This window comes from Pogoniulus pusillus, chromosome 23 (assembly GCF_015220805.1).
Source record: "Pogoniulus pusillus isolate bPogPus1 chromosome 23, bPogPus1.pri, whole genome shotgun sequence".
Lineage (NCBI taxonomy): Eukaryota > Metazoa > Chordata > Aves > Piciformes > Lybiidae > Pogoniulus > Pogoniulus pusillus.
This window is the reverse complement of record NC_087286.1, coordinates 21,983,684-22,049,706: the sequence shown is the minus strand read 5'-3', so window position 1 is coordinate 22,049,706 and position 66,023 is coordinate 21,983,684. Positions and strand designations below refer to the sequence as shown.

Below are 66,023 nucleotides of genomic sequence, written 5' to 3'. Positions count from 1 at the left end.
GGCTTCCAGCCAGCTTGGATTCCCTTTGTGACTGCGGTGTCCAGCGATGCTTTTGAGGTGAAACTGGGCAGGAGGAGCCGACAGCTTCTGCTCGAGGCTCCGATGCCATTAGATGGCAGCATTTACTGCGTTTTAGCGGGGGCCAGCGTGGTACAGACACCGAGCTCGTACACTTAAGCATGGAGGTATGAAACGATGATCTTATTTTGCGAGTTAGTTACAGTTAAACTTTGGAGGAGATTGCCTGCGCGCCTTCTGCAGCCCATGTCCGGGGAGAAATTCAGCGCCCGATGGGGCAAGACGCTGACCAGCCTGCTCTAGCTCCACTCTTGGATCTGCCAAGGAAGGTGTATCTGCTTTGAGTTGGGTTAGCTCATCTGAAGAGCTGCCTTCCAATCTGAATTAATCTTTGATTCCATCATGATAGCCACACGCTTTTCAGTCTTCAACGTTGTGGCCAGACAGGTCCCATCAACAGGCATTTGTGTTCTCTGGGAGTCTGAGTCTATACCTGCAGGGAGTGTTTTGGCATGCAGTTGTAGTCTCTTTATACAAACTAGTGCAAATTAACAGCAGGTTAAGAACCAAATCTTGAGTCCCCTAACTTCTACAGCTGTCTCTCCAGCAGCCCCATCTGTCATAAATACTTGGATAAAGATTTTGAATGGCTTCAGCACTGACTGTGGTGGCACAAGTTTAGGCTCTTTGCCAATGCCAGAGAAAATAAGTGAAGGCATCAACTTAGTAAGTGGTTTTATTGATCTGCAGAGACTTTTGAAAGGGCAATGGAGATGTTTTGGCAGCCCCTCAGGAAAGTATAGCAGTTTGGGCAAATCCATTGCAGTTGTCTGCTTCGTGGTTCCATGGCGCTAAGGCAGGAGATGCCAAACTGCTTTTGATAATAGTCATTATCTTAATGTAGAATGCTGCAGTTCTGGGCAAACCGAGGGCAATGCAGTTTCCTCTTCTCACCAGGTTCCAGGGAAGATGGAATTACACAGAAGCATTCAAAGATTCATAGGTTAAACTTAAAGCGGCAGGCGCCCTCCCTTGCTGCCCAGACTTTGGGAGGCATTTGTAAACAGAGACAGTCTCTGGGAAGATTGACTCAAGGAATTTTTTCTTTTATGTATTCATACCCTTCTTGAAGGGAATAGAACTGGAGAGAGTATTTTAATAGTACTCCTAGTAATCAGTACTATTACTAATTAGTATTATCAATTGCTATTAGTAATTAGTAATTAGTACTGTTACTAATGGCACTATGCTACCATCCCTAGCGTTGTCTCCGGCATTTGTCAGCAGAGATTTCATACCAGTGCATCAATCTTCTATTTTGTTGTGGTGGCTCTGGCTGGAGTCAAAACACAGACAATGAGATGAAGAGAAAGTGACAGAACCACAGAATGGTTTGGGTCGGAAGGGAGCTTAAAGATAGTCTTTTCCCAACCCTTCTGCCCCAGACATGGACACCTGCCACTAGATCAGGTTCCCTCCTCTAACCTGTCTTTGACTTGTAGGGATAGGCCATCCATAGCTTCTCTGGGCAAGCTGTTCCTGTGCTTCACCACCCTGGCTGTAAAGAGCTTCTTCCTCAAAGCTGCCCTCTTTCACTGTGAAACCCTTGCCCCTCATCCTAGCACTACTCTCCCTGATAAATGCTTAAAATGAGACTTCAAACTGACTGCTACACCAAATAAAATAGAAGTTGTTTTTAACAAAACTTACCTGTTATTTTGTTTCATTATGTCATATTTTTTTCATCAGATACATGGTGGGCTGCATAAATCTACCTGACTGTCAAAAGAAAGCCTTATTTGCTACACTGATACTGCCCAACTCAGTTTTCTACACTTCTGAGACAAACATTCTTTCTTCTTGCGGGGCTGCCCAGTAAAACTTTACAATGGGGAAAGACTTGCAGGGGCTGAGCAAGGGTCCTGTGCCTGAGAAGCTCAGGCCACAAGGTAGGATGTGACTGAGCACAAGCCAGTTCATCTCAACACAAAGGGAACCCAAGGGTGGTGTTTGTTTCAGATAACAGCTGTGAACAATTGAGTGCACCGAGAGACTATATCACCAGCTGGGTGGACCTGCTGCTGGGTAAAACTCTTCTGCCTGAGTTCATTAAGAGGGAAAGTTAGTAAGAATAGTTTTGGCCTGAGCCATATATACATTCCCCTCACAAAAGAATGGCAAAGAGAGCACTGGACGTAGCCACTACAACCCATGCACTTCTTGGCGAGTGGGGGTGTCCAGCAGGATGATGTGGAGCACGTTATAGAGAAGGTAACAGAGATCATGTCGGTATTGTGGTTGAACTGTACATTGCAATTGCTGTGTTCTGCAAAGTGTAAACTTAAGTACTTTGCTCCTGTGATTTCAGCATACTGTGTGCCACTGCTAAATCAAAAATCCTCAAATAAGCTAATTTGGTATTGAGCATTCTTCATGCACGGCATGCCTGACAGACTCTGGACAGAGGCTATTGGACTTTACCAGCCAGGCAGAGCTGTTCTGTCTGCAATTAAGACAGAACAGTCAAGAATATAAATGACCAAACATTTAGGGAGAGCCTTTTCTAGTTAAAGGTGGGGCAATGCTAAAAGGAAAGTGACAATGTTAGAAGCCATTCACTCATCTTAGTGATTATGTGGACAGCAGAAATAACTTTCTTCACCCGAGGCTATACATTCTGTATGTTTACGTACACAGAAAGGTACTTTAACTGCAGTACAATCAAACTTCAGAACGTTTTATAGCATGAATAACAACTAAGAAGAGGAATCTGTCTCCACAGTTCCTGCTCTGATGGTGCTGCTTAGTGGATTGAGTACTACATCCAGCTGTAGTAAAGCAGAAACAGTGGCCTTGATCAGCAGAGGCTTTTATTTCCAAGTGTCACATCATGACCCTGCTCACATCCTAATGGCGCACACTGTCCCATGTGCCATTTCTCACTGGGAAAGGCAATGGTTCCAAATAGGCTTTGTGGCTACTGCTTAGGCAGTGCTCATATTTCAGGGGCTCACTGTATGTGTCTATGCAAATCCTCAGGAACCTTGTCTAGAAGGTGTGTCCTGCCCAGAGCAATGCTATGAGAGGTGATATATGCCCCCAGTTGACAAACAACAGCCCTCGGGTTGCCCGGTGTTGTGAGTGAAGAGTGGAAGCATGCTCGCATGCTCCCAGAAATCCCAACATTGTGAAGATTGTTGGATGCAATCAAACCCAGCTATTAAAGTTATCCTTTTCATTTTTTTTTTCTCTGAAATTTTAAGGCAGAGTCTCTATGGGCCAGAACCACCTCACAAATTCAAGCATTTAACATACCCAAGTAATGGTTGCTATTAAATCCTTTCTGTGTGTGGTAATGTCAGATTTTGCTGCTTTAAAAAGCCACCCCTACCCAAAGAATCAGTGCTGGCATTATAGACTGATGATTTTGCTTTCAAAGAAAAAGATCCTTTGTTGCAAACATAACTTCCCTCACTGAAAAAGAAACTGAATTCCATTTCAGTAACTGAATGAGATGCCGCAGGAAACTCGTAGATAAATACAAGCACTTCCTTCCTTTCCTCCCTTGCCTTTTCTCTTTCCACCTATTTTATTCCCTTTTCAGCATTGATTTCATTGTGGTCCATGTGCTGCAAGTAGCTGCATGATAAAAGCGTTATGGTTAAGACATGAGAATTAAACCAGCCTCTAAATATCTAGTGCTGTGCATGTTCTGTGTCTGGTAGCCAAAAAGGCTTTGTGTTCTTGTAAGCAAATAGGAACGAAGGTGCTTATAAAACCACACTGAAGTGTGGCCACAGCTACAGGACATTGGATTTGCTGGGGAAAGGGATGCCACATTTATGCATTTGTATCTGCACTGATGTGATTCCAGATGATTGCTCCCTCTGGCCTTTGCATTATTTTGACACAAAAATACTTTGGCTGACGCAGCACAGCTGCTTAGAGCACAGCACAATCCAGTAGCAGGAGAAGGTCTCTTTGACCCTTCCATCACCACCAACTGACCTTTCATTTCCCACCTGTGCAAACCTCTTGGTTTAGCTTTAAAGCATGAGAGTGGGATGAGCAACGAAATGGATTCTAGATTTCCCCCATTCTGTTTCTTGAATGGGCTGGCCTCTCACAGCCTCTCGTGGGAGATGCTTCTCTTAGCATCATCCAATTATGCACTGGCCGCAGCTCACTATCTATCCAAGTGTTACAGATGCTTTCATGTAGGCAATATATTGCTTCTTCAGACCCAAGAGAGAGCAAAAATCAGGCACCCTGCATCTTCTCCTTAAGTAGGTGTTGAGCATATTAGCCCCATTACATTTCAGTATGCATTAGTCCATTAAAGATCTGGAGGAAGATTCCTTTGTGCAGATGACCAAATGGTTTCACTGTATATTTGTGCTAGTCATTTCCTGCTGTTCCTTAAAGAAAGTTCTTGATACATATTTGAAAGATCTTACTTTCCACATGAGCACAACTTAAAATAATTAATGAAAGTAATCCCTCCCTTTTAAAAGGTGATTATTTTTTAATATCACCAAATTAAATTACTTTCTGGCTCAAAGAACACAGCAAGTCCTCAGTTTGTAAACAGCCATATCATTAGCCCATGATTAATGTGGCTCCTTGTATGCAGAGCTTTGCTTCCTTCACCAGAGTTTCTGCTGCTCTTTGCAGGTTCTGTGGTAGACCATGCGAAAGAGCAGCTACCTGATCCTTCAGTCCAAGGACTTAGACGTCCTGCCTGGAATGAACCTCAAATCATCAGGATTAGGGCTCTTCAAATATCTTGAGACACCAGGTTGGGAAGCCTTGTGGTAGTGAACTGATGTTCTGGCTGTGAAGTTTGCCTCTTCTCATACTTGTGCAATATAAGAAGTTTACAGATCACAGAAGGTCAGGGGATGGAAGGGACTTCAATAGCTCGTCCAGTCCACCCCTCCTGCCCGGGCAGATCACACAGGAATGCACTGAGGCAGGTCTTGAATATCTCCAGAGAGGGAGAGTGATCAACTGATGAAGTACAAGAAATGACTTTAAAAACCCCTGGGTGCTCAGTTCTCTTCTATCACAGATTACAAGATCCAGGAAGATTATCATCAAATGGGAAACCACAGAAGAAGAGGCAGAGATGGTGAAGAAAGACCATTCTGAAACAGGTAATAGGCACAGGATTATGTTGCCACGACCACGAAGGAAAAGGTGAAGCTCTGCAGCTGAAGATAAGAAGCAGAGACAAGCTGCTCTCTTCCAGATAAGGTGGGAAGAATAAACAATGCAGCAGGCATAACGAGCACTTGGGGATTATTTAACTCAGATCTTCCTGTAAAGCTATTTTGCACACAGAAAAGGACCTCGTTTTCTGAACAGTGTTTGGCACTGTCCCGGTCTGAGCTAGAACAGAACCATTTCTCTGCAGAGTTTTTACCTTTCAGCTCAGGCTCATCTAAGTAACTGCACTTGCTAAAGTTAACGGCACGTTTCTGCAGTGTCTGCTTCTAGCAGTGCCTGCACTCGATCTTCACACTTAGCACCAAGGATTGGTGTGCAGGATGTCCCTTGCTTATACTTGTCCCTATGCAGACTGAGGTCACTGCGCACCTTGTGCCCCGTGCTGGGGATGCAGGGAGAGGCCACACCCACCCGGAGGAGCGGACAGGACGAGTGACCCTGAACTGAGCAGCAGGGGATTCTGTTTCACAAGTGTCACATTCAGTATACAGCCGAGGGATCAGGAGGGAAACGTTCTCTTCCACAGCCAGTGTCCAAGGAGCACTCTGCCCATTCCGTCTTCTATCCTGATCTAGGCATTTCAGAATCCAGTTTCAGAATTCAGCTCCTGAATCTGGTTCCAATCTGCTGCTGAGTCCAGACTGGGATTTCCACAGTGCCCTTCCATAGCATCAGTGGTGATGGTGACTGATTGCTATCGGGAGGGCTGGAGTCGATAGTGATTTTGTATGCATTTGTGTGTCTTATTGTTACTATTTTCGCTAAATCTGCTTTAGTTTTCCAGTCCACAAGTCTCTCTCATTTACACTCTTTCCTTTCCCCTGTGATAAGGGAGAGGGGCTCAAAGAGTGTCTGTCTGCCTGCTGGTGGCTAGCCCAGCCCTAGTCCTTCACAGGCACTCATTTTCCCCAGCTATTCCAATCTGATGAATAATACAATCTCTCTATGGCTGTGCTCTGCCAAACAGATGCTTTAGTCAATCATCTTATTATGTATTCAATAGCTTATCCTCTGGTACTCTGCACGGGTCCTTCGAGTTGGCTGCTTCTGAAGGCTGTAGTTTATTCCTATCAGTCTGGACCTTCATTCCAGAACATCGTATCTGCAGCCACCTAAAGTTACCTCTGATTTACATCAGATAATCAAGGTTTGGTGGTTTGCTTCTTCATAAAAGATAGAGATACAGTGGTTAAAAAGAGTTGCTCAGAGAGCAAACATGCACTGACATAGGGGACTCTCTAGATGTACTTACTGCTGCTTGATGAAGTAGTATTAGGAATATTAATTTTCCAACCTGATTTACTTTGCTACCCTCGTTCTCTGAGTACTGCTTTGGTAGACCACTGAGGAGAGAGAAAAGAGCAATCCATCTTGCTCCGTTTGAGGGGATGGTAGGCAAATTTCCCTGATTGAAATGTGCATTGGACCGGTTAGAGAGCTGAAGATTACTGCGTGTATCAGAATGATTTTAATACACCCTGACAAAGAAAGCAATTTCCTGTTACTCTGTAATACCAATTATCCATTCAAAAGAGTCTGAATTTTGCATCACTATGATTTTTTTCCCATATATATAATTTCAGTCTCTGATAAAGGGAAATAAGATTCCTTTATAGCAGGTCTTTATTTTGACAAAAATGCCAATTAACTACTTTATACCATTTAGACTTCACCATTATGTGAATCTGGAAATGGCTCCAGCTATTCTTTTAGAATAAAGCAGCAATGTAATACATTACAAAAGCTATTCTAATCTCTGTGCAGCAAGAGGCCTTCATAAATCTCTGAAAGCTCTCTGCAGCATCATTTCTGCAGTTCCAGGCTGGGCTGTGAATCACACATATGTTAATACTTGTCTCATAAACAGCAATTTATGAGGGTTTCCCCCCTTGACCAGAAACTCTCAGTCTCCATTGCATTACAAGAGTGTTATGGAAAAAAGAATCACACTGCAAAGGTTTGAGCTTTGTGAAGTCACAGGAACATTGTACTGATGAGCACAGCTCCTGATCTGACAAACGGTGATCTGTCTTGGAGGGCAGTTTCCATGTTACACTTTTAATGACAGGATAAAGCCAACAAAATGTGACAGAAATATGGGAATTTTATGGTATAAATCTCATAGAATCACAGAATCAGCCAGGTTGGAAGAGAGCTCCAAGCTCATCCAGCCCAACCTAGCACCTAGCCCTGTCCAATCAACCAGACCATGGCACTAAGTGCCTCAGCCAGTCTATTCTTGAACACCTCCAGGCACGGCCACTACACCACCTCCGTGGGCAGCCCATTCCCATGGCAATCACTCTCTCTGGGAAGAACTTCCTAACAACATCCAGCCTAGCACCATGATGATTCCCTTATGAGAAAGAGAAAGCATAAGATAGGTGACATGGTCCTTGATTCATCTGTTTGAAACCATACCAGCTAAGTGATTCTAAGTTAACCGAAATGGCTGCACTGAAGCAGTGCACACCTGGGGGCTGCAAAGCTGCTTCTGCCAGTCTGCCTTAGCTGGCATCAGGAATCACAGCAGTCGCAACAGAAATGCTATCCTCTGCTATTTCAGGTATAAATACACTGCTCAGAGCATGTAAAGCTTCCTCTGATGAATGCCTACACAATTCTGCACTGCCTACCCAAAACCTGCCACAGGATTCTAACATGAAATGGACTCACATTGAAGGTGAGGAGGAAGTTGTTGAGCAGGAGAGTGGTGAGAGGCTGGAATGGGTTGCCCAGGGAGGTGGTTGAGGCCCCGACCCTGGAGGTGTTTCAGGCCAGGCTGGCTGAGGCTGTGGGTAGCCTGCTCTAGGGTAGGGTGTCCCTGGGCATGGCAGGGGGGTTGGCACTGGCTGCTCCTTGTGGTCCCTTCCAGCCCTGACTGATTCTGTCATTCTGGAAAGTACGGTTAGCACCAGTGAAGGAAGGATCCAACACTGCAGTGAAGGAAAGATCCAACACTGCTGTTTATCCTTTCCCACGTGAAGAACTCAGGTCTGTTTCAAATGTTAGGTATTAGCACTTTCTCTTTGGTTTTCATCTCCTTTCTCTCACATTGTGCTGCTGAAGTGGTTCTGACTGATACATCTTTTTGACATGAAAAACTGTGATTGGTTACAAAATGAAGGCCCACAGTGTCCTTAGGAGCAGATGCTAGCAAAGTGCGAAGGAATTCATAGCTAGGGATTTACAAATAGTATCTCACTCCTCAGAAAGGACCAGAAATTAGTCTTTACTCAATCTGGTGACGTGGTAAGATTCCAGAAAGACATTAAAAACTGCTTGCAGTTGTGCAGCTCAGCTGTTTGCTCCCAGCTAAAGCTGCCATTGTATGCACCATTGTGTCCCTGTTACTATAGCACTGAGATCTGTCAGACCTGGCTGGATGCTGACTGATTACTGCACCTGGTATATAATTTTTCACAATCTACCTTCCATTCATTCTTTCTTAAATGGCTATAAAAGAGCATAATTTATCGTGCCAGACAGGCATGCACACCCCTCCCCCCAACTGCAGCACTGGCAGAAAACACCAAAAAAGAAGTTGCTGGCGAGTTCTAAAAGAGCTGAGAATGAGATTATTTTGTACTGTTTTTAAGCAACCATTCTCCGCTCCCAAGTTACTGCTGTGCCATGGAGGGCAGAACTCAGAGGCGGTATGGACCTCACTTTAAGCTGACTCTTCAGCCTTATTGTAGATTAAACTACTTCACAATTAAGGAATATTCTTCTTTTCCAATAGCAAACATACAACACGTGAGTATGTTTCACTCCTCTTTCAAACATTCATTAATGTCAAATATTTGCCCACTTCCTTTAAGCCATTTCTGCACCATTGGCAAATGCAGATACTGCTCAGCTTTTAAAATACCTCCTATACCTTTCTTCTCTAAACACCAGGATCTTTTGTAGACTAATGCCAGATGTTTCCTTTGCAACTGGGGACTACTTTTTGGCTTTTCTTCTTCATTTAGCAAAGTAGAGATTTTGTCATGGTAGCTTTTTAAACTTCTACAATTTTCTGTTAGTTTGAGGTTGATTTGCCCCGAGCTGCTCTCACTGCCCTGAATTGTATGAGTTTGGAGGTTCTTCACTTTCCTTTCTGATGGAGAAGAGTGGACTCACACAGCCTTGCACAGATGATACTTGGACACCTGCTCTATTCAACAGGCGCTGGGGTAGAACCGTCTGACTGCTACCGCTCATGAGCCGTCCACGGGCTTGGATAACTCAGCACACACCTGGAATATACCCTGGATGCACCCTGTAAAATTAAACACCCTTAGAGTACATCCTGGGATATTTTTAATTAACAAGACCTAATCTTTGATTCAGCCTGAGCCAGAGCTGAGAAGTCACTTGCCCATCTCAAAGTTAGCACAAGGGCCTGGGAAGGTCTGAGATAAACACAGGATGCCATCCCTGCTTTCTTCACCTAAAGATGACACTAATTCCCTTCTTCTCTCTGGAAACTGTAGGTCATCTTCTCCCCAAAGCAGTGAATAGATAACAGGGAGGAAGCCAAGACTATTGAGCATCCATATGTTTCTTTGAGGGGCACAATTGTATTTTAAACTCTACCCTTAACTGCCTTTTCCTTCCACATGAGTGCAAGGTGCAGATGTTTACACACCTTCACAGACACCTCAGAACAGCTTCAAATGGTTCAAACTTCATAAAATTAGGATCAGATGGGTTCAAAGCTCTGTGAGACCCATGGCAGGCAGCTTGCAGAGAGCAGGAGATCAATTAGCATCACGGAATTGGAGGTTCCTGTGACTGATGTGAACATGCTTCTTCCTCTAAGTGTGATAGTGGTGACAAGAGTGAAGTCAGATGGATTAACAAATCTTTTCCCTGGTTCAATTTACCATGACATTTCCTTTTCCTTTTCCTTGTGTGTGTGTGTATAGTCCTCCTGAGCACTACAGATGTGCCTCTGGCAGTGAAATGAATCCTTCTGTACAGCACCCACCTACAGCACCCAAGATAAACTGCGACTTTCTGCAGCAGCACTCATTACACTCAGAGCCTAATGAGCCAAAGCCTTGGCCAAAAGATGGCAATGTTCAACCAACACATCAAAGCCAGAGACCGGGTATGCTGTCAGAACTTCTTTCTCTCCTTTCTTTCAGCCTGCAGGTAGACTTTTGCTCCACTGTTCCTCTCTGAGGGGTGTGTGGATTGAGCTTGTTGTGTCACCACGGGCTGGGATAACGGCTGCCCTGGCACCCCTCCTCCACTCCTTCTGCACTGACCTGGGCATCTACATGATTGTCTCTACTGTGTCCCGCTTCCCTTCAAAACACAGAGTGAACTCTTCCAGCTCCTTGTCTGCTCCTGGCATATATCATCTCACATGTAATTCACTCTTATCACATCCGTGCAGTGGTATTTTGGTTTGTGTGCATGTGCATGCACACAGACACAGAGAAGTCATTGGGTTTCCTGCCTTCTGCCCAGCTTCACTCACAGGCTTTCGTTACAGGCTCAGGGTCACACACTCTCTGACCTCACCAAGCAGAAACATTCCAACAACATGTAAAGGCCAAAGCTTTGTGGTGGAAATCCTGCTGTAAGAGACACGGCTCTCGCTGCCAGGCTGGCAAGCACACTTGTCCTCAGGTTTCCCCTCCTCTTTCTCTGCCTCACTCCCCGGTTTCTGTAAGAAGCCCAGGAAAGCAGGGATGGAGCCGCATCTCAAATGCGCAGCTTGGAGCCTCCCCAGCTTTGCTTACCGAGGTTACAGCCTTCCCCGTGAGACCTTGTCTAAGCGCATCAGTTACTCGAATGGCTAAGCAGGCACCTCCCTCAGCACCCCCCATGTACAAATAGCACAGTTCCTGAAGGAAGAGTACTGCCAGAGTGGCAAGGGATTCCTGAAGGGGGAAACAGAGTAGCGAGGAGGATTCTTCAGGTACTTCCTGGGAGATAACTGGGCTGAGCTATGTTTCTCTGGCGTAGGAAGAAGTGACTCCTCGAGCCTCCACTTAGAGGGGATGGACAATAAAGTAAGTCCTGTGGTTTACTGCACTTTCACTTCTTATTAGAAACGTCGTTTGTGGTAGGGTCTTCTGCAGGATTCGGTGACCTTTGCCTAAAACCCATTAAAAAACCTGAGCAGAAACAGGTTTGTTTTCTTGAGGTGAGTGACCTGCAAAAATTAATGGAAGTGTGGAGAAGTGAGGATTTATTCCCTCCAGTGCAATATGTTTGTGCTAGAGTTTTCTTTCTTTCTCTCCCCCCCCCCCCCCCCCCTTCCCTCCCCCCTTTTGATTTTGCCTTAATGCGTTAACTGGGGTCAAAATTAACATCTGCAATAGCAAATAGCTAGACAAGGAAGCCTTTCCTCTGTGCGTGGAAATGACAGGGGTGTTTATTCCATATGCAAAGTTCAGATCCTTTAGTGCTAAAGACAAAAAATTCACTTAGCCTGAAGTTCTGAGACTTTGCTCTGTGCTTATGCTCAGTCATATTGTTCCAGTAAAGACAAACAGGAATTGTTCGAGACTCAGGAATGGATCTTGTTTTAAATAGATATATTCTCTTGAAAAGGCTGAATCAGGTATGGGGCGTGTTGGTGGCACACTGGAGGGTGCCGAGTGGCTGCTTTTATCATGGTAAGCACGGGGCAGGCACACTGATCAGTGACTGCGGATGGGGAAGGAGACTAAGGAAAGGAGGAGAGCACAAATTTGGGCGTTAGGTGGTGAATTGGCAATAAAATAGAAGACAGTCTTAGAACTGCCAGAAAGAGGTCTCTTTACTCTAGCGAATCAGAAGAGATGGAATGTTTCAGGTTTGCATTTGGAGCAGCTACAAGGGATGCATCTGCCAGCACTGGCTTAGTTGTCTTCAGGTCACCTCCGAGACAACTGGCAAATCTCTAGTGGAACGACTGAGAGTGGGATAAAGCTGCACATTCCGTGAAGGGTTTCAGGAGGATGGCAAACTGTGGAGGTGATCAGTGCAGAGCCCCAGTGCCAGGTGCTTTGGAAGTTCTTCTGATGGTACTGTTCCTTTACCATGTTCCACAGGCTTTGATGTGTTCTTGTATCACTTTTTTATCCCCTTTGCAATTATTTGACACTATTGCCACATCAGTGGGGAAAAGTTCTTGGAATTTGAGTTTCCCTCTGCAGGGTGGAAAGGACAAATGGTGAAGTTAATTGTGAGAAGTGAGTAACCGAACAATGACCTCAGGTATATCGTTGTTAAATGGCATAGTAAATGCAAATAGGCTGTTTGGAACTGACTTTTGGTTAGATACATTTTACTTAAACACTGTTTCTGTGCAGAAAACTGTGGTGGACCAAAGATGTGAAAATGGCAATGACAATTAGGATTTGGATTGTACACTCAAGACAAGTCCTGGGGTCTTTTCAAACATGCATGCTAAAAGTTTTCTCACTGTCTTTTGTTATCGGGGGGGTGCTTTGGTGCCTTCCCTCCCAGGTTTTATCTGAGAGACCCTTTGAATTCTGTTGTGATCTTGGGTGAAACTGTTATATTGTCTCTGAAGTTTTGTCCACTGGAGCAGACATTCAGCTGCTAAGAGAGCTTCCTGTAGCAAAATACATGTGTTGAAACCAAGCTTCCAAGCTACAACACTGCAGATCTGTGATGCATAACTCCCCATGGCAGGGGGGGTGGAACTAGGTGATCCATGTGGTCCCTTCCAACCCTGACTGACTCTATGATTTAGTGCATTTAATACTCTCTGTTAATGGTGACTGCCCCAAATCCAGTCCCTGTGTTTCACCCAGTTTCCATGGCTTTTGTTTGTTGTAGTCACAAGTCATACTCCCGCATGCCAATCTGCCAAGCTGCTAATCACATTAACCACGTTGGAAACACTGCTCACATGTGGCAACAGAAGCAGTGTGCATATTGTCGGTCTGACCCTTACAGCCCTAAATCTCAAGTGGAAAAAGACAACCAAGTTACCGTTTAATGATGTCATCTGGATACAACTGCAGCAACTCTTACCCAGGTGCCCTCAGCTCCTTGAACATTTGAGGCAGTCCTTAAGGGTGAAGAGACTTCAATTCTCTTTGTTTGCTGCGACCCTTGAATACCCATAAACTCCACAGATGGCTCAGTAAGGAACGTACCTGGTCAAACCCCGCAGCTCTGCTGTCTGCTCAGTGAAAGCTGCACATGCTCCTTCCCTCCACTGCTGGCCGTTTGGCAGGACCCAGTCTGCCAAGCTTGGTGAAGTGAATGATTTGCTTTCCCTCCTTCTCTTTTCCCTCCTCCTCCTTTTCCTCCTCCTCCTCCTCCCAAGTCCTACAACAAGGGACTAGTCTACCATCATTAAAAGCTTTTGGGCTCTTTTCTCTTGGATCCCTGTGCTGCCACAGTTTCTCAGCTTCCTCAAGTGCTTGCAACTGGCCATTTGACAACTTGTCAATTGACTACTCAAGCACTTACAGAAAATGATCTCTATACAAATTTAAATTATTTATGATTGCAAAGTAGCTGAAAATTAGTCCACCCTTACCATGTGAAAGAAAATGTGACTTAACGCTTCACTAATTGCTAAGTAGCCCTGTAAGTAGTCATTAAGGAAGCAATATAATATAAAGAGGTCCTAGAAATGGTATGTGTTCACAGGCTGCTGATGACTAATGATGCTTGCCCAGTCCCACCTCTGGCTGGAGAGTCTTTGGAAGTTTAGCAGTTAGCTGTAATTTGGGCCTAAAGGATGCAAAGAGTTGAACTTCTCTCATCTCACTCGAGACATCTCAGGCCACCAGTCGTAGCCACCTGGCACTCCGAGCTGCGATGCATTGCATTCCAAGCAGAACGTGTCTCAGCAGGCAGTGGGGGAGCTGGGGGAGAGGAGGGAATCTGCAGTGAAGTGAGTGACTCCCACCCAAAGGGGCAGGCTTTATCAGACCTTTGTACACTGCTTTGTGAATCTCCACACTGTTTGCTACCTTCATCCCCCAGTCCTGGGAACTGCAGGCTGTGAATCCCATATGGAAAGAATAGGAGTTAGCTCAGATTTTCCTTTATAGGCAATAGAAAAAAAGTTACATTTCCCCATCACTTCTCTGTCTTAATCAACATATTTACTTATCATTAGCTGGTCTACATGCTCAGTTTGTTGATTGCAAAGAGGGTGTGGAGCAGCAAGGTGGGCTGTTGACATCCTCTTTCCTTCACATGCTATGCTGTAAGACTGGAGCTCTTGGCCAGATTGTCTATGGAAGGTAAACACATTTTGAGGTTCAGCTTGGAATATTCAAATGATTGTTTCCCAGCCCAGTTCAGGTAAGATGTGATGCTTCTCAAAGTGGGAAACTAATGAGCAAAGATGTTGATTGCAGTCTCCTTTGGCAAGCTCAATCGGTGGTGTTGTGCAGACCTTGCAAGCTGTTAGAAATCAGCAGACTAGCTGGGCTGCAGCAGGTGTGATATTTGTTTCCATTAAGGGCAGGGGGAGGCTGCCTTTTACCTTGCAAATTCTCTTTGGTTTTGTTAGTACAGTGGTTCGTGGTGGGAAAATGTGGTGAGAGACATAACTTGAAACTGCAAGAGGTCCAAATGGACAGAGCCAGTCAAGTGCTGGAATAGATTGCTCAGAGCTGTGCAATTTCTGTCCTTGGAGATTTCCCTGCATAAATCCATGGCCTTGTGGCAGACCCATTTTGAGGAGTAGGTTAAGCTAGAGACCTAGAGACCTCTTGGGCTCCCTTGCAGCCTTACTTATTAGATGACAAAACAAATTGCATGTGTTGATATACAGAACTTATTTTCATATACGTTTTAAAGGTCATTAAGACAATACCAATGTGATTAGGTTACATCATCTGCCTCAAAGCATAGAGAAGGTTTTGAAGAAGGAACCTTTCTACAGATGGTCTGAACTTCTGCTAACAGAACCTTTCCTTACTCAGTTCTAGAAATATTTGTCTCCTGGAAATTAAGGTGCAGAAAGATGCAACACAACACAAGTTTACCACGACAACATTGAGTGGTGCAGCTGGCATCCCATTCTAAGGCTACAGTGATGCTCCTGACTGGAGATTCCAACAGCTGGATCAGCCTAGAGGCTCCAACTTTGTTCCTCCAGGCACTGGGTGTTATCACTGAATCAGTGTACAAAAATAAGCTACACTGAAGAGAGCATCGTTTCGATTGTTCCAGGAGGACAAGGCTTTTCACACAGTCCTCAAACAACTATAATCTCACTTCAGAGGTAATTTCTTTTTAAACCAAAGGGATAATTTTACCAGGAAAGAATTGCAATCATCCAAGGCAAAAAAAAAAAGAAATGTAGAAAGATAATCCTGGCCACTCTGATCACACTAATCACCTTGGTCATTCTGGTGACCTTGTCAACACACTTTCATCTCTTTCCATAACGGGTCATGAAGCCAGGAAATCAAATAATTGAGAACAACTGTTACTTGTTAAGGGAGGATTGAATTGTGATGACTTTAACAGCAAAAAAGGGAGAAAACAACTTTGACAATAACCTTGTCTCCTAGCCTGTCACAGTGAATATTTCTAGAGAGGAAAAGACATTTGGAGGAAATCAGCCTTGCTGCAGAGAGCTGCCTAGCTACATGTCTTAGTACTTGAGACATGATTTGGAGAAAATGTGTTTGGTAGCTAAAAGAGGAATTCCTAAATGCTTCTCTTGCTTTGATTTTCTTAGTGCTCGTCTTCTGTCACGTCCATTTCATTCAAGCATTCTCTGGTCTTCAGTCAGCCAAAGGATAAGAGAACATCACATTTTAGGAAGGTATCAAGTGTCACACTGCTCTGTAGGCAGCTCAAGTCTTGCCAAAAGGCCAAACGATGCTTTGTTGTTCTATGCCATCAGGGGCAAAACTGGTTTTGCATTAACACTTTTTGCTGCTTCTGGTCAAACTGCCAGCACCAAATGTCTCTCAGCTGCACTCTGTGTGCTGACCTCGCTGAGACTAGGAGTAGCAGAAATTATTATGGGGATAGTTTGAAAGGTGCTTGAATGAATCAGGAGCATTTTTTCCAGATTCTTTATAATCATTAGGTTTTCTTCAGCTCTAGGCAGAGTAGCCCAGAATTATCCATGAATGAAAAGTGTGGCTTAGATTTCTACTCAGAGTCACAAAATGTTAGAGGTCACAAGGGACCTCCAGAGATCATTGAGTCCAACCCTCCCCTGCCAAAAGCAGGCTCACCCAGTGTAGCTCACACGGGAATGCATCCAGGTAGGTTGTGAAGGTCTTCAGAGAAGGAGTCTCTGTGCATAGGATCTCTGCTTAACTAGGAACTCCCAGCCTTCTCTTCTCCAGACCAAACAGCCCAGGTCTCTGTCCCTCTTCATAGGGAAGATGCTCAAGAGCCCTAATCATCTTTATGGCTTTCCATTGGACTCTCTCTAGCAGGTCCCTGTCTCTCTTGAACTGGAGAGCCCAAAACTGGACACAGTACTACAGGTGTGGTCTCAGCAGGGCAGAAGAACCTCCCTAGACCTACTGGCCACACTTGTCTTGATCATAGAATCATAGAATCAGCCAGGTTGGAGGAGACATCCAAGATCATCCAGTCCAACCTATCCCCCAGCCCTGTCCAATCAACCAGACCATGGCACCAAGTGCCTCATCCAGTCTTTTCTTGAACACCTCCAGGCATAGTGACTCCACCACCTCCCTGGGCAGCCCATTCCAATGCCAATCACTCTCTCTGCCATCAACTTCCTCCTAACATCCAGTCTAGACCTGCCCTGGCACAACTTGAGACTGTGTCCCCTTGTTCTATTGCTGGTTGCCTGGGAGAAGAGACCAACCCCACCTGGCTACAGCCTCCCTTCAGGTAGTTGTAGACAGCAATGAGGTCATCCCTGAGCCTCATTTTCTCTAGGCTAAACACCCCCAGCTCCCTCAGCCTCTCCTCATAGGGTTTGTGTTTCAGGCCCCTCACCAGCTTTGTCATCCTTCTCTGGACACCTTCCAGCACCTCAACATCTCTCTTGAATTGAGGAGCCCAGAACTGGACACAGCACTCAAGGTGTGGCCTGAGCAGTGCTGAGTACAGGGGAAGAAGAACCTCCCTCATCCTACCCCAAAAAGCCATTGGCTCTTTTCTTTTTATCTCCATCTTTTTACCCCACCTTTCTCTTTTCTTCTCCATCTCCACCTTTCATCACCACCTGCCCTTTTCCATCATACCTGCCCCTTTCACACCCCACCCCCAATTTCCCCCTTTTATCCTCCAAACCCACACCTGGGTCCTGTTGAGTCTCCTCCCACCCCAGGTGCGGCCACTTTGCCCTCCCTGCCCACTCCCCTTTATAATCAGCCCCAGGAGGGGCAGCAGCCCAAGTTTGCCCATTTGGGCAGAGGGATCCTCCTCCCATCGTCACTGGTGAGTCCCTGTGGTGCATCACCGGGTGAATGGTGGAGGGGATCTAAAGGCCGGGGGGCCTGTGTGGCCCCCCGGCTAGGTAGGGCTAGGCTAGGCTCGGCTCAATACTTGCTCTGACATCACTCACGGGTGCTGGTTGAGCTTGTTGATGTTTAGCTTCTGCTCACTTGTCGAAGTGCAGCAATTACAGGAGCGAAGCTGCAAACGCCTCTGAGAAGCGCTGGAGCCACAGGGAGCAGACGCCGGAGGACCCTGCGAGGGAAGCGGAATGGATCCAGCCTCAGCGTCACTGCGCTGCGCCAGAGCGGCTAAAGCTCTGCCTGCTCTTGTAGCTAGCCTGCAGCTGCCTTGGTTTGGTACCAGGGGAAGTCCTGACCGTGTGGTGGATTAGGAACTTCCCCACACCAGCGTTATTTGCTGTTTCCTAGGCCAGCTCAGGCAGCTTGGAAGTAAGGTGAAGCTCTCTTTGCAGCATGGCAAAATTTAGAAGCACATCTCTGGAGGTCTTTGCAGTTACAGACAAGTGAGCAATAATACAGAAATGCAAACTCCTTCCTGGAGGAAGAAAACTGCCCTGAAGGGCTCAAAGATAACCCCTCTTTTCCTCCCCCCTCTACCTTGGACAGGCAAACAAAACAAAGCAGCAGCCAGCAAAGCTTACATGTTAGTAGCTGAGATTGGAGGTGAATTATCAGAGCAGGCCAGGATTAGAAGGAGGTAATTAGATCCAACAACATAAAATGAACAGGGTAAGGACCCAGGACAAAGTGAGAGAACTTTGTTTATGTTTTGACTTTTATCCCTCTCAGCAAACCAATGAATTACATAAACATCATCATCATCTTTTCACAACCAGTCATCTACTTTCTCTAACTGAACTTGACAGCCAGAGCCTTTACCCACTGCTGCCTCAGGCCATGTGTGTTTCTGTTCAAACTGTACTGATTGTCACATGGGCTAAGCACTCTCATTTCACACCACTGTGACTGCAAGCTGCAGTTCTCCAGGTGCCCTGTGGGCTGGTTGGAAAATACTTCTTCATCCACCTGGGAAGAAATCAGTGTAAGGCTACTGCACAGGCTGCACCCCAAAGTCTGCAAGTCTGCAGTTCAGCACTCTGATGCCCCCACGAGATTCAGAGGTTTATGACTTAGAATTCCAAAGGAGTACCCACAGCTTGCAGCTCCTGTCCGTGGGAGTTTTGCTAGTGGAGTGTGTCACAGCAAGCATAAGACTTCAGTTCTTTAGTGTTTGTTCATCTGTGGAGCAATTTAGAAAGCCATCAGTAAAGGCTTCCCTGATCAGACTCCAGCTCAAGTCGAGTCCCCTCTGACTCTGTGTGTCCTTGGATTTAGCCAGCAACATCTGTTTCTTCCTAGATGGTTTGTGTGGAGAATGGTGTGACACTCCAGCTTTCCTTTCTGGCCTTTGAAAGATGGTTTCATAGGAGAGTGGAGAGAAAACCACAAAGAAATGTGCTACAAACTCAGAATCTTACGGGTGAACTTTTGAGACCAGGTGGACTCTTTGGAGTGCTGGGTGAGGGATGGGTGTGTCTGGGTGGTTTGGCACAGTGCAGAACAAAGTGATTACTGTATTCCCTCTGTGCACTGCACAGAAACTGTCACTTGTGCATCGTTCACAGCTCTCATTACTGATACCACAACATCTAAATTACCCTAAGCAGCCACAAAACAAAAACCACTTTGGCTAGACGAGGACTTGGAAACCTGGGAGGAGGTGTCAACAGGTTCCACTTCTGCTACAGTACTACACACAGCTCCCAGGCTCCAGCTGGGCCTTGAAAAGTGTGAAATAATGAATATTCTTACCTGACTGTCCTACTGCTCTCCAGAAATGTTTCTGGCTTGGGCTAGAAGCAAGGCTTTTCATAATTGCAATGTTGTGTGCTTCTTCAAGTGGAGAGGCAGGCAGACTGCAGAACAGATGTCACAGCACTTAGTTGTCACTGGCCTCCAGCTGTGGCTCTCACAACAGTGGCTTCCTACAGCAAGGTGAGGACAGCAGGAGTCATGTTGTCTCCGGGGAGAAATGAAATGGCATCGTATGGGAGGGAAGCTACAGAGACCCAGCACACAGGTAGTGAACAAAGCCCTGTTATTCAGATGTTCTCTTTTCCTGGGATGTTTCATATAGCACTTAGAAAGCAAAGGTGAGGGAGAAAATCACCTGGTAGCTGTCCAGTGAGGACAGCTCACACTTTGGAAGATTAAGCTCTGACTGCACGTTATGGAGTCGACTTGGAAGGCCATACTGAAGTGGCAGTGGCAGCCTCTGGGTGGAAAGGCTGCGCGTGTGTCCCTGGTGTCATCTTCCATGCAGGCTGAGCAGTGATCCTGTCCCAGAGGGGATCCCTTCGCAGCCTGCAGGTCGAATTGTACTAGCTGTGACTCTGCACTGGCTCTAGAGTGCCTTCTCAAAGCTCAAATTCAAAGAAAGCATTTTGAAGAAATCTCTGGATAGAGCTTTTGTGCTTAGAAGCTGCTGGCTCAGGTTCTGCTCTTAGCTATGCATAGGCAGATGTTTAGTTTTCATGACCTACCTGGTGAGAGTTATTTGACTTCCTTTCTGCTTGCTTCTATTATTTGGGCAGAACTGGTGACAGGAAAAGAAGAATGAAAAATGGCTGAATTCTTGCTACCTGGTACCAACAGCTTCTCTAAGTTCACATTAGAATCCCTGGCTGCCATTGAAAAGAGAATTGCTGCCAAGAGGAATTGTCAAAGAAACACTACAGACCAGAAACCTGAGGAGAAACCACGTCCTCAGCTTGACCTCAAAGCTTTCCAAAAGCTACCAGCTCTCTATGGAAGTCCTCCTCCGGAGCTCATTGGGGAACCCCTGGAGGATCTCGACCCGTACTACGAAGACCGTAAGGTCAGAGCTGGCTAAAACGCTCGGGTTTTAATTTGGTTTACTGTGCTGACAAGAAGTTTATGTGAATAGTCTGTCAAATGGTTTTGCTTACCTCCCTTTGGAAAAGCTGTCATCCCTTTCGGGGTGGTAATGATGCAGCCAGTTGGCACAGGCTGTAATCTTCTTAAAAACAGCCTTTGACTTACATGAGCTAAATAACATGAACTTGATTAACGTTTGAATGAGAGTGAAAGCAGAAAAAACCAAAAAGGGTGAAGGAAGAAGGTGGGTCGAGTGTGATCCACAAGGATCCACAGCAGTTCTGTAGATTTTTCTTAAACTCCTTGGTTTGAGTCACTGCGTTCCTCCCTAGCACGTTCCAAACGCACCACCTTCTAGCCCTGAGGCATTGCAAAGCATTATTTTCAGTCAGGAGCAAAGAAATGGAACTAACCCATTGGAGGCTCTGCTTATTGAGTGAGAATGGCTAATGCTGTGATGGAGTGTCCGCAGCCTTAGAGCTAAAGGGTCGCTACCAACAGCAGCAAGCAAGGATAAAGGCTGCAGTTCTCCTTCCCACCTCTGCTTGCCTTCACTTACTGAGAGCGTCAATGTATTTTGTGGCGATAGTCACAAGCAACATTAGCTGTGTGCACAACTCTTCAGGGTCTAGAATAGAAGCTGCTGCTGAGGGTTTTGTTCCCAACGTGGCAGTTAATGGCCATTGACTCTTTCATCGTGTTATGGCAAAAGGGTAGCAGACTCTCCCCACTTGAACAATCTGAAGTAAAAATCAAGCTCCTGCTCGTCACTGCTGCAAGGTACAGCAAACATACACTCTCTGCTCAACTGCCTGCAAACTTTATTTCCTGTTTCTTTTTTTCAAGGTTTTCATAGTGCTAAACAAGCAGAAGACCATCTTCAGATTCACTGCTACGCGTGCCTTGTGGATCCTCAGCCCTTTCCACCCCATCCGAAGAACTGCAATTAAGATTTTAGTCCATTCATATCCTTTCGTTTAATTTGATTGTGGAATCTTTGAGTCCACAGTCCTGTGGTGGTGTATTTCAGAGCACTGAATGGACCTAGTCTCTCCCTCTCTCCTGATCAGTTCGATTGATGAGTCAGGAACTTGTGTTGTCTGTGTAGAAATAGTTTTGTGAGTGCTTCAGTACTTCAGGTCTCACAAAACTGTGGTTAAAGCCTGATTTTCTGCTAGTTTTGAGACTGGTCTCTCCTCCTGATCTCCTGGTGTCCCATAAACAAGTATCACATGCTGAAGCCTTTCTCAGCAAGGAGACTAAGAAGGCCTCTATGCTTTCTCTCATCTTCTGTTTACCCAGACCGTAGGAATTAAAGTCAATTCATGTGCCAAAGCTGGTCAAGCATTGACCAGTGTAAGAGAAAAGGGCTGAGATAGGCAGGTGCATGTGTGAAAACACACAGAAAAGAAAACCACACAGAGTTTATTTCCTTAGGAAATCAGATTTTAGATACCCCATTTTTGGCAGGTGAAAGCAAACATTTCCGTGAACGCTATTGCAGGGAAAGCCTTGGGAATATAATGGATGACACAGGATTTGTACCACCTTGAAATCAGGCTTCACCGGGAATCACTAGTGTATTGCTCCATTTTGGTGCTGGAGGATGAGAACAGAGCAATACCAACACTGCTGCTCAGGGCTGAGTCTGGCCCAGGGCAGAGTCTGCAGTGTCCCTGTGACATCTCCTGGCTGTGTGGTGCCGAGCTGGCTGCAATGGCTCTGAAGCTTCCGTCAGAGCACAGACTCCTAGAAGAGTGATGCCTCTCACCTGAGGCTGTAAGTTGGCTGACGTAGGCGTTTCAACAGTCTGTCTCCTGGGTTGGTGAGAGTGTGACCACGTGCAGAGCTAATGCCAGGGGATCTCTGTAGGGATGAAAAGGATGTGCAATAGAAAGGCTCAATGTCTTTCCCATGCACATCTACCTCCTGCCCTGCCAAAATGTATGGCATGGCAAGAGGCAGGAGATTCACCTCTGGAGCCAGGACCTTAAGCTTAGCTGTCTACAGATGATCTAGGCAGCTGAATTCCTGCTCATACTCTGTAGTCAGCAGGTCCCACAGAGCAGCTGGACAGTCCCAAGAGCTGTTGAAACATGGACATCTAGAGTTCTTTGAGACACTTGCAAGTGTCCAGGTAGACTTCCTTCAGAAGAGTGCAGCTCTGCCGAAGCAGCCAGGTTTGGGCTTCACCTGTGTGACCTTGAGCAAGTTTTTAACTCCTGTGCCATAGAATGAAACTAAAAAATGCATCCTCTTTCCACCCTCCTTGAGTTCAGTATCCTTTACCAAGCCTGCAAAGGCTTAGAGCAGCAGATCTCTAGCCTGGGTGCCATGAATAACTATGCTTGTGTGTTGTCACCTCCATGACTGAGAGTTGACAAATACATGTGCATGCTGTTCTTACATGTGCTTGAAAACAAAACCAAGCAGGTACTGCATCTGTGGCTGAGAGACAAGCTGAATGCATTTCTGAATCAACATCACATGCTTTGCCTTCACTCCCACGACCTACATTGTTCACTTTGTTTATCATGTGCACTATTCTAACTAATTGTGTATTCATGGCTCTGACCGAGTCCCCTAAGAGTTCTTCCTCTGCTTCATGGAACAAGTATGTGGAGTAAGTATCTCTGGGTATGTAGGTGTTTCAATTTTGTAGTTATATTGTGTTACTGAGACTTACCTTGCTGCTTTCACACAAGAGTTCATGGGGGAGGTAGAAGGAAAGTTGCTTGTGTTAGGACTTTGTCACTTTCCTTTTTGCTTTGAGGGAGCATTTTTGTTTCTAAACTCAGTAACTGCAACAATTATGGTGTCGTAGGAGAAAGTAAGGATAGATTAAGTTCCACCGTAGAACTAGCTTCATGTCTGGCCTAGTGCTCCAGCTTGTCTCTCACTTTCTGAACTCGCTCAGTAATTATTTGCTCTTTATCTGAAGACATTTCCCACTGTAACTGACACTGATGAAGCACAAGAGTTGCTTTCTTCTAAAATCCTTTTTAGTACTATTCAAACGTTGAGCTTTGCTCTAATCAAAGCTTTTGTCAGAAGCTCCTATCCTGCAGGACACTTAGAAAGCAAAGCTCTTTTCAGTGCTGCCAGTGTTAAGCCACAACAGTCCCATGCCTTTGTAGTCATGCTCAGGCTGGATAATCCTAAGATTTTATTTCTTTAAAACAAAAGATTCACCTCTCAATATTGTAGTTTGGGATAACAATGTTGGAAAACAAACCTTGAAAATTCCAACACCTAACACAAAGGGAAAAGATTCCACAAGACTTATTTTAGACTTCTTTTTGGAACTTATTTCTGACTGTCTTGTGTGACATGATGCTGAAACAGCTGAGAATGGCAAACCCTCATGCATCCAGGAACAGGATTTTGTATAGTCTCAATATAGCTATGTCCAGAAGATACTGAGATAGATGCAGGACCCTACACTTACAGAAAGAGGAATAACCTCGTGTACCAGTACAGGTTAGGAGCTGACCTGCTGGAAAGGAACTCTGCAAGGAAAGACCTGGGAGTCCCAGGGGCCAAGAAGTTCATTGTGACTGAGCAATCTGCCATTGTGGACAAGAAGGCAAATGGTATCCCAGGGTGTATTGAGAAGAGTCTGTCCAGCAGCTGGAGGGAAGTTCTCCTCCCCCTCTGCTCTGCCCTACTGAGATCACATCTGGAATATTGTTCCCAGTTCAAAAGAGACAGACAACTACTGGAGAGTTGCAAGTGAAGGCTGTGAAGATGCTACTGAGACAGGAACATCTCTCCTACAAGGAAGGGCTGAGATACCTGGGGCTTTTTAGCATAAAGAAGAGCAGACTGAGAGGGGATCTTGCCAGTGCTTATCAATATCTAAAGGGTAGGGGGGCAAGAGGATGAGGCCAGACTCTTTTCAGTGGTGCTCTGTGTGTGCTGCCACTTGGCCTGTCACTAACTGGAACACAGGTTCCGTCTGAGCATATGAAAAAAGTCTTTACTTGGAGGGTAGCAGAGCAGCAGAACAGGTTGCCCAGAGAGGCTGTGGAGTCTCCTTCCCTGAAGATATTGAAAGCCTGCCTGAATGCAGTCCTTTGCAGCCTGCTCTGGGTGACCCTGCTTTAGCAGCTGAGCTGGATTAAATGGGTCCCTGAGGTCTCTTCCTGCCCCCACCTTATTGTGATTCTGTGATATTCCTTTACCTACGAGAGCATAGAAGGGTAGATAAGACTTGTAGCTGCTGTTGGCATCATGTCTGCTTTTCAAATGCATTTCAGTAATAATTTCAGACTGCTGCTTTCCAAATGAAAAGGGAAGCACTACCTGGGTATCTCTTCTCAGTGCATTTGCTGACTACTGCCTGAATGCCTCGTGAATTCTGCAGGGAGATCTCTGCCTTGTTGAAATGCTAAGTGCACTCACTAAGTCCAGGAGAGCTTTTACTGACAATTTTCCATTAATAAGAATAATTGCCATCTGCAACTGAAAATCCTGCACTCTTGGACTTCTCTGAGTGTTTAAATATTCTGCACAGAAATGGATGCCGTGTGCCTGAAGTAAGCAATGCACAGTGCATCTCTCAGCTACTTGGAACCAGAGGAAGACACAAATTTGGGTCTTTATTTTAGCAAGTAGCTGGGAGCTTCGTGGGTTTAAATTATGAGGAATCACATGAAGGAGTCTGAAAAAAGGAATATTGAAAGCCAAAGAGCCGCAGGTCACAAGCAGTCATGTTAGTAGCCATGTCTAGATCACAGTCAGCTCCTGTCTCAGTCCGTGTGAGCCGGAGAGTGACCGAACACTGAAATCAGCAGCAGCTGTTCCAGCGCTTCTCTGCAGCGCTGGCTTGGCTGGTTGTTCTGGACAGTAAACAGTCTGCCTATGTCTCTGCTGTTAATATTGCTCTTCTCCTTTTTGGCACTTTTATCTCCTTAGGTTTACTTTCACTGGCATTTACACTTTTGAATCACTGATAAAAATATTGGCAAGAGGATTCTGTCTAAATGAATTCACTTTCCTTCGAGATCCCTGGAACTGGTTGGATTTCTCTGTTATCGTCATGGCGTAAGCAGGAGCAGATAAGATATGGATTACCTGTGCTTGTGCCCTGTGTTTGAAGTTCTTATTGCTGTGGGGAAAAAGGTTTCTTGCTGTATGACAGAACAGCCCCTGCGGGTCCAAATTGCATCTGAAACGCCCCAGGACATGGACTCTTCCCCTTATTTTCTCACCTATTGTGTAACAGCTATGTATTAGTCTCTGCAGAAGGGAGCAGAGCTGTGCAGAACATGAGGTTTGTTGTGCCAGGGGTGGTTTAGGTTGAATATTAGGAAAAAAATTCTTCACAGGAAGGCTTGTTGAGCAGTGGAACAGGCTGCCCACGAAGTGGTGGAGTCACCATCCCTGGGAGATTTGAATGACCTGCAAATGTGGTGCTAAGGGACACAGAGGAGTGGTGACCTGGCAGTGCTGTGTTGACAGCTGGACTTGATAGACTTCAAGGTCTTGTCAACCAAAATGTTTCTATGGCTCTATACGCTCTGAGTGTACATGAGTGGATGTATTTCAGTCAGCTCTAGTAGCTGGGCTGTCAAATACAGACATACTAACCCTGTGAGTGAAAGTGTAAGTTTGAGATACTGGCACAATGCATAAGGTTTGGGCTCTTTGCCACCAAAAATCATAGGTGGAGCTTCTGAGTAAGTTTCTAGTAGTTAGAAAGTTCTTATCCTGGTTAAGTGCAGCTACAGGGGGGATCAAACCAGTTCAGCTTGAGTGAGTTTGAGTGTCATCTTTGTGTTTTAAATGCATGGGGTTTCAAGACATGGACACACAACCAGCTGTGCAAAAGTCAAGAGCTAGCTCATAAGGCAACTAACAATTGAGAAATGGGTTTCAAAGTCTCCAGTTTATTATTACTTTAAGTGTGCTTGGAAAAGCTGACAGTTAAGAATGATCACTGTAAAATAATTGCCCTGTTTACTTCATCCAACCACTTGATCTACCCCATCCTGACTTTGCAGGTACGTGGGAGCAGTTAGTAACTTGGGGAGTGTGTCAGTTCTACGAACATTCAGGGTTCTGAGAGCTTTAAAAACCATTTCAGTAGTCCCAGGTAAGAAAACCTATTTGACCCTTTCCTATTTCTTACAACTGATTCCTTGCTCCAATCAAAATGTTGGCATTTGCCTTTACCCTTCTTTTCCTTTATCTTTCACTGATTTCAGACATAGCTGAATTTATGGACACAAACAGTGTCTCAGTTCACCAGGACCAGCCAGAATAAATCAAGTATGAGAAGCAATCAAGTATTTAACTTATTTTCATTGTGCTTTTAGAGGTTTTGTCAACATCGTGCCAATTTTATGGAATTCTCTTCTATCTGGTCCATGAGTTATGGCTCAACAGAAGCTGGTGGCTGAACAGACTGCTGTTAAGCATCTTCCATAACCCCTGGGAAATCAGATCCCTTGTCACTTTTCCCTTCGTTATAAACTCGGGGGGTTCTTTCTTTGGATGAAGTACAAATTAAGAACCCACGAGTTGCCTCTGTCTTTTCACGCTTATCTTTTTGATTGCATTCATTACTGTTTCTGGTGGTTCCAGTTTCTTCACCAGAACTGGAAATTTCACCTGAATTATGCATGTTCCTCACTCTGGATAAGAGTGAGTAAACTACCTCTGATTCCTCATCCTTGCCTAGATATTTTACAGGACTAAAGGAACATCTGGAAATTGTAGGGTGAAGCAAATGAGGAAAAGCAATTCTTTGTCACATTATTCACACTCTTATCCAAACTATCCTTGAGTTGCAAACACATTGGCTGCATTTCAGGACATTGGTTGTTATATGTTGCTTTAACTCTAATCAAGTATGACAAATGGATTTCAGATTTTCATCCCCTTTTCCCTTTGTATATTGTCTTCCTAGGACTCAAGATCATCGTAGGGGCACTTATCCAGTCTGTTAAGAAGCTTTCTGATGTTATGATTCTGACTGTTTTCTGCCTGAGCGTCTTTGCTCTCATAGGCCTCCAGCTTTTTAAGGGCAACTTGAGATACAAATGTACCAAGAACTCTACAGAGCTCACTAATAAAACATATGACTTGTATGAAATGTTTGCTAACGACACAGGTAATTTTTGCTTCAGTTGATAGTACAGACACCTCTGCGTGCATGTATAACCACTTCCCGTGAACAGTAATTGATGCTTTGATTGGTATTTTGAAGAGTAACTACCTGATAATGGCTTTCAGATTGCCAGAGCAGCTTGCAGGCATCCAGGAACGCATCCTTACCCTTCACTAGAAGAAATAGCACTCCCAAATTTTCCAGTAACATCCAACTTGGCTTCCCAGAATGTTGTGACAGTAACTGAAACAACAGCAGCTCATTCTCTGCTGTAATTCTCCAATGTTCACCTTTCACTACAAGCTCAAGAGCCTGCACATCTTCATAGTGCTGCCCAGTGAGTTACTCTTCAGATTGAAACAGAGGAATCTGTTCCAAGTTGGTGTTACTTTCTTCCCCATATCATACGCATCTTACTTTGGCTCATAGCACATTTCTCACCTACACATCTGGGCTGAGTCTTGTGACAGGAGCAGAGAGTTGAAAACACACCAAAACATTCAGAGAAACAGCACCTGTGAGATTCAATTCTCAAAGGAAAAACCTTGTGCTAAATATACACGAAAAAGTATACCCAAAGCAAACTATGTCCCTGCCAGAAATCTGAAGAAGCTTTTATCCCTGAAGGAAATCTGCACCAGCAGGTTCAGACAGAGTGGCAGTTACACAGGGACAAACGCAGGGAAGTGCTGCAGCAGTTAGAAAGAGCCAGCCAGGATGCTCTGCACATTCTGTGCTAAAGGCTTGTCCAGACAATATTTCTTCAATAGTTTCACAGTCCAGAGGGAGAAGTTCTTTGTATAAAAGATTCTTGAGGAACAACTCTGCAAGAAACTCTTGCACCTAGCAGAGAACCACATGTAAGAACAAAGGCATTTGCATGTGAAAATCACAACTTCGAGCCAAGCCAGGCAGTGACTGGAGCACTGCACAAGGCCCTGGACGTTAACACATTCTGGATGCATCTACTGTTCTAATGTGCTGAAGAGACAGCAAACAAACCCACCTGATTTCACTTACTTCATAACACAGAGGGTTGCAGCTCTACGGAGGCAATGCCCTGGAGAAAGCAGGGCTTAAGAGCTGCAAAATCTGTGGTGCTTCATAATCTTGTTCACGTCCTGTGCCATACACCCTGCGTGCTGGGCGAGTGGCAGTGACTGCAAAAGGAACAGGAGGGAACAGGCAGTTTTAAAGACACTTAAGTGACTCTCCTGAAGGTTTTAGGATTTATAGCACTGCAAACCTGGTTTCCTATTAAATGATTCATTGTATATTATTTTAAGGGTTTCCTTGGGTTTCATTTTGTGGGAAATGCCCATCCACAGCATGAACTACCTGCTCTTGTGATTCTCTGAAGCCAAACCCTGAGTCTTCTCACACTTCCTGCCAGTTAGCAAGAAAAAAGCTGAATAAAATGTGGGCAGAAAGCAACTCAGACAGCGACTTATTAGTATTGACATGGCACTGTACAGCTGCCACTAATGATTCCTGCTGGCTCTGAATCATGCCCTCTTACCTGGCGAGCACAGAGGAGGTTTGAGAAGCACCAGGAAGACATGAGACCTTCCTTGCATCTGGGATAATAAACCCAGGCCTCAATGGGGCTAATTAGCTCTTGGCATTAAAGCTATTACTTTGCTGCTCTCTCAGATACCAGAGTTACTCATGTTAAGAGAAATAGAGGAAGGTGTCAAAAAGGGCACAGCTCCTACATCCTCATGCAGATTTCTCAGCTCAGCAGGGTTGGCACCTCCTGCTGTTTGCTCAGCAGAGCAGTGCTGTGGCATGGTGTCTATCTTCACAGCCAAATACTCTTTCTTCCTCCTCAAAAGAGGGGACATGTATAATTATTGCCTATTGGAACCAGAGCTGGTCTGTGCTGCCCCAAATGATGTTTGCATCCCATCCTGGAGAGGACTAATTGCTACTTGCCAAAATCACACCAGACCAAGGACTGTGCTTGAGTCTGTGCCCTCTGATTCATCACTTTATTCAGCCGAGGCCAAAGGGATCATGTAATTTATTAAAACTTCTGTTTTAAGGACTGCTTGAGTTTGAAATCTGTGCACATGCATATAGCTGTTCATAAATGGGGACAGGACACCTTCCAATCTGGTGCAGTTACTCTGAGCATTGGAAACCTCTCTCTCTCTGTGCACATACACTTAGAGGTCACTGCTTACACTAAGGGATAGAAGAATCAGGCTAGAAAGTGCTTTGGTTTTAATTTTCCTCCCCTTTTTCTATAGAATACTTTCCTAGGAAAGAGGGCACCTCGGATATTTTGCTATGTGGCCCTAGTGCTGGGTAAGTGCACTTAAAATTGTTCCTTCTCCCTAAGTTCTCTCTGCCTCAGTGCTTCCATATTTGCTCAGTTGTGAAAGACAAAAGCAGAAATTCCAGGCTCTCCTTGAAGGCAGTAACAGGAACACAGGCAACAAAATATAGGGAGCAGTCAGGTAACGTGTAGGGAACAAAGCATGGACAGGCAGGAGGTTGTCCAGGTCTAAATGCCTTTGAGCCTTTGCAGCTGTGCTGCCTTCCTCAGCCCCAGGAGTGCAGGAGGGAACTGAAGACATGGAGGTGTCAGACACAGCACAGGACAGAGGCACTGCTCTCTGTGTAGGCTCGTGAGTTTTAAGCTGGTTACTGAAGGGCAGCTTTGGGCAAGGAGGGAGATGTGTTGCTTTTGCAGTAAGGGGCAGAGGATTCATCCTCAGGCTGGCGATGAGGGAGTTGTCCTGGGCTGGTGGTCTTATTCCTTTGCTGCTGTGTTGTGGGTGCTGCTTTTTCCACTCCCCTTTCCACCCAGTGCTAGCTGGATTAGAAAAGTCTTTGGCTACCCAAAAAAATGCAGAACTGGGTAATGATCAGAACTCTCACAGCTAAAAGAGCTCCACTTTCTACCTGCAGGACCTGTCCCCCAGGCTACATCTGCTTCAGAACCGGGCCAAATCCTGACCACGGTTTCACGAGTTTTGACACGTTTGGCTGGGCTTTTCTTTCCCTGTTCCGCCTGATGACCCAGGACTACTGGGAGCGTCTGTACCAGCAGGTACCAGCCCTCTGCATGACTCACAACTGCTCTCCCAGGGGCAGAAATAGATGAAGCAGGAAACGTTTAGACAGTGCAAGAAGCCTCAAATGAAAGCAGTAGCTCCAAGTCGTTAAGCTCATGTCCTCCCTTCTGCCTGCCTCCAAGATGTGGCTCCTCAAAAGAGGCACTGAAGTGCTTCCCAGCAGCAGTCCTATCACCCTGCTGGTTCAGAGACTGTATGGAAGTGCTAAAAGGGTCTTCTGTTGTCCTTCAGCAATGCAACAAGGCCTCCTCCCTCCTCCTCCTGGGGTACATGATCAGTGACTCACTGGCTACAATGCACGAGAGAAAAAGAGAGGGCAGAGGGGCTAAGGGAGGTAGATCTCCATTAGGCTTCCTAAGATATTGTTTATAGGCAGCTGAGTGCATCTGAAGAATTCCAGAGGGGAAAGCTTATTTGGTATGTCCTATGGTAATTCCTGTCTCTGGATTGTGTTGCCTACAGACCCTCAGAGCTTCTGGGAAGGTGTATATATTCTTCTTCATGCTGGTCATCTTTCTGGGCTCATTTTATCTAGTCAACTTGATTCTGGCTGTAGTAACCATGGCATATGAAGACCAGAACAGAGCCACCATTGCTGAAACAGAGGCAAAGGAAAGAAGATTTCGGGAAGCCATGGAATTATTACAGAAGGAACAGGAGGTATGTAAAGGGTTTCCTTGAAATCATTGGTCTCAGTGTTCTGTTGTCAGTCATGTAAGAAAAAGCAACACTCCTTGCGTGCAGCTGCATACAGAAGTCACTCGTTGTAGTAACCTATTGGAAGCAGCAATCCCTACAGCTACAGGAGACATTTCTTGTTCGACTGTGCATTCTTCCTGTGGGATATGAATTTTGTTGTGGGGAATGAGCATTAAAGTCTGCTGTTACTGTAAGGAACACATTATTTTGACATCTGGAGAACAGACAATTCCACCAGCTCACAGCTTTCTGAGAGAGAAGGGTAACTGTCTTTTGTTTTTGCTTCTGTTTTATCTTTGTGGGCTGCTGAGCAGAGAAACACACAGTAATTCACTCGACCGACTGTGTCAACATCTGAACCAAAAGCCAGTGTGGTAGAATGAAAAGTCTCTTGGTAGCTTACATGGCTTAGAAACTTCTGGAACAAGATAATCCCAAGTTTTGAAAACATGGCCCTAAATTCATATGGGAAAGAAAGTTAGCCACAGAATGAACACGGTCCTAAGGATCCTACATGAGAAAACATAATGTTACTACTGTTTGCACATGTCTTTGGGGAAATGGATGTACTCCATATTGGAAGGAAGTTCTGCACAGAGAGAGTGATTGGCACGGGAATGGGCTGCCCAGGGAGGTGGTGGAGTCGCTGTGTCTGGAGGTGTTGAAGCAAAGCCTGGCTGGGGCACTTAGTGCCATGGTCTGGTTGACTGGATGGGGCTGGGTGATAGGCTGGACTGGGTGAGCTTGGAGCTCTCTTCCAACCTGGCTGATTCTATGATTTCACAGCTCGATTTTCAAACTGAGTATTTTCATTGTGAGCACATATGCCACATGGAGGAATAGGAGCTATAATGTGGTTGCTTTGCTCCTGGCAGGCCCAATACTACAAATAGAAGTTGTTCAGTGCTCCATATGCTGGGATATTCTTTCCTGCCTCTTTTAGTGTTATCACATATTGGAAGATTTTTAGCATGTTTTGTGAAACACAAATTAAGAGGAAAGAAAAGAGAGCACAGAAATGTTTTCTTCCTGCTCACATTCAAAGCACCCAGCAAAAATACCATCCATGGTCTTCTTTTAATTTCAGTCACTGGCTATTAAAGGAATTGATATCCTGTCAATTAGCTCCCTTGAAGCCTCTTCTCTGTCTACTAAAGAAATCAAAGAAAGAAGCAACAGAAAAACGAGACAGAAATCCTTGGGGATAGAAGATAATGAAGAAGAACAATTCCCTAAATTGCAGCCCACAGACAACCAGAGGAAGTTGGTAAGATACTGCCAGAGCCTGAGATCTGACAGATTTTCCAGGTTTAATGCTACAACAGATTGCTTGGAAGCACAAACCAAATCCCATCACAAACTCTGATCACTCTTAGGTCTTTAAAATAAACAGCCTCTTGGGATATGGAAGAATTGGCCAGCCGGACCTGGCCAGCCTGACCTAGGGTAGGGTGTCCATGCCCATGGCAGGGGGGTTGGAACCTGTGGTCCCTTCCAACCCTGACTGACTCTATGATTCTAAGAATCATGCCTAAAAATTAACTTGGAAAGGAAATGTAAGCAAAAATGGGAGGAAAATCACAGTAACAGTTATAATACATAAATATTGATAAATAAAGACTTTGAGTGTTGTGCTCCCATTCTCAGTTAAAAATTCCTTACTTGAAAACCCAATATGAAGCTTCTCCCAAAGACATTTGCCATAGCTGGTAGGATGTTATTAGCTGCCTTTTGAAATCTAGGCATAAGCCTTCCAGAACCTGAAGGGGCCCACACGAAAGCTGGAGAGGGACTTTTTACTGGTGTTTGTGATGAGGTGAGATGGGTTGGCTTTCAGTGTTCATTTAGACTGGACACCAGGAAGAAGCTCTTTCCTGTGAGGGTGGTAAGACACCGGAACAGGTTGCTCAGGGAGTTTGTGGATGCTCCCTCCCTGGACGTGTTCTAAGGCAGGTTGGACGAGGAGGCCTGGAGCAAACTGATGTAGTGGAAGGTGTCCCTGACCAATGGCCAGTGGTTGGAACTAGATGACCTTTAAGGTCCTTTCCAACCCAAACCATTCTGTGATCCCATCTGGAAAAACCTAATTCCACCAAAGATTTTGGATTTGCAGTGGTTGATAGGAAATGCTATGAAGCGCTGAACATTTGCTGCTCCCCAACGCGTTCTCTGCCATGCGACTTCCTCCCCTGACGCCTTTTCCTGGCCTTGCAGTCTTTCCTCGGGCTGGCACACGGCTCCCACGCGCACCGGGCGATGCGCAGACCTAGCCACGGCAGCCTGTTCAACTTCCAACTGCCTGCTTCAGAGGTCGACTGCAGAGTGGACTTCGGCGAGGAGGGAGCGCGCAGCGCCGGGGAGCAGGAGGCCCCGCGCCGCTCGCTGTCGGTCACGCAGATGGGAAGGCGCTCCAGTGCCCACAGTCAGAAGACACACAGCTCTCACCCCGCTACCCCCAGCTACCTGCAGGGCAGCAAGTGGGCTCACACAGATGACTGCAATGGCGTGATTTCAGTGACGGGAGGGGGAAGCAGCAGAGGGCACAGTCTAGACCCAGCGACTTCGGAAGGAGTAGTGCTTCCACCAGTAATGGAAGACCTGGGAAAAGGGGATCTGGTAAGGAAAGGCCATTAGTATATGTTTCCTATGATGTTTGTTTTCTCTAAGTGGCAAGGTTCCTCATGCCTTGAGAGTTCCACAGCACTGGCAAACAGCCGTGTGAAATGATGTTCGCAGGTATGAGTGGCTTACAAGTTGCCAGTGGGAAGTGACTTTTAATAATCTGATAAAGTGCTTCATATCTCCTTTACTAAACTCACATTTCTGCCATTTCTACTAAGAGTTTTGCATATTCCTAGTGCTGGGATTACAAGTCACCAAAGAGCCTTCTTACCCCATGCCCTGCCCAAGATAGCAATTTTAATCAATACCTGTAATGTCTTTCTCTTTCACATCACCCTTAGCATCATGCAGAAGCTTTGTAGGTTTTCCAAGTGGGTAGAGATGCTTTTCTACCGGTTTATCCACCATCTCTCTCCTTTTCCACTGGTTAGGCTATTTCCTAGGCCTGTTTCCCCTCATACACTTATTTCCAAGGTCTGAGCTTGCCCCTTTGCTTATTACATGCTTGCAGGGTCCATTTTCTGCAGTCTTATTGCTGAAGAGTAAGACCTTCATTCTCAACAGCTATGGCTGTCTGTAAGAAAGGTACATTTCTTTGGCTGCCTGTTACTGCTCCTATTAGCTCTCACAGTTACCCATCATCACTTTCATTTTATTCCTACGGTATCTCCCTAATCGTGTTTACTTCTTCAAGCAGGCAGCTGTAAATGATGAGAGCAGCATGATGCATTTGCCTCCTCATCTGTCAGTGGAGCACTTTAACGAGGCACTTCAGAGACAAAGGGCAGCAAGCGTAGTCAGCATAATTACCAGTGTCTTGGAGGGTAAGTGGTTCCTCGTTATGCTTATTTCAATCCGGAGGTAATGCTAGCATGAAAGACCAAAATGTCAGTCCGTTTCTTAAAGGTTAGCAGAGATTTGTAGGTGAGTCGTTAGGAATGTCATCATTAATCTGGCTCTCTTAGAAAAAACCGCAGCACGACAGAGCCCTTAGGCACCAGCGCACATCCTCTGCCCAGCTCCAAGAACTCACTTTGTAGGACAGAGAAGGAAGAGGACTGGAGAGAGGGGTGGGCGTGGAAGGAGTTTCTTGGGCATCTGTGGGGCAGGACAGGGATACAATTTTCTCCTCCTGACCCTGTGGCTTGTGGTGTCAGAGGTATGCAGAATGAACAAGATTATGGAAGCCAAATGACTTGTGGCACTTCCTGGGGTTTGATTCCTTTTGCTTACCCTTCCGTTTGAATTTCTTTGGGAGTTACTTCGGTGAGTGAAAGTTTTGTTGCAGATCTTGCAGGGAAAATTTCAGGCCAAGTTGTGCAGGATGAGGCAGTCTTGTTTTCTTTTGCCATTATTGAGGAGTTCATCAGCAGTTCTTGGAGCACAAGTATGGGGTGCAGCAGAGAGGTACTGTTGTAGCAGGGAGGTGCCTTTCCTTGATACCTTTTTGTAATCATTATTTTGTTTTTCTTGGGAGAGTCACAGCTGCAACACATGTGATACATGCAGTGGAGCCTTGCTTTGGTGTGTAACTTACCAAGGACCTGGGGTTTGTTGTACACTGCCAGCACTGAACTGGGATGGAACAAGACTTGTAGCTCTAAGTGGTTGCAGACTAACCTGAAAAAGGCAGCAGAAAGGGAAGCATAAAAGGTGTTTGTTGGGACTTGGACACCAGTTCTGCTGAATCCACACTGTGCACACAAAGAGGAAGCCATTTAATCTAAACCAGAACAGAACACAAGAGCTAGACCTGGGGTGAGATTGAGTCAAGGTGATCACTTTGGAACAAGCAGTGTAAGGTAGAATATGAGATTTTGAGCCTGGAGGAGATGAAATGAGAACTATGTGGTGGGAGGACAGAAGGACAGATCCAGCAAAGAAAAGGGTATGGTCTCTGGAAACTTTGTAGATCTCTGAAAACCAGATTACTACTAATTCCTGCTACACTTGCAGTTAGCTTTAAGTAAGCTTCAGCTTGTCAACTAATGTGCACAGGTCTCCCTAAGGTTCAAAAAGTATTTTGGAGGACTCACTGATACTGATGGTGAATCACAGAATCACAGAAACATTCAGGTCAGAAAAGACTCTCAGGATCACTAAGTCCAACCATTAACCCTACTCTACAAGGTTCACCCTTTACCATCTCTCCAAGCACCACGTTCAAATGGTTTACAAACACATCCAGAGTTGGTGAAGAAAAAAAAGGCTATGAGATTTATGTTTGGCCAAAAGGATGCAAGTATCAAAACCCAGGGAAAGCTTCCACCCTGTCTATTACTGATAGGAAATGGAGAGATGTAGCAATCTGCATCAGCTGGGAAATGGTTGACAGGACCTTTCCAGTAGAAGTTGCCTAAGACCAAATTTCAGGCACCACAGTTTGGATTTGCCTCATGTACAATCAGAAGTCCTGTGGCTGTCATTGCCATTCTAGACTGTCTTGAGAGTTAAAGGAGACAAAAAGATATTGAGTGTGATACAGGCAATGCCCTAGACCCCTCTACAGGGATAAGGTAAAAAATGCCTTAGCTGCTATGTCAACCTACAAGAGTGTGAGAAGCTGCAGAGAAGCTTCTGCATCATAAACATTTGTATTTAGTCAGGTGGTTGCATGACAGGTCTGAGCACAAGGCAAATAAAACCTGATCCAAAGGTTTTGAAGTTTGCATCAATGTATTTTGAATTAAATTTTCTCTGAGTTTTCCCCTCAAGTTTTTTGGCTGCTGTAAGGACAGTAGAAGCAGTAGAAGGTGCAGGGCTCTGAGGAATGTGAGGTTTCCTTTTTCTTTAGTCTGTTGCATACTCAAAGTGGTTATTTCCCCATCTTGCTCAGAGTTTGCTTTTGCATTTAGAACTTGAAGAATCTCAGCGGAGATGCCCGCCGTGCCTGAGTGATTTTGCTTTAAAGTATCTAATCTGGGACTGTTGCCCACTTTGGTTGAGAATCAAGCAAAAAGTGGCTGCTTTCATAAAGGATCCTTTTATTGATCTCACCATCACTGTTTGCATCGTGGTGAACACTTTGTTTATGGCACTGGAGCACAATAATATGTCAGATAGTTTCAAATTGATGCTTAATGTGGGCAACTTGGTAAGTAAATTCTCAGCTATGTGACATTTTATACCGAGACTGATGGATGGATGTTTTCACTTGAGACATTAAGAGTCATTGTAAAAAATAAAGACTAGCAAACTCTTCACTTATAAGCTCTACATTTCCAACACAGACAATTCCCAGATTTTATTGATACATCAAACTGTAGGTCTAGAAGAGGGCCACAAAGATGATGAGGGCTGCAGCACCTCCCCTAGAGAACAAACTGTGATGGTTGTGGCTGTTCAGCCTCTAGAAGAGAAGGCTTTGGGGAGACCTTAATTAGCAGCCCTCCTGTACCTGATGGGGCCCTACAAGAAAGCTAGGGAGGGACTTTTTACAAGGGCTTCTAGTGATAGGAGGAGGAGAGATGGCTTTAGGATGGAAGAGGGTAGATTTAGATGGGCTACCAGGAAGAACTCTTTGCATTGAGTGGTGAGACACTGGAACAGGTTGCCCAGGAAAGTTGTGGATGCTCTCTCCCAAGACCAGCTTGGACAGGGTCCTGAGCAACCTGCTTTAGTGGAAGGTGTCCCTGCCCATGGCATGGGTGTTGGAACTAGATCATCTTTAAGGTCCCTTCTAACCCAAAGCATTCTATGATCCTATGACATACTTCTGCAGATTGCCAGGAAAGCAGAAAACAATCTTCCTATTTTAATGGAGTGTCTTAGAAGTTCATAAAAATGGATTTTGTTGACCTGTCCATGAATGTTACTTGTCAGAAGGGGACCTAAAGATAAGTTCATGGCTACTTTTAGGCTGATGCTGCTGTTTCTTTTTCACAGGTTTTTACAGGGATCTTCACTGCAGAAATGATCTTAAAAATCATTGCTCTGGATCCCTATTATTATTTTCAGCAGCCTTGGAATATTTTTGACAGTGTAATTGTCACCCTGAGTTTAATTGAACTCAGCTTACCCAAACACAAAAGCAAGAAAGAAAGACGAAAAGGAGGAGTGCTGTCAGTGCTGCGATCCTTCAGACTGGTAATGGCTCACCTTTAGTCAGCTCTGGGGAAGTGGTAGGGATTATTTCTGCCGTCTGCAGATAGCATCCTCGTGGCACTGGGAGTAAGAAACACACCCTTCAGCTCCTGGTGATGCAAGAGTCACTGTTTAAAGATGGATTTATTTTGACTATACCAAGAAATATTTATAGGAACACTTATTCCAGAGTAGATATGGTGGAAAACTGACGGCAGAAATGAAAAGCCAGCACAGGAAATGTAGGGAAAAGGTGTCAGAGAACAAACACAGGGAAACAATACTTGGAAGCAGGCATGAAATGACGTTAAGGTTCTCATATCACATACCAAGGAATGATCATCACGTCTTTAGTGAAAGATAGACTCCTCCCATAGTAATACAGCAGATTTGGTCCTTTGCCTCACACCTAACTTGGGCAGCTTAATCTGCATCAAATGCATTGTATGGACACCTGCTGAGGCTGGCCAAATGCTGACTAGGGACTCGAGTTAGCCTGCATGTTTAAGAGAAGTTTAGTTCAGTTTTTCAGTGTTCCCCAGTAAAAAAACCTATCAATACCTTTTAAAAAAAAGCAAAACCCCAACCCCGCTGAGACTGTGACAGTGTCACAGTGCCCAAACACTGAATTCCTGGAGTACTTCAGAATTCCTGCAAAATGTGTCCTGCAGCGTTTGGCTGCAGCAAAGCTCAGTTACCGCTACCCAAGCCTAACACTGCTCTTTCTGTCTCTGCACAGCTGAGGGTCTTCAAACTGGCAAAGTCCTGGCCCACCTTAAACACACTAATTAAAATCATTGGCAACTCCCTGGGAGCTCTGAGCAACCTGACCCTTGTGCTGGGAATCATCGTGTTCATTTTCGCTATAGTAGGGGTGCAGCTCTTCGGGAGGAGCTACTGGGAGAACAGGCACAAGATCACCGAAAGCGGCAAGCCGCGCTGGCACATGATGGACTTCTTCCACTCCTTCCTCATCGTCTTCCGCATTCTGTGTGGGGAGTGGATCGAGACCATGTGGGACTGCATGGTGGTTGCTGAACAACCACTCTGCCTTCTGGTCTTCCTGCTGGTCATGGTGATAGGAAATTTAGTGGTGAGTTTTCCAATATGCTCCTCCCTGCTTCGGGTAGAGCCTTTTTAACTGCTACTTGGTCAAGAGAAGGTCACCTCCCCAAGCATAGTGGAACGGTTGCCTGTGTGTCACAGCCCGCAAGGCCTCTTTTGCCTTTCACCTCTGAGCTGCTCTCACTGTCTTCACGTGGTGTGTGCTTTGCACACAGCATCACTTGACCTTCCCCTGAGGCAATGTGACAAGGAATATCTTTGCAGTAACTACAACACAGGCAGCTACGTTTCTTCACATCTTGGGGTCTGGATGTATGTAATCAGTGAGGCTTGTGGCTTACCTGCTTGAATTAATGAAGCCAAGTGCTGAAGTCCTTTTGTAAATAAGCTTATTGTAATTTTCTCGTCGAAGTGTTGAACTCTTTATCAGCAAAGGCAGAATCTATGCCCAAGAGCTAGCTCCTACGCCAGCATACCCTACTCAGCCCTGCACATCTCGACCAGGGTGTAAGGGGTAGGCTGCCTTCCTGCTCCTCTCCTGTCCTTTCTTAAGGCCCAAATCATACTTTTTAGTAGCTTTTTTTCTTGTGTCATTCTCATTATCATCACTATACCAAACTTAATTTAAGAAACCACTGAAAAGAATTAAGTTCAGACAGTCCTTTGTGGGAAATATCTGTCCTGTGGCTGAAGTCCAAATTGCCCAGTTGAAAGTCCTGCCTGTTCTACACTGCGGTGATTGATTTCAGGGATGAAATGATGTGAGTAATATTCTTATCAAACAATTAAGTGCTTAGCCTGCACTCATTGTCTAGGCTTTCTTTTTATCAAAGGAAACAGAGGTATCTGAGAGTGAGACTTACTCCAACCAGAAGTCATTAACTAAAACTGGTAGGATGAATTAGTCCCTGGAGGGTTAATATTCTTCACTGGCTGTGGTCTATGGATGACTCGGAGGTGCTATTTGCCAAGTTCTAACATGATAAAAATTAAGATATATAGGTCCTATCTCACGCTGAAACAGGAAAAAAAAATCCCATTCCCTCAAAAAATATTTATTTAAATGTACTCAAAAGCAGGGAGCAAACCCCAGTTTCAGCTTTTCTTGGTTTTGATTTCTGTGGCAGTGTTGCATGTTTTCTGGCTTCCTGGGCCTGAAGCTGATCTCACAGGACTTTGGGAGTAGCTCCACAGAGGACTGATTTAACTCTGCTTTGAAGCAGGACAAGACATTAAACTCATAAGCCACACTGATAGTCTTTGTTGCTACTATAACCTTTGACAAGTGTTAGTGTTGGCCAAATAATGCATTTGGCACGCACAGGCCTGGTCTTGCTACTGTCTTGGACAATGTTTTGGGGGAAGATGTTCATGAGAACCCTGAAGTTTCTAAGAGAGAAGCTCACTTCAACAGCCACAATGTCACAGTCATTTCATTATCACCCTGTTCTGTTTTGTTCAGTAGGACTGAACTTGGATACTATCTGTGTTCTCCAAGGGTAGCATTCAGACTTCTGAATGCTTCTCTCCTGACTTTTAATTTTGCTGTTCTTCCATTGACTTTCAGGTTCTCAACCTTTTCATTGCCCTGCTGCTGAACTCTTTCAGTGCTGACTGTCTCCAGACGGCAGAGGATGACAGAGAGATGAACAATCTTCGAATCGCTTTTGCTCGGATTCACAGGGGACTCCTCTTTGTGAAGAGGGTTACATGGGACACCTGTTGTGGAAAGCTCAGGCACATAAAGAAAGCCCACAGGAAGAAAATGGAGTTGACTGCACAGAACCCACTTGAATTCAAGCCTGGAGAAAGAAAAAATTGTAAAGAGAACTACAACAATGAATGGCTTGAGAAAAATGCAGACAAATGCTCAGGGCTTGAAGACTTTGTTACCAACCCCAATGTATTTGTTTGTGTCCCTATTGCTGAGGCAGAGAACACAAGTGAGGGATTTGAAGACGGTGATAACCTGAGCACATGTACAGACCCAGAATACAGCAAACAGGTAACGGACTTCTTTGTGCTGGAACGCTGGAACTGAGGGACGCACGCGTGGTGGAAGACTGGCTCAGGCAGGATAGGGTACCAGACACTGGTCCACTTCACAGAATGATGGTGATTGGAATGGACCTCTGGAGCTCATCTAGTTCAAAGCCCTGCCAGAGCCAGTTCACCTAGAGCAGACTGCACAGGATTGCATCCAGGTGGCCTTTGATGACTCCAGAGATGGAGGCTCCACCACTTCTCTGGGCAGCCTGGTCCAGTGCTCCACCACCCTCACAGCAAATATTCCAACTATGTTGGAATTATTTACATACTTTTTCCCCCATGTATGCTCTGCACAAAGAAAATTGCCATGGAATGGACTCCTGCTGTGCATTTGCAGCTCAGGTCCATTCTTGTCATCTGCCCTCTTTTGGCATAGTGTGCAGTAGTTCTTACTGGAACTTAGAGGGGTTGAGCACAGAGTGGGTCCATTAAGGTCAGGCTCTGAAATGGTAGTGTAAGTTGTCTTACTGCTTTGTGTTCTCTCAACTTTTCACTTCCATTTGAACCACAGGTCATTGTCCTTCTGGTTTCAAGATTTCCCACCTGAAGTTTCTGTCTTAATTCCTACACAGTGATTCTCAATTCTTGACAGTTTCACTAAGAGTCCTCAGTTTGCTGCACGTCCTTTGGGGGAATTTTCCCTTTCTTTATCCATAGTCAATTCAGAGTTTCAAAATCTATCTTAGGACTTCTGCCTAGAGAGTCCCTTTTGTAAATGAAATGCACATCCTGTATTTCTTTCCCTTCTAACTTGTTCCCTCCATAGAAAGGAGAAGAAACTCCCTCTAATAAGCCACACATTATTTTCAGGATGAAAATCACCTGAGGCAAAGGGGAGAAAGAGGGAAAAATTCAGGCAGCTGGAGCAAAGGATCAGGATTTTCCTCTGAAGAACTCAGTCTGCTCTACCTAGGAAAGGATAAGAAGGCTGAACCCTCATCACCAGAAGTAAAAGAGGTAACAGTTGCATTCCTATGGCATTGACCTTCCGATTCTGATCAAATATGAGTTATGTTTCTCCTCAAGGATTTGCTGCAGTGGAGGTTAGTGGCAGCAGTGGCTCTGAGCTTGCAGTAGCTGCTCTGGCTACTTAATGGTGGAGACAAAATTCCGTGAAGGAAAGCAGAGCTGCGCTGGGTTCCTTGGCATTGGCTTTAAGGAACAAGGCATGTGCAGGAAGGAGAGTGCCCAAAGTGGGAAACAGCAGAACGATTTGGTCTGGATCAATAATTTACAGAAACTCTCTCTGCTGCTTCCCATTTATTGAAATCTGAGTCCACCAGAAAAAAAAAAAACAAACCCAAAAGCAGGAAATGAGGGGAAAAGAAGCATTAGAAGCAAGATACGGCTCCAAGTGGGAAATTCCAGCAAGTCTGCCTGTGCTCTGAGTATCCGAGTTCCAGGGAAAGTAAGGCTTTAAAGGAGCTGGTCGTTACCATACGAAAGATAAGCTTTGCTAATGCAAACTGTTGTGAGCAGAGTTTTGAATAAAAAGTGACAAGTTTTGAGTGAAAAGTAACAAGCAGCAATACACAAACATAGGAACAAAATCACGGGCTGAGCAGTTTGCAATTAGCTGCTGACTCCCCACATCCCATATGTAGTGTAATGGGGAGAGCAAAAAGGTTTGGGACCGAGGCACATGCGATAGAATTCACAATACCACCACGGGTGTAACGCCAGAGATGTATGTGTCTGCTTCTCCTGTTGGAATGCATCTTTCCATGATTCCATGGGTTTAACCCAAGTAGTCCATGTCGTTCTTTGAGGACCTCATATACATATAAGGAATTTAAAAGCTCTTCAATTTAGCCTCTTACCAGGCAATTACACCCGGTCCAGGCAGATAGAAACTGTAATTCTACAGCTTTGGTCCCTGCTTCACTGCACCTCTTTGTACTTCTAAGCTCAGCCTCCAAGTCTGTCCCAACACCACTGCTATTTGCAATACCAGTACTCAGCCAAGCTTGAGTCTGACTTTTTTTTCCCCTTCATGGTGAATTTATTCATTTGAACCTGACCATGTTTTGCCTGAGTAGCTTTGCAGTGTCAGCCCTTCTGAAGGCAGCACAGTGGATCTGACAAATCCTGAAGACCTCTTGAGACAAATGCCAGAGTTTAATGAAGACTTCAAGACTCCAGAAAATTGCTTTCCAGAAGGTAAGACCCTTATGGTTTCATTACAGATAAGTAAGAGCTGACTTTTTTCTCTCGTGATGCTGAGCCTATAGCATCAGATTATTTTCAATCCCACTTGGTATTAGTTGTGAGAGAATGAACTCTATCAAGGCAGTTTATAGCCTTGTTTCTACCAAGTGTGTTAGAGTAAATGGATTTTAACTGCAGGAAATTCTTTCTGATGCTGCAACTTGATCTTTTTCCAGCCAGTCAGCCTGGCTGGCCACCACCATTTCCACCCACCGCCCAAATTTTACTCACTTCTGCTGTTTGCTGCCCATTCAAGGCTCCCTGTACCACAGGGTGATCAGGAGGAACTTCTCCAGCCTAGCATATATGGATGGAGCCCAACAGGTCCCATAGCTCTCTGAGCCTTCTTTTCTCCACTGCTCCCCAAAAGCAAAGCCTTTCTCTCATTGCTGCCTTCCCACCCGAGCACCACTTATCTGAGGAGAACACAATAAACCAAATCTGGCTGTAATTACTCCCATTCCCTCACTGGCCTCTTCTGCAGAGCTGGACTGCTTTTTTTTCTTGTGCCCTCTTTGGGTCAATGAAACTTCCAATGCACAGCTTTAGGTTTGAATCAATATAATTGAAGCATGTAGAAATTAGTTGACACTTGAGGGGTGTTGCACCTGAATGCAAAGTCTTCTCTGTGTAGTAACAATAGAGATGTTTTTACTGTGATGTGATACATCATAAATCCTGAGAGAGAGCCACTGTACCCAGATGGCAGCTTGCTCTCTCCAGGGGGAAAACACAACAGTTGCATTAATAATGCAGGTTTCTGAAGTACAGCAGGTTTTTCAAAACTCCTTTCTGGATGGCATTTTTTGCCAGTAGAGACATTAGAAGGAAAGAAATCAAGATTGTTTGATTGTTTTTTCCCCTTTTCTTGCTCCAGAGAAGAAATGGGGAAATGTTTTGTGCTCTGTAGTCACAGGCTTGAGCGTGCCTTCTGTGGCCAAGCCATTAGAGAATTCAACTGAAGATGAAGCAAACCTGTACCAAACCCAGGTTTCTTCACACAGAACTGTGCAAGTGCCATTCCTTGCCACTTCTCACAGCCCAGCCCCACGTTACTGTGGAAAGCAGGGTTACTAAGAGAAAGATGCCCAGGGTTTTCACATGAATTGATCCTATTGTATGTCCACAGGCACCTACATCCTTCCACACATTTACTCCCATCTCTCACTTTCAGGTTGTGTCCAGTATTTCCGTTGTTACGTGGGTAGTGCCTTAAAGCTTGGAGGAGAAAAGTGGTGGAATCTGAGGAAAACCTGCTACCAGATTGTTGAGCACTCCTGGTTTGAGTCCTTTATCATATTCATGATTCTTCTGAGCAGCGGAGCCCTGGTTAGTCTGGCGGCTTCATCTATTAGGAGCATTTTTAGCTTCAATTTGCACTCGTATAAATTGTTTCTTGCAGAAGACACAGTGAATATCTTTGAACTCATCAGAAGAAAACAGAAGAGGCTTCAGACAGCAGTTGTTTATCCACTATTTTAATGATTACAAATCTATTATTCACATTGTAAAAATTTTAGGAGAGAAGGAGCAAACCTAAAAATAAATCTCAAAAGCTGCTTCCTTTTTCAGCACATCCTGGGCTTTTCCCAGGAGGTTACTTAACAGCCATAAAATGTGAAGGAGTTTTTATGCCATTAAAACAAACAAATGATAAAAAAAGGGTACTTGGTTCTCTTCAATGTATACACTTCTTGAAATGCATTTCTAAAGGTCTGTACTTCCCTCCTAGGACTCCAGAGTGCATGAGGCACATGTCCTTAGGGCTGTACTACACAGAGGAAATGAGAAGGGACATGAAGGATTACACATTTATCCACCAATCCAGATCTGAGTGAGAGATGGCAGACTTCCCTTTTGTGAAGCTGATCTGACTTTTGCCATGTGTCTGCATGTTATGATTTCAGGCATTTGAGGACGTTCATATAAACGAGAGAAAAAGCATTAAAAATATGTTGGCGTTTCTTGACAAAATGTTTACTTTCATCTTTGTTCTGGAAATGCTCCTGAAATGGGTGGCTTATGGCTTCAAGAAGTATTTCACCAACGCCTGGTGCTGGCTGGACTTCCTTATTGTAGGTGTAAGTTCTCCCGTGGTGTTTCCGTGTGGGTCCTGATGCAGGATGCAGTGGCAGAATTGCTGAGTACTTCCTGGACACAGAGCTAGGAGCACTGCCTTGGCTTACCTCCCATAGGGATGGTTTCAGGAGACTGCACTCTGGGCACTGAATGTATGGGGACATCTGGGGTTGGTTTTATTTAAACAGGAATAAAGGAAGCAGACATGAGGACATTGCTAATACTTCCTTTTCTCTTCCCATTCAGGTCTCTCTAATAAACCTCCTGGGCAGCTCGGTTGGTCCTATGAAATCTCTTAGGACTCTCCGAGCTCTGAGACCCCTAAGAGCATTGTCACGGTTTGAGGGCATGAGGGTAAGACTGAGCGCAAGTTACAACTTGTCGGTACTAGTGTGCACGTAATAGATTTGTAACTCGTGACTGTGTCTTTATGAAGTTCATGTATGTGCCTCAAGTTCACCCTAGGACCTATAGAATGAATTCTTAGAAGGTACCTCTGCTCTCTGCTCCTCTGTACTTGTTTGCTCTTCGCAGACTCCTCAAGTGATCAATCCTAGTGCGGTTGAAACTAAAACTAGATCAGGCAGAATGTTGTTCCACTGCTGCTCAGGCTTTCTTGTTTTCCTGTATTACTGAGAAAGCCCAAACTAAAGCAGAGAATAAGAAATGTGGGCACAGTTATCACTGTTGAACTCTGATGGCAAGCAATCTACTCTCGTGCAGACACAGAGGAAGATTCCCTCAGCCACGTGCAAAACGTTTCCGTACACTGCAATGTCAAACGGTATGGTCACTACAGTGGCATTTGGGCAGAAGTCTGCTCTAAAGGCTTAAAGACTTCAAATAATCATAATCCACTAAAAATGATAGATCTGGTGCAATACTACTGGAGAGTTATTACAGGTCCCTTAATAGCACAGTGCTCTGCACAAGTGCTTGTGGAATCTGTATGCTATAAAAGTTTATAACAAAGAAAGCCCAAGCATGCCTCACTCCAAAACAAAAGCATCAAAATAGGATGGACTCGTGGTGTAGCACACAGATGTGGTAGTGGTTCACAGCAGCCCCAGAAGTATCAACACGTTCTTTGAGAGACTGATATCATACAGACCTCTGAATCTTTGCTCAAGGTTTCCATGCCATCTGAGACTGGTATTTGCAAGGAAAACTTTAGGTTTCTGCTTGCAGAGATGACTAAGTGACTGCCTACTGCACTAAACAAGTACTGGAACCCTTTTTCAAGTGCACTTTTCCTTTCTCGTTTCATCCAAGGTGGTGGTCAATGCCCTGCTGGGAGCCATCCCTTCCATCATGAATGTCCTGCTCGTCTGCCTCATCTTCTGGCTCATCTTCAGCATCATGGGAGTGAACCTATTTGCTGGGAAGTTTGGGAAATGTGTTAATCTGACAGAAGGAGATTCACAATTAAACGATTCAATCAATGACAAGAGAGACTGTGAAATGTATAATACCACAGGGAAAATATTCTGGGTCAATGTTAAAGTCAACTTTGATAACGTTGGCTCTGGCTACCTGGCTCTTCTTCAGGTGGTAAGTGCTGCGTGACTTCACTAGAAAGCACCATATCAGATGGGCTTGGCCACCTGGCAACTGCTAACCCATCTCTGTGCATTATGGAGAAGAGAGGCATCACACAGCCTGCTCCTCCTTTGTTGCTGGCTCTCTACACAGCAGTGCAGCTCACCTGCATCAGTGGAGAAAGGAGACAAGTTAGACCTTGCTGTGATTTTTCCAGGTGATAAAGTAAGCATCTGGTGGACAAGTGGTTCAGCCTCCAGCAGTCTGATGAGCCTGAGGGGCAAACACTGACCTAATCTGCAAAATACAGACCTTAAGGGCTGTAAGACCTTTAGTAGACCATGCTAATGAAGGTTTGCTCTGAAAGCATTCTAGGAGAACATATTCTCTCCCACTCAAGCAAGCTTTCACATCCTGGTAAGGCTGAGACTACCACACATGCAGCAGGAGCAAGCTTCCCTCAAATCAGAGCTTGCTGCTTTGTGTGTGTGACCACACCATAGGCTCTTACTCCAGTCTCTGTCAACTGCAAATTGTGTGGAAGTTGGGTACCCAGAAAGCTTAACATGTTTCTTTGTAACCTCCCATTCCAGGCGACATTTAAAGGGTGGATGAACATCATGTACGCAGCAGTGGACTCACGAGAGGTCAGTCACTATACCTCAACTCTGCTCTTTTGCAAACACGACTCCTTCCTGCAAAATGGTTATGGATTTTGCACTTTCACATCTCCTGTTTGCCCATGCTAAACATTTACAGTAATTATTTTTATCAGCTGATGTAAACATTTCACCTGCAAATGACTCACATTATCCCAAAGTTAATCTGTTGTAACTGGGAGATGAATTCCACTCCAGATCCACTCAGCGAAAAGCACTTGTGTGGAGATTTTACACTACATCTGAGTTCAGTTCTAAGTGATCTTTAAGGTTAGTGGAGATCTACTCAGTATGCTCAGGGGGATCTAGAGAGCATTTCAGCTCAGCCTGGATATCTATATTGTTCAGCTGAGCACCTTTTTATACGACATCGATGTAGAGAATAGCAGCCAGACTCCAGCAGGGCATGCAGAATCCCACTTCATTACAGCTTGGAGTAGACCTCAATGTTTTACAGGAACATAGTTTAAAGTCTACTTCTAAACCATAAACCCAAACTTCATCAAGACTCAAACTATTATGGCTGAGCAACCATTTAAAAGACTTCACCAGGCATCACTAGAAACATTTTGTCTACTCTTTATGTTGCCAGTCGTGTTTGCTGTCTTATCAGGAGGATCATCCAGTGTCATGCAGAACAAAGTCAACTGTCTTTGGAGGCAAGGATTCAGAAATGAAGAGGCTATCTTAATTTGATCAGCAGTTCAAAGGAATCAAAGAATTTCAAAGTAGCCATATATGAAAATAGGGCACTTTAGTGGGTTTTGCTTTGGAAAAGCTCTTTTTCTTGTTCTGTTTTTGCCATAGAAGAACTTTCCACACCCTAAGAAGGGAAAAAAAAAATATCTAGGCCAAGATTTTTAATGGCAAGGGCTTGGAATTAGACTTCTAAATTGTTTTCTTGACTTTTTTTCAAGTGATGAGCAATTTACAGCTCCTGATCTTATTGGAAAAAGATGAACTGATGCCTGCGAAAATCATGGCAGGAAAGTCCAGTTCAGCAACTGTTTCTGCTGACTTTACTGGGGCCTCTATCAGGTGTGCATTGTAGGGTTTTAAGTCAGATTTAGAAAGGGGAGAGCCCCACACCAGTCAGCTTTTGGGAAAACAAGACATTTCAAATCAAATTAAACCTTATTCACCATTAGCCAGAGACTGATTTGCTCTACAAGGTTTTTTCCATGCAAATGTGTCATCATCCTGTTCTGCAGAAGCCACACAAACCAACCTTAGCAAGCTGCCACAGAACAAACACAGTGCAGTGCTATTATTCTGAGCCCTATTTTCTGGTTAGCTCTTCCTCAGGTGTTGTGCTCAGTGTATCTTTTGGAAAGGTTCGTGTTTGACTTCGAAAGGGATAGCAGCCAATAAGATCCCTCTGAGGTCCTAGAATTCTGGTGCATCCAGCAGTCCCAGTACGAATGCAGCTGTCTTCTACCACTCCACTGCCCCTCCAAAAGAGCTCTACACATTCAGCATTTTGGTTTATGCATTATTGGTGCTTTGAAGTCACACTAATTCTGTCAGAACTATCAGTAGGGTTGTAAATCCTGCTGTAGTTCCTGCTGGATTCAGCTTCCAAGAGGGTCTGCAGCAGGAAGATGATCCTGAGCTTTGTCGTTGGTCGTTTTTCATGTTGCCTCTCACTCCTGCAGAAAAATGAACAGCCAAAAATGGAGTCCAATCTATTTATGTATCTCTACTTCGTGAACTTCATCATCTTTGGATCTTTCTTTACCCTGAATCTCTTTGTTGGTGTTATTATTGACAACTTTAACCAACAGAAGAAAAAGATAAGTATATTGTTTGTGCTTCCAGACACCCACTCTAGCTCAAGCCATACCTTTGGAGAGCAAAGTCTTTGCTGCACATAGAATCTGAAACTTCTATTGGCATTTACAAGGGCATTTGTAATTAAGCTATCAGATGTACCACCCAGGGCAAATGTCTTCCTCCTTTCTTTTCTCCCTTAACCTGAACACCTAATCCTTTCTTCATCATTTCAAAGGCAATGACATCTTCTCAGCAACCCCTTAAAATTTTAGTCCTTTTTGGGAACTGAACATGGCAGAGACTCATTTTTTAGAAACAGGTCTGTAACAGATGCTCTGGATGTGGGAAGCCAGGGAAAGATTTATTCCTGACCAGTTTTTCAGTAGATGCTTTGTTTTCTGTTTTCATACTTTCTCAGCAACATGGGTTTCATCCCAGGACCTCTGCTCTGTGAAAGTGTGGTTTGTGCCACTCTCTTTTATCAGACACATTTACTCATTCTGAAAAAGATTAGTACCAGCCAGATGTGAAAAAGGAAGGAATGTCAATTCCCAGTATTTTAGACTTTGGACTTTGCAACTACAATAAGCTCTGTTTTCTCACCCAATAACAGTGACATTTCTTTGTATAGTTAGGGGGGGAAGATATCTTTATGACTGAAGAACAGAAAAAATATTACAATGCAATGAAAAAGTTGGGATCCAAGAAGCCTCAAAAACCCATTCCAAGGCCACTGGTAAGACTACATCAACTCTCCAGAAGGAAAATGTACTGCAAAAGTGCAATTTGAGTCACTGAAAAGTGCCTATGCCTATGTATTGGGTGTAAGTTATTTATAGTGTCTTTACGTTGATACTCAGACAGTGCTCTAAGGTCAATTCCATACCAAAAAAATTACACTGGAAGACTTCACAGGTTAAATAGTTACCAAGTGTTTTGCATAAATATTGTTGGAGGTTAGATTCACCTGGGAACTGCTCAAACTTCAGGATGGGGAGGGATTTTTAGTGTCATTTTTATATTCTGCCTTGCTTAAGTTTCTCTGACTTCACTATAGTTGAGTGACTGCACCATAAGAAGTGGAGCTATTGGCAGCATGTGCAAATGAGCATTCCTCATATGTGTAACTGCTGCATTCTTTTTCCTCTAGAACAAATACCAAAGGTTCCTTTTTGACATTGTAACATGCCAAGTATTTGATGTTGTCGTCATGTTTCTCATCTGCCTTAACATGATCATCATGATGGTGGAAACCTACGACCAAAGTGAAATGAAGACAAACATACTTAACAAATTCAATATACTCTTCATTGCCATCTTCACTGCAGAATGTGTACTGAAACTGGTGGCTCTGAGGCAGTACTACTTCTCAAATGCCTGGAACATATTTGATTTAGTGGTGGTGATCATGTCACTTGTTGGTAAGTGAAACTGATCTGGTAAATACTCAATTGTTATTCTCTTCAGGAAAAAAAGTAGTTAACATTTATCACTGCAAATGAATGCTGAAATGGGAATCATAGCTCTGTAGTCTTGAGGAAACAGAACTAAAATCCCCACCACAATTATATTAATATGATTTTAAAACCAGATCTTCTGCTACTTTCTTTTAGCAAAAGAATTAAAAGGATTAAAAGGTAGCTGTGCCATGCAAAACCTTCTGTGATGGCTCTGTAGGTTGCTTTTCCCCAGCCTGAAATGCAGCGTGAATAATACATTATACCAGTGCCACATGCGATGGTAATTTCCATTGTTACAAATGTAGTGCCAACTAAGAAACCTTTGATCAGTTAGAAATTACTGGGATTTGTAACAGAGAATCAAAACAGAGAGAATATGAAGACTGGAATTAGATTATAGAGTACAGAATTCAGTTTCTGGAAGCTCAGGTATGGCTGGCTGAAAATAAATGTTCAGACTGTCTAACGGTGCAGAAAACAAGACCAGAAACGTACTGGGTTTTGTTTGAAGAGACTGCAGTGGCAGAATGTGGTAAAGAGCTCTTCTGCCAATTTAACTGTTCCTGGAGCCAGTGCTGCCAAAGGAGCAGAAGGCATTTACATGAAGAAAAAGATTTAGTTCCTTTGGTATGATTTATGTTTTGGGTGAGTAAGATTCCGGTATGAATCTTTCCAGTACAGCTTTTCATTGAGAAATTAAGTTCCTGGAGGGGAAACCCAGAAAAATACATACAAAATACCTGCCCTTAGAAAACCCAAACCTCTCCTAGTGATACCACATCTGCTGTCGTTTTCATGCAGACTAAAGGTAAAACAACATGTCCCTGAAGGAAATACCAGCCATTATAGCACAACTTCTGTGTTCATCATTGGATTTGCTTACACATCTCTCATTATCTAAAGGATGCCCATGACATTGTTACTGCATCTTCTTTTCTTTAGCTTTGTAACTGAAGTCACAATTAGAAGGAAAATACATAACCTTCACCAGCTGAAGTGTGCAGGAAACTCATGTCAAAGACAACCATCAGTCCACGAGTGTCCACTGACGGATAGTTGAAGCTGTGCATGGAAAGGTGCACTGAATGCTGTATTCTAGTGGCTGAAGGATGTAGTTCATAACTGCTGACTCCTTTCCCAACTCTACCTTCTATGGAACCTTGTTCTGCTAGGGTCTTGGCACACACATCAAACATTTTTCAACTGTACAGACATTATCATTTCATCCTACTTACTAGTTAGGCAAAATGTGATATTCTAACCAGTCGTTATCCTCTCCATTTTAGCCTCGCTGCTTTCCGGCATTGGTAAAGCATTTGAGCATATCTTACCACCTACACTCTTCAGGGTCATTCGCTTGGCTCGGATTGGACGAATACTAAGGCTCATCCGGGCTGCCAGAGGAATCCGCACTCTTCTTTTTGCCTTAATGATGTCCCTGCCTGCTCTGTTCAACATTGGCCTCTTGCTTTTTCTGGTCATGTTCATTTATGCTATTTTTGGCATGGCTAACTTTGCCTATGTGAAGATGGAAGATGGCATTGACGACATGTTCAACTTCCAAACCTTTGCTAACAGCATGCTCTGTCTTTTCCAAATCACCACATCAGCTGGCTGGGATGGTCTTCTCAACCCTATTTTGAACACTGGACCGCCTTACTGTGATCCAAACATAAGTGATACTATAGGTGAATGTGGTAAACCTGCCATAGGTATAATTTATTTCGTAAGTTACATCATTATCTCATTTCTCATTGTTGTCAACATGTATATAGCTGTTATTCTGGAGAACTTCAATGCAGCTACTGAGGAAAGCACAGAGCCTTTGGGGGAAGATGATTTTGACATCTTTTATGAAATCTGGGAGAAGTTTGATCCTGAGGCAACTCAGTTTATAACTTTCTCTGAGCTTTCAGACTTTGCAGATGCTCTAGCTGAACCTTTACGTGTACCAAAACCAAACAAAGTTGAACTTGTAGCAATGGACCTGCCTATGGTCAGTGGAGACAAGATCCACTGCTTGGATATCTTGTTTGCTTTTACCAAACGAGTGTTAGGAGATTCTGGGGTGCTGGATACTCTAAAAGTACAAATGGAGGAGAAATTCATGGCTAGCAATCCATCAAAAAAATCGTACGAGCCAATCTCTACTACACTCAGGCACAGACAAGAGCAGGCTTCTGCCACCATCATCCAGCGTGCCTATAGGAGTCATTTGCTCCTGCGCTCCGTAAAGCAGGCTTCTTACCTGCACCATCACAGAACCTGCAGTGTTGACACTCTTGGGGATGGTGCTCCGGAAAAAGAAGGACTTATTGCAGCTATGATGGGTGAAAATTATGGTCAGAGTCCTGACAAGTCTGAAACTTTGTCCTCAGCATCCTTTCCTCCATCGTATGACAGCGTCACAAGAGCTAGTAGTGGCAATCCTGTGGTTGAGAATGGGGAAACTGCAGGTAATCAACAGTCTCCAGACACAAAATAGTTCATTGGTGGCACCATGGCTGAAAATATTTTTGAACATCCACAGCAGCTGACATTGTCAATACATGTCAGCTGAGGCAACCTCCCTGTTAAAGTCTGCTGATCATGATCGGTGAGCTATGGCAGATGCTAAGCCATAGCCTTTGGCTCTGCTGTATTCAGCTTTGTTCAGTATTATACATAGACAGAGAAAGGTTCTGGATCTGTTTGATCGAGGCCACCCCACTGCAAGGCTGCTCTCCCCATACCTGAGTGCAGTGGCATACTCACAGCAGTGACAGGCAACACCTTCTGACGTTGCCCCCAGCTCCAGCAGCAGGCAAAAGCCCAAGCACCCATGGATCTGCTGAAGAGCAGAAAAAAATGGCAGTGTTGAGATAAACTGCTGAAAGGAAAGGAGCAGAAGTTTACCCTTAGCACATTCCTGATTGATGCTCTCATTACAAACCCATCCTGGGTTATTTGTTTCATTTTTTGGTGTGTTTGGGGACTGGTGTACCACAAACACAGCCACTGCATGATCCACAGGTATGTCACACTGTAGTGGGCTTCTTCCAGCGCGACCGATTCAGAGAGTCGGGTCACAGCATGTACCCTCTTGTAGTTACTTTACTGCAGATGAATGGAACATTAAATGCAACTCAGTCCTACAGAAGTTGTACAGAGCTGAGTAAAACTTTGCTTCATGTTTTGTCTGTGAGGATCATTCACTTGAACCTGGTTTCCTCTGGCAGAGAGGCGAAGGCAGCCGTGCTGTGTGGTAGTCACTCCACACCAAACTGTGTTTATGACAGACTCCCCTCAGACTTCACAGAATGGTTGTTGCATGCTCCAGTTCATTCCTGCCAAAGCTGTGGAGAAGAGAGACACAAACAAGCATTTTCGCTCAGAGGAAGCTGGCAGCATCACTTCACTCACTCCCTTACGCACCAGAAACCCAGGCCAGGGAGTGCCACGTGGGCTCCATCTGAGCTGCCCTTGGTCATGGTGGTGAGTGGTTTATGGCCACTGAACAACAAGGCCTTGATCCAAGGTAGAGGTGTCCCATCGGTGGTAAGAGGCTTTGCCCCTCCTGCCTGTGCTGCTGTGACGGGAGGAGCAGTTTTCTCTCCCCTGCACAGATCAGAGGAGACTGAAGTACAAGCAGGAAACCTTGGTGCTCCTCGCGACTCTGTGTGCGGCCTCTGGCGAGCCTCAGCAGGCGTTCTTCACACAGGTCTTTGCTGTTCTTGGTGTCCTTACTGGCCTGAGCCTCTCTGAAAACCACCCCCCAGAGCACGCAGTCCTTTCCCCTCTGTACCTCTGCTTTGGAGATGTTTCCAGCTGGTGCCCTTCGCTCCCCTTGGCTGTTGTGTTACCCTTTCCACACTCTAGATGCAGTAACAAATGAACCTTCGTGTTTAACTCTCTGAGGCAAACTTCAAACACGTCGCACATGAGCTAGAGTAAGATGCCTTTTGCTTTTCTTAAATGCAAGGTTGTAGTTGTGAGGTCGCTGTTGGAGATGGCAGGTTCTGGCAAGGCTCAGGTGAGCTTTTCCCTTCACACTGCCTTCAGCCAGAAAGGAAACTGGATTCCACAACTGCCTGGGACCTACTGTGCACTCCACTTGCGACCTGCAGCACATTGCCTACTCTCTTCAGCGTGTCTCCTGGAGAGTGGCAGTTATATGCTCTGTCTTGTGCTGCTTTCCTGTTTCCCTGTCCTCTTCACCTCTTCAGATTGTGAGCTTTTGGGACAGAAATTCTCTTTTGCTATGAGAGTAAAATTACACCCACTAACGAGGGTCTGTTTTCATTCAATACTGCCTCAGCACTGGTTGCAAATAAACAACATTTATAACACTTTTACATTTTAATTTCCGTGGTGCTCTTTCCTTAGAAGTGCTGTGACAGGCAGGAGAAGCTAATTCGTTTTGACTAATACTCCCTCAGATTTTTGGGCAGGTGTGCAGGGAGTCTGCATCGTACTGGAGAGGTCAATAGCTCTCTTGCACTGGAACTCAGGGGACCCAACTCCTTCACAATAGAAACACCTGAACAGCTGTAAGAAAAGAATGGCTTGAGTTGGCTAAAATGATTTTTAAAACATGTGCTACATTTGTTCTCTGCTGCCCATGATGTGCAGGGCCCATCGAGCACAAGTAATGAGTGACACACACCATTCCCTTCAATTTTGGTGCACACTAAACAGTCATAGAATCATGGAATGGTCTGGGTTGGAAGGGACCTCCAATGGTCACCTAGTCCAAACCTCCCTGCAGTCAGCAGGGACATCCTCAACTAGATTGGGTTGCTCAGAGCCCTAACACTGCCCAGTTCTGATGTTACATCCCCCCAGGAGACTACATGTTTAAACACACTGATGTTACATCCTCCCAGGAGATTATGTGTTTAAGCACACACTCAAAGGTAGTCCAACTCATATCTGCCATTTTGTGTACCAGGAAAGGGCATTTTTGATTGTGAGGGTAGTTTATTGACAGCAACATACCAGCCTCAGCACCTGGGAAGGCCACCCCAGGGGTGAATTTTACCTTCCGAGTACAGGTGATATGGCTTTGGGGACAGTAAGTCACTTAACATGTTCTTTATCTCTTCTCTTCTCCTCTAAACCCCTTTAATTCTGGATACCACCACTCTGCTTAGCGGCAGCCTGACCAAGGGTGAATAGTTACAGGCAAGAGAGATGTGCTATGGCTCGTCCGAGGGGATGTGTGGCCCCTGCTCAACAAGCTTTGAATGTAATAACACTGTGAGCTGCGAGAGTGACTTGTTGAATGCTTCCTCCTAGTGGTTTTAGATCAAAATGACATATTCAAGGTGGAAAAACAAAAGTTAGAGATCAGTGCTCCCCCCTCAGATACATAGATTGAAACCCAACACCGAAATAACTGCTTTCAAATGGAGTATTAGCAGCAAGCAGAGAGCTCGGAGGAGAAAGGGTTATGCTGAGCATGTTGCAGTACTGAGGAGCACATTTTGAAGGGGAAGTAATGGAAGACTTGAAGTAGATGGAATTTGAGTAAAACAGATGGATTTGAAATCCATCTCCTAAAGAAGAAAGTGGTAGGTCATATTCATTGTATGCTGATGAACGGAGTGCAACAGGACAGAGAACAAAGTTCTCTACGAGGGGCCAAGCAGGGACATTTGCAGCTAAGTGGTGGAAACAGGAGAGCACTATGAAGACCTGGCCAGCTGACAGGGACAGAATGGCTGTGATGTGCAAGGTGATGCAGTTATGAAATGGAGAGATGTAGACAAAGATCTATCAGCTGCAACAGTCCGTGGAGTGCAGGATGTGCTAAGGCAAGGGGAAGGCATGGGTGCAGCTGCACCAGCACCAGGGCATGCATCGATGAGTGATGCTGAGGAAGGATTCGTATGACCCAGGGAAGAATTAAAGGGCTTCTATCACGGAGAGTGGGTTAGAAAGGCTTTAGAAAGAAACCTGGTTTGTTTAATCCTGCAAAAACTAAAACCTGAGAGGAGAGGTGTGGCTGTTTCTGAAAGGAATAAATCACAGCATCACAGAATTGCTTCAGTTGGAAAAGATCTTTGAGATCACAGAGTCCAACTGTGAACCTAACACCACCACGGCCATGAAACCATGCCCCAGAGTGCCATGTCCACACCATTTTGAACATCTCCAGGGCTGGTGACTCCACCACCAACCTGGGCAGACTGTTCTTTAGTAACTTTCAGTAACTTGTGGTGCCTTTTGCAGGAGGGTGCAGGGCATACCAGAGCAGGCTGGCTTGCTTACAAGTCATATGCAGGACAAGTATTAAAATAATTGCAGGCAAAGAGATGCAGAAGCTTGTTGGACAGGTACTGAAAGGAAGCTTGTGCAAGCTCAAGTCAAGAGCAGCTCCAGAAGATAGTCTGGGCAAAACCCGAGTGACCTTAGTGCAGGCTGACAGGTTGTAGCTAGGTGGTGTTACTACTGATAGGAAGTGGAAACACAAGTTTGAGTACTCCCAAACATCTTGCACATGAGTGTTAGACTGCACTAGACTAAAATGAGTTGTCTGACTGGAATTACATCTCCTGGTTTGGACACATGACAGAGAATGTCAGCCCCTTGGTATTTGTTTCACAGTTCGTTAGCCTTACACTGAGACTCAAAAGCCTACCTTTTCATCTAAATTAGCTGACTTCAGCTCCAAGCCACTGCTTCTTGATATACCTCTAATGCTACATTAAAAACTTCTTTACTACCTGCTACTTTCATTCAATGAAGGCACTTATTCACTTTCACCTCTCTATTTAGTATTTTAATGTGAGCGGAACGACCTCCTAAAGCCTCGAGCACAGGCATTTTTATCATCAATCAAATCATCTTTTGGCTCTTTTCACTGTCTTCCTGCATCTGACTTACGGATGGTGTAACTGCTGACTGCCATCATCCTTATTGTCTTGGAAGTATGCAGCCGATTTTCCTCCTCCCCAGAGCTGAAGAGCAGGAACCAACTGGCACGAGCTTTATTGCATGTGGCAGGAAAAGGGTTAAGCAATTCAGCCGGTCAGGAGGCAGCTGCAAGGTACGAAAGATCAGAGTGGGGTAGAAGTACTCGTATAGAGGAGATCAACGAGCAACATCTCTTCGGGCAAATAAACCACGATCTCTTTCTAGAGATTGGCTCAGGAGGACACAATTTCCATCTTTTCCTCAAGCTGTGAACTCTGAAATATGGTGTTTCCCACAGACAGCAAAGCAGCAGGGAAGTGTGTAGATACTTTACTTATGGAAAGTAAGCCCCAGTCCAATAACATTTACACCGAGGAGTTTGGCTGACCTGCTGTCCTCAAGGCATAGACAGCAGGCAAAGGGCTGGAGCTGGTCACCAGTCAGTTAAGGCAGAAAGAGCCCCCCAGAAGAGCTGCATATCTCTGTGTTGTATTTAGGTGTCCAGACAACCTCAATACAATTTGTCAATAGTACATCACAACTTCAGCTCTAGGCTCGTGACAAAGTCAATGGAGGGGAGAAAGACAGAGGTTGATTGATCTTATCCATCTAGGGATGGGTAACCACATATCTCTGTACCGACCCTTGGTGAAGGTCATGACAGACTTAAATCCAACTTTTAGACACCTTAAGGGAAGCACATGACCCCCACTGTAACTCTTGCAAGACTGGAAAACAAATGCACCAACCTCATAGTTGCAGAGTAACAACCCCTGATGGATTTATTGAGGGGTCACAACTTTGGGAGAAAGCTTTGGTCTCTGTGGTGGACTCAAAGCTGCTTAGTCTAACGAGGGCTCTCCTTCCTTTCAGTCCCCTTTCAGGTTTCTTGTGCTGCATTGTAGCCCTAAGCCAGCTGTGGCCTCCGTGTCTAATGAGACAGTAGGATTGAGAGACATACTCATGCTGTATTTCTTGGAGAAGTCCTTGCTGGGGTCATCCTTGGAGCCAGATATTGAAAGCAGGTGGGCCTGGAGAGTTCATCCTGCCTGCTGTGTTTTCTGCATAAATGGCTTTCTTGGGCTTGCTTACCCACTGCACAGGTGGGGGTTCATTGCTGTACTTGCTTTTGTGCTGGATGCTAAACTCGGGTGTAAAGTGAGACATTACAGTGGTGGGATGTCCTTGGGAAGGGATGGATACCCTGCAGAGTGGTGTCAGTGTGCTGTACCAGAACAGCAAATGGTGACCCCATTTGTAAGAAAAGTGGAGCAAACTGTCACTTAGCTCAGAGGTGAATACCTGCCTTTTACATATCTTTACACTTCAACTTCTCTTTCACTTGAAACCATCCATTTAAGCAGGTTTTTGTTGTGCATTCTCTCCTCTTTCTGTATGAACATGAGTACAGGAAAATTCAAGAAGTGAAAATCCATTAGCAAAGGCAAAATATGGAAAGTGGCAGGTAGTGGGAAGTGCTTCTTAAGCATCCACCCTTTCTGTCAGACTCCTAAATGCCTACAAGGAGAGGAAAATCTTGAATCCCTCCAATTCTTTCTGGAGAACCAGCTGTTAAGGGTTTTGTGTCACTGTCTGTGAAGGGCTCTTTGCGTTGATGACAGCAATTCCCTCCAAAATACCTAGCAGAAACCACAGTCCTCTCCCTTTTAAATCCACCCCCATCTGAATGATCAAAAGTAGACGAATAAATAAATAAATAACCTCCCAACCAACCCAAAGCATCCTCTCTGAGAGAGTGCTCAGAAACACTGTGGAGGGAAAAACAAAGCCAAACCCACCCAACCAACAAAAATCCAGTGACACCAGACCACACACAAAACCACACACAAAACCACACTGAAAAACAGAGTTTGCTTGATGCTGAGGAGAGCATTCGCTACCCAGCAAGGGTCTGACCCTGCACGCAGAGAGGGTCAGCTTGGAAAGCAAACTGCGGTTCTTTGGCATGCACATGCAAGTGCTTTGGTGCTCGACTTCCAGTCAAGGGCAGGGCTGGTTCTTAAAGGCTCCATTTGCCAGAGGTAGGACATTGCATTAAGTATGAAGTACACATTAGGGTTACAGGTGCTTTGTACTGGAGAGTCCTCTTGTAAAGTCTCTGACTTTGTCTTAGATCTAGTTTGGTCTAAAAGCCGTTTGTGTGGGCAGGAAGCTGAGGGGGAAGTTGTTGTTGTGGGACGTGATGGCATTTTCAAACTGGAAATAAGAATAAGCAAGAGAGGAAGGGTAAGAAGCTCCCAGACTTGCAGACAGGCAAAGAAGAGGAGAAAGCCTGATGAGAAGAATGAGGACTTGACTCTTCACTTGGGCAAAAGAGGCAGCTGGTGGACATACTTGGTCATTATTTCTGCTTGTCTAACATTGCCTCAGAGGCAGAAGGTGGAGATGAAGTGAAACAAGAAAGTGTTTCCTGCTCTTTGGTCTTGTTGGTGCCTTTTATATTCCTCGAGTAGGGAACAGGTCAGTCCAAAACAACCACTGGTTTGTGAGTGCTTGCTTGTCACTGAATCCTCTTCTACTTGTAATCTTCCACCTAGGCTTTTGCTGAGCATTCCTCCTCTTGTGCCTTCATCCCACCAGGAGGATGAGTACTAGCACTCATGTGAGCAATTGCCAAAGGCAGTGGGGCTCAGATAAGGTGTCCATGTATGTGCAGTATCAGGGTAAGAGTTCTAGATGGAACGAGCTTGAAGGCAGGTCCCACCTCCACCTGGGCTCCTTAAGCTGCTCACCTTGAAGACGTTGAAAAAATACTAATGGCAGTCCCCAAATTCAGCCATGTCTTCTTTCTTCAGAAGGAGACTGCCTCAGCTCTGTGCTGTTGGATGGAGAAGAAGGTACACTAGGGAAACGTGATCAGAAATAAGCCATCTGGTTAGCTGGAGAACACAAACAGTCAAAGCCCTACAGCCTACAACCCCTGGATTTGCAGCCTAGTAAGTATAAGGATGAACACACCAGTGAGGAGCACTAAAGGAAGGGCAGTGAAGGATAAAGATGATGTAGAAAACTCACAGGAAACCCTATGTGGAAAGGAACAGGAGAACAACTCAGATGAGTTCCCCTCAGATTTCTCAAGGTTTTATCAGCTATTCTGAGCACAATTTCCCCAGTCTGCCCTGTGTGAGCACCAATAGGCCCAGGGCAGTCATAAGGAAGTCCAAGGATTACTGCCATGCTGAAAGAGACTGTGGTTTTACTGCTTGGCTACACTGGGTCTTTCTACCCCTAGCACTTCCCAGAAATGGAAATGGCAGTGTCTGGATACAAACTGATAGGCACTGCAATTAATTAGAAGATTCAAATAAAACAAAAAGGGAAATGGTTCATGATCCATGTAAAAAATTAAGTAAATGTAGTGGAAGGAGACTTAGCTTTAATTAATGCTAATACAGAGGAGGGAGGGCATGCTGGACTGCAATGAGAGAGTAAAAATGAGGGCTCAGGATACTAACACAGAAAGTTAGTTTATCATGTTGAATTTCCTTCTGGTCCACGTGGGGAACCTTCCTGTTAGCTGTACCTTCATGATGGACCTGAAGGCACATTTGTAACTGTAGACTTGCAGGTAGTGTTTGACCAAAACAAACCAGTCAACTTTCTCTGACTCTGTTAGATTTCTCTGTGTGTGTCTTTAATAGAATGAAATGCAAAGGGCAAGCCAGTACTAGTTTCAGTCTGGAAAGAGCAGTGAGATACCTTGGAGATCTTCTGTACAGCACTCAAGGGGCTAAGCCTTGCTGTTCCTCAAAACTGCTGAAGAAGAGAAGTCATAAGACCAAAGAAAATTTGGTGTTAGAAGTTGGTGCTTCTGACCCCAAAAGGAGAAAGTATGTTTGCATTTCATAGAACCATAGAACAGTTTGCATTGGAAGGGATCTTTAAAGGTAGTCTAGTCCAACCCTCCTGCAGCGAGCAGGGGCATCTTCGGTTAGCCCAGGCTGATCAGACCTCCACCCAGCCTGACCTGGAGCGTTGCCAGTGAGCAGGGCTCCTATCATTTCTCTGGGCATCCTGTGCCCATGACTCACAACCCTCACTGCAAACAATTCCTTCCTTCTATCTCGTCTGAATCTCACCTCTTTAAAACCATCACCTCTTGCCCTGTTGCAACAGACTGTCTCCATCCTTCTTATAGCCCCCCTTATATGTAAGCACTGGAAAGCTGCTAACAGGTTCCAGGTCTTCTCTTCAGAGTGAGCAACCTCAACTCTCTCAGCCTTTCTTCATGGCAGAGGTGCCCCAACTCTCCTATCTTTGCTTTCTCAGTCATTTTGCAAAGGCTCAGTGTGTGACCTCTCCCTTGTAGGATGCTTTACCTAAACCACAGAAGATGTTTTGGATGTCTTTTTGGAAGAAGTTAGCAAAGGCAAGTTCATGTGAGGTGAAGCTTTGTCTCAGCCTTCTGGGTGTCAGAAAATTCCTCTAGCCTCCAATTCATTACAGTGTGGGGAGCACAGGGGGAACAGAAAGCTTTGCTGGAAACCCAGGCTCTGCCTTTCTGACACTGCCAATCACTAAACCCCATGTAAGCACTTTCTCCACTTAGTGAAGCAGTGTCTCTCTGCTCTCTGAACTGCCTAATCACCAAATATTTGTGCTGTCCACAGGCAGCAAGAGCACAGTAATGGGACATAATTCAGCCCAGCACAGCATAACCTTCATCTCCTTCTAAATTAAAGCACAGCTGTAGTCTGCTGTCATATAAAGTGGCCTAATTTGGGGTGGGGGGTGAGCCATTTCAAGGAGGTGAAATAAATTTTGCTTTAATGATGAGAGCTGTTATGTGTCTATCAGAGCACTGAATGCTTTCTTCACACTTGGAAACATTCATTGACAGAGGCACTGCCTGCCTGTAAATTATTTTTTCCCCATTAAATTAGATCAGCTCACTTTAGGATTATATCTTTGAGTCTGATTGAACAAATGTAGCAATTTAGCCAGGCGTTACAGGATTTCCCCAGGGATGCTTGATGAGAGATGCTCCATGAGCATGATACACTTAATTAAAACACGGCAGCTGAAGACTGATACAGATGTATCCTGACAAAGCAGCTGGGTTTACGTCAGGGTCTCTTTGCTTATGGAAACCGAAGTCGAGGGTGAGAGGAAATCAGGGCTCTTATTAGGGAGGAAGGAACAAGCCCAGATCCCAGCCAATGTTATGCAATGAAGCCTTAGCACCATTCTTAATATGATCCAGTGATAGAGTCATTCCTGGTGTGAATACTCGGCTGCCCTTCTGCTTTCCACAGCGCAGAGGTGGGGGTGCTCCATTCCCTTACAGTGGGGCTGAGAGGCCAGCAGGGAATGCAGCATGTGGGGCATCCTCCTTGAAGGGAAGGCAATACACGATGGGCTAAGAGCCTTTTACCTGGTTAATAAATGAGCAATGTGTTGGTGAAATCCTGACTCTGAAGCCTGCATTTCGTCCCAACCACCCTGAATCTGTTGTGATTTTTAGACGACAAACCCCTGCTTGTCCTGGTCTCTCCCCGTATGTCAGAGGGGTTTATACCAAATTGCAGTACTTGTCTCTGCCAGTAGAGGGAAGTGTTGACTAAAGGGAGTTTGCCAGCGGCGCCTCTTGCCAATGCAGCTTCTCGCAGCGCTTACCCATGTAGGAGAGGCTTTAGAGAAGCCCGAGGGCTGTGGGAAGCAGAAGCATTCCACTGATCACCACCAGGGTGAGAGGGCAGGGGAAAAACCTTTCACGTTTTCTCTTTTTCCTTTTTGCCAAATGAAGTTTTTGGGGAAAAAAACCCCAACAAACAACAAAACGATACGCACAACCCCCCCAAGCAAGCAAACAAAAACAACAACAAAAAACCCATCCACATTTCAAAAGAGGCATGGGAAAAAACAAAACCAAAACAACGACCAAAGAACAAAAAATAACGCACTAAAGAACCCAAACAATAAAACGTGTTTTAAACTAACACCATTCTCCAAACCCTTACACTTTCAAGAGCTGCACATTTTCCCATTTCATTGTTTCCTTAAAGAGGCAGCAACAAACACGTAGGGATATGGGATGAAAGAAAGGCTTTATAAACACCTTGAGAAAATAAACAGCTCTTTGCAACCAGATAATTCCTGTCTAGAGTCCCTTAAGAAATCCGTGATTGCTCTGTGGGGTAAAAGGTATCTTTGTTGAGAGAAGCAAATAGAAAGATGACATCAACTGATCTCCCGCCTGGTATTCATTTTGCTGCTGGTACTCACCTCCATCTGACATGGACATTTATTGGCTTTCAGCTGACTCCTCTGAGCTTCTTCATACATTTGGTAAGCTCTCATTACATGAATGTCTCTTGCAGAAAACAAAAGAATTTTGGCAAGGCAGCAGAGGTTTAATCAATTCCCCTCTCTCTGATCAGTCTGTCCTTAGTGTTGCAATTAATGGTGTTGCTTTATGATCAGTGTTTGCATTCTGAGTTGTTCCTGTGTCAAAGATGTTCCCCACTTGCTGCATGCGTTTGATGGTGTTCAGACCCAGAACCCACCCCCAAAGTGCCGCCTTCAGCATATGCTCCTGGGTTACACTTCTGTATCTTTAAAGTGATGCTCAAAGGGAAGTAAACTGGAAACAAGAACCCAAAGAACATGTACATATTTGAACTGGGAGAAGAGATGGTTTGGTGGGCTGTGAATTGAACTAGGGGTAGGAAATGGGAGAATTACATGAGTCCTGCTGCAAGTATGGGGGAAATGTGAGGAGTAGCTTTCCCCTCCTGTCCTTCTTCCTACCTTCTATTAATTTGATTTATTTCCTTTGTAAATACTGCTGTGTTTCCTACAAGCTGAGATCAGACTTAGCTGCTTGGACTACCAGAGCAATGAGGATTTGCTACTACTCAGAGTAATTTCTCAGTTTCTGAAGACAGGTGACACAGAGATGGGTCTTCCTGCCACTTCATCAGGATTGAACAGCATTTCCTCACTCCACGGAAAAGCAATAGAGTTGAAAATTTACAGCAGTGTTATCTATTACAGATGGCAAAAACAAGACCAAAAATGTTAGTTCAGGACCAGTGGGTGGGACAAGCCTTTCCCCTCCTTTCCCTGACTGCCATACTAAATCTGTGCCACTGAGACCCAACTGGCTCCCTGGTCCCTTCCCACTTCATTTCCATAATCAGCCCTAGACAGTAGCTGCTGAGATTACCAAGGAAGGAGGGAGGACAGAGATGAGGGCCTTCATTCACAGATTGTCAGTGGAGCAAGGTCTGAATGGAAGATTCAAATATTTACTTTTAGCTGCCCAAGTCCCTTCCACATACCTGAATTTAAGTTCAGGTTTCAACAGCATCTGTGTAACATCAATCTGCAGAGGCAAACTCTGATCTGTGAAAGCACAGGCAAGGATATACCAGCTCCAAAATTCTCCACAAGAAGAAGCAGTAGGTTCACTGTGTCCTCTCTGCACAAGCTCAACTCATGCGTGACAGAGTTCTTTAACCCTTCAAATGATTTAAGGGAGGAAGCATTGTTTTCAGAAGGGATGCAGGGCATGACTCCAGTGTAGGAGCCACTCCAGTTGTAATGCTGCACTCACTACCCCAGAGCTGGAGGTGCGCAAAGCATCTGTATCCTAGTATAGAGGACTTGTACATTAGGGCTGTGCTGCTGCAATGAGAAGCATGACCACAACCTGCTGGTCTCAGGCCAGCAATAATCCTTATAAAGTATTCTAGCTCTAGTGTGGTTTCCTTTTTCTGTCTGATCTTAAAATGGTGTTGCAAATCCATTAGAAGTCTACTGGGGAAAAACAAACAAACAAGCAAACTCAAACAACAAACCACACCAAAACAAAAAAACACCACTCCCCTTGTAAAGTAAAGATGTCCTGCAGAGGTGTGCCAGCACAGCAGCAGGGTTCAACAGCAGGAGCTGAGCTACCAAGGACTCACAGTTTGCCTTTCTGCTGTTGAAGACATGCTTGTCCTCTACTTTGGGTCCTCATGAGGACCTCCTGCCCTTTGCACAGTCACCATTTATCTTCACTTTGAGTAATTAAAACCTTGAAGATCTGTCTTGTTCTATGCCTCTGCACTGCTCTGGGCCTTCACAGACTGCTTTCCAACCAAGGCGCTCACATCTATCCTCTTCTGTCTCTCCTAGTCTACCTAGGAGTCTTTGCT

At 44.9% G+C, this 66,023-nt stretch overlaps 1 protein-coding gene and 1 long non-coding RNA gene across 2 annotated transcripts; both read left to right on the top strand.

Moving 5' to 3' along the window:
* The first annotated feature begins 17,571 nt into the window (after positions 1–17,571).
* On the top strand, positions 17,572–18,246 carry LOC135185763 (uncharacterized). The gene is made up of 2 exons (XR_010306590.1): positions 17,572–17,610; positions 17,792–18,246. It is a non-coding gene; the product is annotated as an uncharacterized LOC135185763 (long non-coding RNA).
* A 137-nt stretch (positions 18,247–18,383) lies between these two features.
* On the top strand, positions 18,384–54,568 carry LOC135185762 (sodium channel protein type 5 subunit alpha-like). Its single transcript, XM_064162882.1, has 28 exons — positions 18,384–20,508; positions 21,375–21,493; positions 23,044–23,151; positions 25,446–25,574; positions 26,534–26,625; positions 27,442–27,654; positions 28,102–28,105; positions 29,908–29,952; positions 30,559–30,700; positions 31,188–31,385; positions 32,512–32,691; positions 33,639–34,040; positions 34,744–34,870; positions 36,902–37,140; positions 37,932–38,132; positions 38,869–39,222; positions 40,762–41,199; positions 42,054–42,191; positions 43,283–43,403; positions 44,626–44,780; positions 45,359–45,532; positions 45,777–45,884; positions 46,803–47,081; positions 47,663–47,716; positions 49,384–49,525; positions 50,137–50,237; positions 50,652–50,922; positions 52,248–54,568. The coding sequence occupies exons 1-28, from the start codon at positions 20,254–20,256 to the stop codon at positions 53,444–53,446; spliced, it is 5,988 nt and encodes a 1,995-aa protein (XP_064018952.1). The 5' UTR covers positions 18,384–20,253; the 3' UTR covers positions 53,447–54,568.
* The last annotated feature ends 11,455 nt before the right edge of the window (positions 54,569–66,023 follow it).

Excerpts from the sequence above, each read along its gene's own strand:
- LOC135185762 (XM_064162882.1), top strand. The coding sequence starts at position 20,254 with ATGGCTGAATTCTTGCTACCTGGTACCAACAGCTTCTCTAAGTTCACA. Across the intron at positions 20,509-21,374 it reads CGTACTACGAAGACCGTAAG|GTTTTCATAGTGCTAAACAA; the intron begins GTCAGAGCTGGC and ends CTTTTTTTCAAG. Across the intron at positions 23,152-25,445 it reads TCATGGAACAAGTATGTGGA|GTTTACTTTCACTGGCATTT; the intron begins GTAAGTATCTCT and ends TTATCTCCTTAG.